General features: G+C 41.8%; 6 protein-coding genes across 6 annotated transcripts; 2 read left to right on the top strand and 4 right to left on the bottom strand.

The window, feature by feature from the left end:
• Nucleotides 1–1,331: 1,331 nt before the first annotated feature.
• On the top strand, nucleotides 1,332–4,015 carry LOC133926157 (protein TRIGALACTOSYLDIACYLGLYCEROL 5, chloroplastic-like). Its single transcript, XM_062371949.1, has 3 exons — nucleotides 1,332–1,645; nucleotides 3,175–3,349; nucleotides 3,558–4,015. The coding sequence occupies exons 1-3, from the start codon at nucleotides 1,513–1,515 to the stop codon at nucleotides 3,652–3,654; spliced, it is 405 nt and encodes a 134-aa protein (XP_062227933.1). The 5' UTR covers nucleotides 1,332–1,512; the 3' UTR covers nucleotides 3,655–4,015.
• Nucleotides 4,016–5,218: 1,203 nt separating this feature from the next.
• Nucleotides 5,219–10,500, bottom strand: LOC133926134 (KH domain-containing protein At1g09660/At1g09670-like). Its single transcript, XM_062371917.1, has 7 exons — nucleotides 9,885–10,500; nucleotides 9,239–9,324; nucleotides 7,809–7,954; nucleotides 7,206–7,322; nucleotides 6,998–7,114; nucleotides 5,916–6,059; nucleotides 5,219–5,814 (listed from the first exon to the last, which is right to left on the bottom strand). Exons 1-7 carry the CDS (start codon nucleotides 9,992–9,994, stop codon nucleotides 5,662–5,664), a joined length of 873 nt encoding a protein of 290 aa, XP_062227901.1. The 5' UTR covers nucleotides 9,995–10,500; the 3' UTR covers nucleotides 5,219–5,661.
• Nucleotides 10,501–30,017: 19,517 nt separating this feature from the next.
• On the bottom strand, nucleotides 30,018–35,649 carry LOC133890667 (MADS-box transcription factor 21-like). The gene is made up of 7 exons (XM_062331150.1): nucleotides 35,468–35,649; nucleotides 33,429–33,510; nucleotides 33,132–33,196; nucleotides 32,923–33,022; nucleotides 30,668–30,709; nucleotides 30,485–30,526; nucleotides 30,018–30,272 (listed from the first exon to the last, which is right to left on the bottom strand). The coding sequence occupies exons 1-7, from the start codon at nucleotides 35,647–35,649 to the stop codon at nucleotides 30,018–30,020; spliced, it is 768 nt and encodes a 255-aa protein (XP_062187134.1).
• Nucleotides 35,650–42,151: 6,502 nt separating this feature from the next.
• LOC133890658 (ethylene-responsive transcription factor ERF008-like) lies at nucleotides 42,152–43,337 on the top strand. Its single transcript, XM_062331137.1, has one exon. The coding sequence runs from the start codon at nucleotides 42,428–42,430 to the stop codon at nucleotides 42,992–42,994; it is 567 nt and encodes a 188-aa protein (XP_062187121.1). The 5' UTR covers nucleotides 42,152–42,427; the 3' UTR covers nucleotides 42,995–43,337.
• A 1,607-nt stretch (nucleotides 43,338–44,944) lies between these two features.
• LOC133926125 (uncharacterized) lies at nucleotides 44,945–48,026 on the bottom strand. Its single transcript, XM_062371905.1, has 3 exons — nucleotides 47,712–48,026; nucleotides 46,746–46,894; nucleotides 44,945–45,817 (listed from the first exon to the last, which is right to left on the bottom strand). Exons 1-3 carry the CDS (start codon nucleotides 47,935–47,937, stop codon nucleotides 45,140–45,142), a joined length of 1,053 nt encoding a protein of 350 aa, XP_062227889.1. The 5' UTR covers nucleotides 47,938–48,026; the 3' UTR covers nucleotides 44,945–45,139.
• Nucleotides 48,027–52,709: 4,683 nt separating this feature from the next.
• Nucleotides 52,710–56,256, bottom strand: LOC133886009 (abhydrolase domain-containing protein C22H12.03). Its single transcript, XM_062325737.1, is given in 12 exon segments — nucleotides 52,710–52,796; nucleotides 52,964–53,135; nucleotides 53,228–53,344; nucleotides 53,444–53,511; nucleotides 53,627–53,728; nucleotides 53,837–53,889; nucleotides 54,006–54,059; nucleotides 55,178–55,280; nucleotides 55,370–55,413; nucleotides 55,581–55,671; nucleotides 56,087–56,113; nucleotides 56,194–56,256. Coding segments are annotated over 12 exon segments (981 nt in total).
• Between the last annotated feature and the right edge of the window lie 4,692 nt (nucleotides 56,257–60,948).

The raw sequence follows: 60,948 nt of genomic DNA, 5'->3' as shown, positions 1-60,948 counted from the left end.
TTGACAACAGTATATCTTAGGAGCACCTCACTCAATGTTAGCACCTTGTTTTGATCACCAAATCGGAGGAACGCATACAATGACTGAACGAAATCGGAGGAACGCATACAATGACTGAACGGAATCGATAACCATTTTAAGATTGTCCCACCATGTTAAGCTGGATAGGCAACTATATGCATATCTCCCAATATCACATTGTGTTCGAAGAAGAAAACTCAATGGTTAACCTACTAATAATTATGTTCATGCATGTTAAATTGATAAACATGTGTTGTCATGTTACTAGTCATGCATACATATCTCAAGAAACAATTAACTTGAACGAATATTAACAATATTTGCCAGTACAAGGTAACTGACGCAATAGGATCGATAACCGAGCGAATCAACCACTACATCGTCCTAATCGACCACACAATGAACTGCCGTCCTACTAATAACGATGACCGAACTTACATGAAAAATCGCTAGTAAATAGTCGATTAACTTGAATGAATATTAACAACATTCGTTAGTACAAGGTAACCGACTTAATAGAGTCGATAACCCAGCGAATCAACCACTAAATTTTCCTAATCGACCACACAACGAACTGCCACCCTACTAATAATGATTACCGAACATATTACATGAAAAATCGCTAGTAAATGGTCGATAACCGAGCAAATTAAGCACTGCATCGTCAGAATCGACCGCACAAGTAACTATCGCCTACCTCGTCACGATTACCAATCGAATAACACGAGAAATCGTAAAGAAAAACACGGTTACCGAACAGGATTTGTCGATAATCGCTTTGCGTCAGGTAGTCCGCGTTGCTCTTCGAAGTCCGACGGTAACCACTGCGATGCGGTCGGTTACCGATCCTATTCACTCGAGAATCGCAGCTCGGTCGCCGGATTTCCGCCGAAGTGCCGCGGATTTAGCCAGTCGGGCAACGTTGCTTCGCTTTTGGCTGTGGAGAGGAGCGTGGGGAAAGTTCTCTGTGTACAGAGCCGACTAGAATGCAGAGCAACCTTATCCCTTCCGACTATGCCAAAACGAGCTGATTTTACTGTACATTCAGCCCATTTCAGCCTTTTTAAACTTTTCAACCCTATTAACCGATCATCATACTTTGATCATCTATTTGGTGATGCAAGCGACATGTTTTCTTAAAAATTCTTTGCACAAATACTCTTAGAATTACCTCTAATTTTTTATGAAATTATTTTATAATTTTTTTCAAAATTAATTTAATTTTTTTAATTCAAATCCAATTACCGGTCGTATTACAAACGAGCCGGACCAGAGAGTTGGTTACCGCGCATTTCGACGGTAACCGACGCATTTTTCAACCCTGCTTCTCGTCTCGTCTCGTCTTCCTCCGGTGGCCGTGACGCGCTTGCTGGGTGGGAGTCTGGAACGGTCCAGAGCTTATCGTCCTCTTCCTTTTGATTGAAGGGTGGGGGCGCTGCGCAGGGCGCGCGCACGGAGCGAGCGAGCGTGCGAAGCGGCGGGCGACGAGAGATGCCGGGTGGCAGGAGGAGAGGCCCGCTGTGGCGCCTCCCAGCAGCGAGGTCGGGTGCGCTCGGCAAGCTGGGCCCCGCCTTCGGCATCGGCGCCGGGTGCGGCGTGGGCGTGGGCGTGGGGCTCATCGGTGGTACGTGCCATCTGTACCCGTGAAATCCTCCCAGCTACCCCACGTTTCTCTCTCCGCGTCCTCCCTGTGTCGCCATAAACCGCGTTCGCGATTTGCGAAGCACCGTACGAGGCCGGCGACTTGGAGTGCTCCACTGCTGCCTCTCGAGGATTTTAACGGCCAAGTTAGGCATGCTTATCTTGCGCGGATTCGTTGCTCACTCGAGAATATGCAGCGTGTTATCCATTAGGGTTTCAGTCGCTGGCATTTGGAATTTTGGTGATATCAGTCTGTACCCCGTGCCACTGGTGGTTGTGGAATGGGGATTCGGGACTCGGAAGCTCGTTCGTCAGGATGAGGCTAGCAAATTTAAACAATTGGAGATCGATTTTTGCGCATATACTCACATTTCCTGTACCGAATTGTAAGTGAGATTGGAAGGTTCATGTATGAATGTTTAGGCCTGTTTGAAATGTAGGCATCTCATAGCAAGTAGTTTTGGAGATTGCAAGTGGATACTTTACTGTGAAATTACCGTTTTCCTAGATGAGTCATAGCCTCATAGGAGATTAGGGTTGCAAGAGGGTCGACCCTCTACCCTCTCCAGTTAGCTACAAATGCACTAAAAACTCACTTTCTTGTACATTTTGTGGATTCCTTATACAAACAGATGAACTAAAGAGTGTCAAAGGCTACCCTAAGGTTTACCTATTTGCACCCCTAATGGTTCATGACAAGTTTGGACCGGGCTCGGAGATAAGTACATTGCCCTGCTTAAACTGCAGGGCAATCATCCAACATGTAACAGTATATTTACTGATAGTCTGACACAGAATGGTATGTCCTAGAAAAGAGATCCTCCTACAAAAAGGCATTATAGACTTGATGTGTCATTATGATGCTTAAATAGGATTCCACAGTATGCACATGAATCTTGGCATAATTGTTCGCTAAGAGCCTACGAAATAATCCGAGCTGAGATTTCTAGTAAAATATTTCTCAACGTGGCATCTCAGAGCCCACTCGAAAAAAGAGATAGCATGTCATATAACACTGCGACATCTGAAACTAAAACCACTGCTGCTAATCCGGATTGCCTCCTGTAAGTAAAGTAGTTTCGGTCTTTTATATTTAATGGCAAGATTTCTTAAGTTAGTAGACAGAAAAAAGCAGCTATTGAGATATTGATTGAGGCCCTTTGTGCTAATATTGCTTTTATATTTGCATGGACTGAGATATAAGTTCTATGCATCCTGAGCTGTAGTAGTTCTTTCCCAAACAAAAAGGGAACTCTGAAAGTCTTATTCTGTTTGCCTGCTCTGAACTGTGCCTCATTTGGATTAATTTATAAAGGTTAGTTGTAACAAAGTACGTGCATGATGCGAGTTTCCTTCAGAGTTTACCCTTCAGACAGAATAGATACCATTGCCAAGAACAAATTGTGTAGGCTGTGGTTCCGAACGCCAGAAAATATCTTCATTCGAATGCTCTGACTGCTGACATCATTCATTCTCCATTTCTCGCTTTCTTACTTTTACATGTCTGAGCAGCTGCAGGAACTGGAGCTGGATTCCCTGGTTTACAGTTGGGATTTGGAGCTGGTGCTGGATGCGGAATAGGAATAGGTTTTGGTTACGGTTTTGGAAAAGGAATTGCATATGATGAAAAAGGGAGATATTCAAATATCAGGAGATCATTTCGGAACTCCAGAATCCTTCCTGCCGAGTAAGAAATCAATCTGCTTCATACTACTGCAAGATGAATTCATTTGTTTTGATATGCTTAGTTGTCATTCAATTTGGTGAATTCGTAGAAGACTTATCTACTGCGAATGCGTTAGGTTGTGCTTGGTGTATTCTTACTACACCTGCACTCCAATTTATGAACAAACGTTATATCCTATTTTATCAAGATTCTGTCCAATGTTTTGCAGTGAAGAGTTTGATATCCTTTTTGACGAGTTGATGGAGAGCACCAGGAAGCTGATCAAAGCAACATCAAAGGAGATCGACAAGTGGAGGCGGATGTAGAGCAAACAGCATAGGAACTGCATATATTCAGAACCAGAAGGTCTCAGAGGCACTGCACGTGCCTATGTGGAACTGAATGCTGAATTGCTGTTACAGCGAATATTTTCGGAGATTCATGAGGTATGCTACCCGACCGATACTCTGGCCTGTTGGTGCTCAAAAAGGATTAACTGTTCAGCCATGTGCTGGGATGCGACACCATGTGATTACGAGACGCCGTCTGGAATTGAAATATAACGCACGACGTCGCCGTCGATACTCTGTGCTCTTCTGGAGAGTGCTGTATTTCATATTGAAATATCTCTCAGAACGTTGCGTCGAATCTTGCGTATTTAATCATGAGCCCATATGTTGACTGAAACTACTCGTTTGCATCTTGTCAATTCAAGCATGCTGTTTTTTTTTAGTAAGCTTGCTGCCTTGCTGAAGCCCTGATTTCCCGGCATCATTGTTCAACACGATCGCGTTCCGACGTCAGGTGAAAACGTGATTGCTGTTGATGTTTTGATCGATGTCTTCTACTCCGTGGGAGAAGCTGCAATTGAATAGTGTTACGTGTCCAATTCAACTTGTCAAACAAGATGACGGGGAAATCTCCTTCCATGCTTCTCGAGGATATAGGCTAATTGGCCAGTTATCCTTGGAGTCATAGTCCAATTGGTCAGGCATCAGATTTACCTACGAGGATTGTCCATTTGTTCCCTGCTGCTTAAGGCTATGTTTGTTTTTTGTTTTTGTTTCTGCTTCTTCTGTTGTATAAGTCAGAAGCTAAAACAAACAGGTTTTGAAAAAGTGAATTTTAGAGAAGTCAGATAAGAAAATGAGCTAAAGCTGAAAAACCCGATAAGAGACGTTTTTTTTGGAAGTTATATGCTGAGAAGTAAAAAATTTATTATAGAAGCTAATAATTTATTTTTAAAAACAGTTTTTTAAGATAAACTAAAAACATAACTTCTTAAAAAAACTAAAAGCAAAAAGTCAAACAAACAAACCTAAATATTATACTAAATTCTCCATAAATCTCACAAGGCGTGTCATTTCAATATCAGGCCAATCAAAATCACAAGAGTATTCCACGCGAGTTGGATTAATTGGACCAATGGAGCAGGTCTGCACACAGAGCACAACAAAATCGACAATGCTTTCGCTTAGAAAAGAGACGAAACGTTGCAGAATGGTATCATTCATGGGACCACAGGAAAAAAGGTGGCAGGGCAAGTAATCCAGCAAAAGATCCATGACGTTTTATGCGCAGCTGCCCTGGCAAAGACGTGAAAAATGCCGTGCAAATGATTTGAGACCTTTCTACTACTGCAGTGGCCTTTCATGCCAGATCGGCTCTGCGCCCCGCTTGCATCCCTGGCCTGCCGGGTGCCGGCTCTTTAATGGCCTGCACATCAGGCCTTGGCCACAAGCTGCCCAAGGAACATGGAAACAAAAGCATGCAGCCAAGCCATTGAGCTCTCCATCATTCGGCACATAAAACATGGACACTGCCCAAAGAGAGAATTTACCCAGATTTCAGGCAGATGAATCATCAAGAGACAAGACAGAGACCTGTACATATGAATGCAAATAATCATTGAGGTTGTCTCAACTATAGCTGTCTGGTCGTCCTGTACTAGCACCACACAAAAGCATCAGCACTTGACATATTACAACTACTCCAGGTACACCAACAAAACCTTATTATTGTCCGGAATAATGAATCCCAGCTTCTAGAGTGGCCAACCGGCCTTGTTAACTTACCCAAACCAATAATGTTAATACTTCGCAAATCAGATGCACAAAGAATAAATAATAATAGAGTCAAACAACAAGCCCACAGAGACCATTCGTCTAAGGACATATCAAGTGTCGATAAAGCGCGCAGATCATGACAGGCATAGGCCAGCACTGATGATCCCAGCATATGCATCACCAATCATCTCCAGCAGTACAACAGCTTGTAATTGAGCGTTAAAGCATAATTGATTTTGGAGAATGAAGCTTTCAGAACTGGGAGGATTACCGCCCTGTTTTCGCACGCTTCATCCCGGTTGAGTTAAAAGGGGACACGCTAGGGCTGAGGAGAGGGCTTGGGCTTTCCTCTCTCAGTGTACCGTTTAGAATTGCCAGTTCTCTCAGCTGTTGCTTCTTGTAGTAGTCCATGGACTCGTCCTGACAACAGCTCCAGTTAGCAAGACTGATGATGCCATATTAACAGTACATATCAAAACTACTGTCAGATAATGGCAGCAAACAGGAACGAAGGTACATACAATTGGTTTCAGAAGATCATCTAGGATGGAAACAGCTTGATTTAGGCGGGAGTCAATAATATCTGCTGGAAACTCTGCTTCCACAAGCACATGCAGTGGTTCATTGAGGTGTTCATATCCAGGTTTCTCCCTCAGCTTGTCTTCCTATGTAATCATATTTTTCAGGATACTTGCATCAGCAGAGGGTGACACAAAATAAAAGTATTAAAAAGAAATAGACCCAACAACTACTTAAGATCTCGGACTTGATACAAGAAAACAAAACCGAGCAAAGAATTAGATGTAATGAGAAAGTGATGATTTCAATATCTTACTATCTTAGCCGCTTCAGAGAAATAAAAGAGACTAGTCCAAGGGATGTATTGAGCTTGAAGCTCATTACTGCAACTATGCATTTCTGACGTAAAGTATAATCAAATGCAGGAAGAAAGTGAAAAAAAGTGAAGCTAGTGCTCATGGAGTAAAGCAACAAATACATCTAAACTATAACAACATTTCTACTCCGCTTAATCACTGAATTAAACCGAACTGTTCGATAATAGTGTACTGCGTCCCACTGAACCATAAGCATTAAGCCATTAGTAGAACCTAAACTAACAACTGGAAACAAAACCCAGCAAACATCACCGACAAATTTTAAATGATGATAAACTGAAATTGCATCCTTACCGAGCCCTAGATTGCAGCTCATGATACTAGAATAACTTAAGCAGTTGATAACAAAAATGAAGCGGACTATTTTAATCTTAACTAGCATTTTCCACAATTCTTGCAGTGCCACTATTGTAGTATGGAGAACCACAGTATAGGCTTTATCTAATGCAACTGATTGAAATTAACTGAGTAATAGTTGCATATCAGTAAGGGCCAGCCACGAGTTTGTGCATTCATGATATCAGCTGTCATATTTTTGTTAATATAATTATGTGCAGATATACTCTAATTTCTCAAAATTTCACATAACTAGTATGGAGCAGCACGTGGTATATTCTAAAATTGCAAACAATTCTAACTTCTAAACAACAAATATTACTAAAATAGGGAAACATAAAAGGAATAAGTTGCAATGGGCATTTAGTTACCTTAACAGAATCTTTCACAGAACCACGTCCCCTAATATAAACTCTACATTGGGTTGAAGCTTCAACTCTTTTCAGGGAGTTACCACGCGGCCCCAACAAACGACCAACAAAGTTGAACTAATAACAACCAAAGAGTAAATCATTCAGGATATGGCACGACACCTTGAAGAAAGGTAAAAGGAAAAGCATTAAAGAAAGCCACCCATACATTAGGATACTTGTCCACAGGAATATCTAGCCTCACAACTTTCTTGACAACAGGAGTGCCAGTGAGCGCGGGAGCACCATTCCAACCCATTGATGATGCTTGTAGAACCCCCATATGCTGAGAGAATAGAACATTTGCCCATAAATATGATTAAGAGAAGTTGACGGTGTAAGCAAGGAAGAAGGAATATACAGAATTTGGGTCCCTGATAAAAACATTTCATGCAATGGCTACTCTTCGTGAACAACATGGATACAGATAAATAATAAAAGAAATTTTCGCAATTGTCAGGAATGTTCAATTTTCCATGCTCTCCTGAACATGAAATATTTAATTTTTTGCCACTCTACCGGAGTTGTAATTCCTCACTGAGGATGACAAATGGGCCCCCTTGAGTCTATGACAGTGGGCCAGGTGGCAAATTTGCCACTCTACCGGATGGTAGAGTGGTAAAAAATCAAATGCCCCGCTCAATATATGAAATATCCATAATCCATATACATTTCTTTTTATCTACTACGACATATATGCTATTTAAATCAGATGACCACACAATCATGTAAAACCAAAAAAATAATTAACGATTGCCTGAATATGCACTACCTCTGTTTGCATCCCTGACCAGCCCTCCAGATCCATTGGCTGACCATTCACTGGGTGGCCAGGTAACCTTAATGGGCTACCATGCTCGATTCTCTCAGGATCAACAAAATTATGGTTATGTGCCATAGAAGATGCGCGCAAAATCTCTGCATTAAACAAAGCATGATCACGATTAGACAATGATGTGTATTAATTGGAGTGTTATGAGAATCTCCCTGATATACATTAGCTAGTGGAGGTCATTGTCACCCAGCCAACCAGGGTTCGATTCTCACCTTCTATATATAAATGCTAGGGTGGACGTCTCTCTCCCTAGTCAAGTTTTTAATTGGAGTGTTATAGCACAATAATGACAGTAATACTTTGTGTGCCAATCTAAATTGGGGCAAAGGCAATCTATGCGAGATTTCCAAATTTGTCCAATGCCCTGAACTATTGGACCAAGGGATAGTAAACACTCCACATAGCTATAAATAAGCATAAGCTGCAAATGAAAAGTCTTAATAAATAGAACTTTATGGTTGGCATAAACAGCATTAATTCTAGAGTATGTAGTCAACCACGTGCACAAAAGTTACTCCCTCCGGTCACAAATACTTACGTTTTGAACAAGATCCGATCAAACTTTTTCAAACTTTGACTACCATTAACTTTTAAAATACTTGGTTTGGAAACATGAAAATCATATGTGTAGATTTGGCTCGAAAAATACTTTCCCAACTCATAAATTTATTAGATTTTATAAATATATTATAGTAGAAAATAGTGGTCAAAAGTAAACATTGGACACCGTGCTGTGTCCAAAACGTCAAGTATTTTTTACCGAAGGGAGTATTGTTTAGGGCCAAGAATTGAATAGATTATTACCTTGCCTAGAACCATAAAGTAATAGACAATAGGATATTGGGACATACAAGAAATGAATTAACGATAGTATCTAGTCACAAAAATCCTCTAGTTAACTCTTCTGATCGACTAAGGGTATGAACAATGCTAGATGCTTATAGCTAGGTGTTTAAAGAAAGAGAGTGTTAAGCACCTACATAAAAATTGTAATTTTCAATGCAAACAAAGACTACAGGTGCTTAAACATAGTTAACTATCTTGTTAGTACTAATATAAGCAGCGGTGCTTCAGTAAGCACCTTGCTCTCCATCTAAGCACATGTGCCAGTGCAGTTGAGAAAAAAAAAACCCAGTTTTTTCTATAAGCACCCCTTTGTAACAACTATAAAGATTGTACATCCCAAAAGAAAAAGAAAAAGATGTAGCAGAGGCAATCATCAATACTTCACAGCAGTAAAAACTAACAGTCCATGATAGCAATCGGTGATAGTGAATGTTGTGTCATCAACAACAGTAACAGTACAATTGGTAACAGATACATAAACAATCGATACTACAGTAACGTTTGAGAGCAAAGGAAACAACCTTGGTTCAAGAGCCTGGTACAGAATGGAAGAACTTGCACGAATGGGGCTAATTTCTGCCTCTCGGCAAGCAACTCAGCCAGATATCTGCCAAACAAACATCATGATTAGTCCCACAGTGACTACTCTTGAATTTATCATTCACATGATAAATTAAAACAATATAAAACCTAGAAGCACAATTTGAAGCATCTAAAATAACTACAAGACGACAGAACAAAATGTAAAAGAAAGATTTTTAATGAGATTTATACAGCAAGATCCATCGAATTAAAATTTACATGCTACTATCGCCAAATGAGCGATTTATTACACAAAAAATTACACCAATCAGCAGCCAGTCAAACATATAGCGCCTATTTATCTTAATAGCCATCATCAGCAAACAGCTGTTGCAACTCTATCAGCAAGCGATCACCAAAATTCCTATTGTCCTCCAGCACAACCGGCAGCATTGACCAATGCCAAACATCACATCCGGAAGTTTAGAATTAAGCCGAAATCTCCACCGGCGGCATAAAATCTCGTACTCCTCAGAAAGATTTCGAAAAGGCAGGATCAAATACCTAAGCAAAACTTACAAAAAAAAAAAGGGGGAAACAGTCGCCGAAAAAAAATTAGAACAAGATGACTAAGCAGCTACGCACCTCTCTCTTTCAGAAGCAGAATACCTCATGGAATTGAGGGGGTGGGGAGAAGAATGGACAGGAGATGGTGAGTACTGCAAGAGGGACGGTGGTGGGATCCTCTCATCCATGGAGTCCGAACAGCAAAGACAACTCAAGGCTTCTTACAAGATTGCAAGATTGGGGGAAAATACAAGAAACTCGAGAACCCTAAAATTCAAGACCTAAGAAATCAAGAAAACCAAGAACAGCAACTACTTGGCAAACTTCGGTGCAGAGGCCTATCGTGAAGCCCGGGAAATCTAAAAGAGAAGAGAGTTCACAAAGAACCAAGAGAAGAGATATATAAGAGATAGATGGGATTCTAAATCACAAAAGAGGAAGGTAATTGTTGGGCAATCAATGATCAGAGCCCAGGCTGTGCACGGGTTGGCAGCAGCTCTAGTTGGTGTTGGTTCTTGCTCTCGTTCCTTTCTCCTCTCCACAGCACACCCACAGCGAGAGAGAAGGGGTGGGTGGGAGAAGAGAGGAGAGTGAGGAAGAGACAAACCAAAGGAGAGCTTTGGATTCTCTCCCCATCCATATGTCGCAGAAATCCAGATGATTGAGGTCTCTCTCTGCTTCTGGAGTTTCTTCTGTAATTTTCCTCCTTTCCAGTATTATTACGTTTATTTTGTATTCTTGAGGGTTCTTTTACTCGTTCCGCTACGTGCACCCATATCAGGTTTTCAACAACACTGTGATCAAAGATAATCAGGGGACGTGACTATCAAAGATAATCTATGTTTAAAATTTTGACTAATGGATTTGACAATAATTATACTGTTTATAATGAATGTGTAAAGGTGTTAATTACGGAATTTATTTGCTTGCATTTCTATTACAATGTTTTTTCTACATAGTAATATCATTTATAATAATTATCGGCTACGTACATATTTAGATGGAGAGGCTGTGATATCTTTTACTCAATTATCTAAAAAGAAGTGATACCACTGGACATACTTTACAATGCGTGAATAATAGTGATGTTAATATATCACCTTTCCAACAAACATATTGTGTGCTCAATAATTTCTTTTCCTAAATCTGATTTTAACTCTTTTGATGCTAACAATATAGTGTATATATTAAAAAAAAAACAGACACAAGACGACTAAAATTTTTGTAAGTATTAGTTGACGTTGTTACTTACATCGTGTCGCCTGTCGAGGTCAAGGTTGGGGGAGGCCAAGGAGGCGGCAATGAGGGTAATGTGATGGTGGCGTCCAAATAGGAGGCGGCGAATTAAGATGGTGTATCCAGCGTTAAGTGCTGGGAGACGAGCAGCACCACAAAGAGGAGACGATGTTGTTGTAGAAGAACTGAGAAAGAACCTAAAAGACATCCAATTGCTCGCTTTTTTCAACTGAAATGTTTTGAGATTGCAGACAATTGAAAAGGAGTTTCTACCAAATGTTAATGGACTATAGCAATTGTATTCACAGACCAAAATTCTCTTTTTACTTAACCAACATCATACTACCCATTAACACAACGCATAATAAAACATGTTGGGGTCTTTGCAGGTGCACCCCTAGCCACACCATAGTAAAAAAAAAATTAAAAAAATTTGTGTGATCAGTTAACGGAATCTTGGTGGCCGTTTCGGGCGCTGGCGTTGACTAGCTATCTCCACAGCACAACTCCGCTGCCTCTCCGAGCGCAGGTTAACTACCTCGCCATCGAGCATGCATAGCTGTGCGACATTGTAGGAGCTGATTTTGGCAGCGTTTCAATAATTGGAACACTCTCTCTACCTTATTTTTAGCCTTGTGCAGCCGCCGCTTCCTCCTTTATATTATGTTTTCTTTTGCTGCCAAAGTTTGTAATCTACTATTCTGATCAGAAGTTGGTAAGGTCATCATTTGGCTCAAAAAAAGAAGACGACGAAACCGAGTCCATGTACACGAACACACTGGAGACAATCAGCCAGTGCAGTGCCTGCATTTGTATATTCGCACACACTCGCATCATGTTAGGGAAGCGGCCACAAAGAAACATGAGTTCCAGTTGGGCACCGGCCTGGAGAAGAACTCATTTTCATTGAACAGCTAGCTATGGGTTTGCATGGATCATGACTAATCATGGCTATAGAGCTAGCTATTAGCTTGATTATTACACACGGTAATACTTACTAGCTCCGTTCTAAATTATTTGGCCTTTTAGCCTTTTGCATATGCATTGAAGAAAGCCATCATATGCTCGTCCTCCATGCTCATTAAGCTTGTTTGTCTCCCCAACTACCTACTGTGACTAATGAATAATAGAGTAAGTGTTGAAAAATGCGGTAAACACTAAATGAGGTAGAAGTTTATAGCTATGTCTCTTCTTAGATCTTATAAAGACAAGTAAAAAATAACACTTTTCAACTCTAAAAAGATAAATAAAAATAACGGAGTTAGTATATATTAAGATAATTAAGCATAGCTCAAGTTCATCTATGTAAATCACAACAAATGTGATTTAGTGAAGATATATATATTAAGCTTCGTTGAATGATGGGGCGTGCACTACCATAGAAAGGGTTATCTGTATCTCCTCTTCACTATCGGTTCAAAAATAACCGACAGTGATAGCATATCACTGTCAGTTTGTAAGTTTCAGTCGCACATAAAAAGTTGAGCTAGCAAGAACCGGTAGTAATAGTGATTAACTTTGCCAGTTAGTAAAAGAAACGGCAGTGATACATCATTGTCGGTTTGTATTACTAACTGGTAGTGATATTCAAATTATCACTGCCAGTTATTTTTAAACTACCAGTAATGATATATCATTGCCGATTCATATTACTAACGGTAGTGATATTAGCTTATCAAAAGATATGCAAATAATAACCGATAATGATAATGACTATCACTGCTGGTTGGGTTTACGAAGCAACAGTGATCCTCAAAGTTCATACAAACCCCATTGACATAATAACGGGAAGTGGGAGAAGAGGGATTACCCACTCGCCTATATTTATCTATCCTTACGTGCGCGACTTTAAATATGAGCGATCCTCACTCACTCTTTCATTTTGCTCTCACTCACTCTCTCTTGCGCGATCTTGCTCTCGCCCACCACCGGCCACCTCCACCACCACCTCCACCGTCTGCTCCGAGGATGCCTCCTACACCTGCATCCTTGTTCGGGGAGGAGGAGGCCCTGCCAAACGAGGCGTCGCCCACCTCGTCTAATTCCGGTATTTTGCCGCCGGGACCCCTCTTGGCGGACGACGAGGTATGGGACAAATTCGTCGATGAGCCGCTGAGGGCCAAGAAGGCCCGGAAGAGCTTGTCGGAGGAGGACGAGGACACCTACGACAAGAACGACGATGGCGGCAATGAGAACGATGAGAACGATGATGGCGGCTATGAGGACGACAACAATGACGATGATGAGGCCGCAGACTACTAGTTAGCTAGGTAGGTTAGACGCGCGTGTTAGGGTTTTGCTCTATCATCTGCATGATATCATCTTTTGATGTAATTAGTATAAATAATATTAATATAATCATAATATCCTTTAAATTATTGCATGAATGTTTATTTTTTATCCTAAATTGAGTATCGCTACAGGTTTATAGATAGAACTGATAGTGATAACTATATAAATCAACCGGAATGAGATCAAGAACCGACAATGATATATTCTATCACAACTAGTTCGTGTTACGAATCGACGTTGATATGTACATCACTGTTGGTTCATAGAATCGGTAGTGATAATTATAGATTATCATCGTCGGTTAAAAAATTGGTAGTGATGTCAATTTTAAACCACATTGATGACCTTTAATGTAGTAATGGTGAGTGCTAATACCAGAACTAGAAAAGATAACTAATGATTTCTAATTTGTATTATCTTAGAAATTGTGAGGAACCGTCCAAATAATATTCTAATTAATCACCAGGAGGATCATTATTCATAATCACAACCTCGATGATTAACCAAAATATCATCCCGGTAGTCCCGGCACGTGTTTTGTGCCCAAGATCGGAACACATGCCTTTCCAACATGTACATCACAACAAAGCTTAAGAAAGAGCGAGTAATTAACATTATATTACAAGTTCTTAAGCATGCAATAAGTTATCATAATTTACAGCAAAAGAGAATTAGGAGGAGACTAAAATCTGCTCAACTCCTAACCAGCAAAAGAACTAAGCAGCGGAAGACTAAAAGCTATACAACAAAAGGATATGGAGCCACATGCCCTTAGGCTCCATACCCGAACACCGAGTTCGGAGTAGAATGTGCTACTCCTGCCCGCCACCCTGATCGGCAGGCACAAAGTAGCCAAACACCGCCTCTTCCTCAACAGCAGCACCTGAAACGCAGGCATGAGTACGAAGGGTACTCGCAAGACTTAAACCATATAGAGCACATAAACATAGCTCGACTCCAAGGATTATGCATTGAGCCATTAGCAAGGATAAAGCCATATGGTTATGTTAAACATTAGCGGTAAGCAATCTAAACATCTATGTGTGAGCAACTAACTTAACCAACAACATGATTCTACCCTACATATACCAACTGAACATAAAGGTAACTGTAACCAACATAAACATAAAACTAGAACCAACATGAGTATATATGTAACCAAGAACCAACTCGCCCATCTCCCACATAACCAACCACAACCACAATCGAAACTCTACGACCGGGTGCAAATGAAACAATAGCATGCTCATGACCGAGAGCGCGGCAGTTCGAACTGTTTATACACCCTGCAGGGGGATACTCCTGGACCCACACGACTCGGGGACCATACGGCTTGTGCCACCCGCTAAAGTGCACACAAGGGGGTACCCGTGTCAACCTTTCCCAACCAGCCCCAACCGTGTGGGGCATGCATCGCTCGGCGCGGCGATACTAGAACTACTCCCGGAGCAAACTAGTACCGCTTACAAGCCCGCCCGCTCACACCGTCGATGTCCACGCCCACAAAGCCACAGCTGCGAAGGTATTCGGCTCGCCTTACCATTAGATCGGCATGTGGTGAGTAAGGTAAGTGCTAAAGCCAACTACCCCGACGATCGGCCTTAAACGATGCAAGCGGTCTACGGTGTCCGGTCTTCCTCTACCGGCCTACCCAGGGGAACTCCACATCCGGGCAGGACAAAACACCATCCTAGCACCGCCCACATCTCGTCTCATACTCACCACTCATACAACCATCACCAACCAATCTCCAACATTGTGATCATAACAACAGTAAATAATGCCTATGCTCGCGAACGATGAAACCATTCACCGCTCGACTTCTACCGAAAGACCTATGCATTGCTAAGCATTTCGATTAATTTGTAATCTAGACAACAACATATTCAAGGCAACAAGGGTATGGATAAACAACATATCAAGGTAGAGGATATGCAATTCAACATAGGATCTAACCATTTATACCCGACAATAACTCACTAAACATGCAAACATACACAAGCATAATTTATCAATTTTAGACTTCATTCAATTCGATTAAATGGGTGCAATATGCAAACATAATAGGTTGCTTGCCTTGATGCACTGGTTCACAAAGGTGCGGCGCCTCGGGATCGACCTCGGTCTCCGGGATCGATGGATCAGCGCGTTCTAAGAAACATAACGCGTGCAATGATAAGCATAAATGAAATGCAACAATCTAAGCCACAAGGTGCAAATGATGAAATATCATGAAAATGTACTTTAAAATGTAGGAAAATATTTTTCCTAACTAGAACAAGTCATAAGAAGACTAGCAAAATTGGTTTCATCCATTTTGGATCTGTAAAGAATTAATGGTGAATTAATGAAGCTTAAGCCTAATTAATTAGCCTCAAAATTTTAATTCGATATTAAATTGCTGGGGATATTTTTAATAGATAGAGTAGTTTATTATGAAACCAACAAAATTGGTTTCATGATTTTTGGAGTTCGTATGAATTAATTATGAATTTTACAAGTTTCAGCAGAGACTGATGAACAGTGCACCCGGATACTCCGGTGAAGGCCGGATACTCCGGGGTACCGGAGACTCCGGGAGACTCTCCGGCAGCACCCTCTCTGTTATTTTCGGCTGGAGCTCACCGGAGACTCCGGGGAAGGCCGGATACTCCGGGGAAGCTCCAGAACTGGGCTGTTTTGAGGGGAAAAATGCCCGGAACGAATTGCAATCTTCTCCAAACCAAAAGGGAACATGTTTGAGCTAGTTCAAGGGTTCTAGAACTCATTTAACAACTTAGAAACTCCATTCCTAACTCAAATTCATCCAATTCCTCAATTTAGGGTTAAACTCACAAAAACTCATGAATTTCACTCTTTTGCAAAATCGACCAATCGAATCACGAATTCCTGCTATGGGGAGCCTAAGAGACTTACCCACAACACTTGTGAAGGTTAGTGGCCGCCGGGTGATGAAGAAAACGGTGGGAAATCGAAGAATTCCGGCGTTCTTCACTTTTCAACCCTATCACCAAAAGACATCCAAATCGGCTCAAATCCTTCGGGAATGAGCAAACAAATTGGAGGAATGGAATGCTTGTGAGCTTGTGATCGCAATGGTACCACATGCATACCTTGATTCGGCTCCTAGAGCACGGATTTGAGGGAGAAAGGGAGAGGGGCTTGAGAGAGTGAGAGAGGGAGGTGGCTCCCTTGCTTGCACGGGAGAGGCACGGGAGTGAGGTGGGGCTGCTGTGGAGTTGGCAGCCGAGTGAGGGAGAGAGAGTGAGGTGTGGGGCCGGCCAGCTGGTGGGTCCCACATGGTAAGGAAAGAGTCCGCTTTGACTGCGAAATTCATTCTTTTCGCTCCCGAATTCGATTCTCTCATCCGATTGACAAGAAACGAATTGCGCTAGAGTTATAAAACAAAATTACACAAAATTAAACATAATGCTTAAGAAGCATAATTATGCTTAATTATGTGATTATGGAATTTGGGACGTGACAAACCTCCCCCCCTTAAAAGGAATCTCGCCCCGAGATTCGGTACGAGTCGGGGAAGAGCACGATGAGTCTAGGAACCACGCTGTGAGAGATAGGATCCAATGAACATTTCCATTTAACACGGTGATGAACACATACATGCGAAATGTTCCAACTGTGCAAAATTTACAACGACTTTTCCAAGCCTGCAAAGAGCTCGGGATACTCGGAGCGGATCTTATCCTCACGCTCCCAAGTTGCCTCGTCTTCCGAGTGGTTGCTCCATTGGACTTTGATGAATTTGATGGAACTTCGCCGTGTCTGGCGTTCGGCTTCGTCCAAGATACGGAGTGGCCGCTCACAATATGTCAAGTCCGGTTGCAACTCTTGGGGTGCAACATCGACAACTTCCGTTGGGACTCGGAGACATTTCTTCAATTGTGACACATGGAACACATTGTGCACGGCGGAGAGAGACGGAGGTAAGTCCAGTTGATATGCCACCTCTCCACGACGAGCAACAATCTGGAATGGTCCCACGTATCGAGGCGCTAACTTGCCTCGAACTTGGAATCGGCGAACACCCTTGAGCGGTGAAACCTTGAGGTATACATAATCTCCAATTGCGAACTCGAGGTCTCGGCGACGACGATCCGCATAGCTCTTTTGCCGGGATTGAGCCGTGAGAAGACTCTTGCGGATATTTAGAACATGATCTTCCGCCTCCTTGACCAAATCCGGACCTAGATAAGCACGTTCGCCGGATTCGGACCAATTTAGCGGCGTTCGACATCTCCGGCCATAAAGAGCCTCAAACGGCGCCATCTCAATACTAGCTTGGAAGCTGTTATTGTAGGAGAATTCTGCGAATGGCAGGCATATGTCCCACTTCTTCCCATAAGTGAGAACACACGCTCGGAGCATGTCTTCTAGAATTTGGTTCACCCTCTCGGTTTGACCGTCTGTCTGAGGATGATATGCCGTGCTGTGAAAAAGCTCGGTTTCCATAGCCTCTTGGAAGCTCCTCCAGAAATGAGAAGTGAATTGCGTGCCTCGATCGGAGACAATCTTCTTCGGAATACCATGAAGGCAAACTATCCTGGTGAGGTACAACTCCGCATATTGCTTGGCCGAAAATGTGGTCTTGACGGGCAAGAAATGAGCGGACTTCGTAAATCGGTCCACAATCACCCATATAGAGTCGTACCCATTCGAGGTCTTCGGCAAGCCGGTAATGAAATCCATTCCAATTTCCTCCCACTTCCAGGAAGGAATGGGCAAAGGCTGAAGTGTACCGGCTGGCCTGAGATGCTCGGCCTTCACTCTTCGGCAGACATCACACTCAGCTACATATCGAGCGATCTCTCGCTTCATGCGAGTCCACCAAAATCTCGGCTTGAGGTCTTGATACATTTTTGTGCTTCCCGGATGAATAGAGAGCAATGAATCATGAGCCTCATCAAGAATCTTCTTTCTCAAAGCCTCAACCTTCGGAACCACGAGACGGTTCCCAAACCATAGAATGCCCTGCTCATCTCCAGAAAAGCATAAGGCTTGACCGATCTTCATCTTCTCTCGGATTCGAGCCATGCCTTTGTCATCCTTCTGAGCTGCCTTGATCTCATCCAGAAGAGTGGATTTGATCTCCAGGTTGGCAATGAATCCATCCGTGACCATCTCGAGCCCAAGCCGTCGGAACTCATCACAAAGTGTGGAATTTCCGGGCTCGACCCTAAGACAATGGCAATGAGCTTTCCGGCTCAAGGCATCGGCGACCACATTCGCCTTGCCGGGGTGATAATGAACTTCCAGCTCGTAGTCCTTAATCAGCTCGAGCCATCTTCGCTGCCTCATATTCAAATCTGCTTGAGTGAAGATGTACTTCAAACTCTTGTGATCCGTATAGATACGGCACAAGTTTCCCAACAAGTAATGACGCCAAATCTTCAGAGCGTGCACGACAGCAGCAAGCTCTAAGTCATGTGTCGGATAATTCTCCTCGTGGCGCTTCAACTGTCGTGAGGCATAAGCGACAACCCTACCTTCTTGCATAAGGACACATCCGAGGCCCATGCGAGAAGCATCGCAATAAACATCGAAACTCTTGCTCATATCGGGCTGAGCGAGAACTGGAGCGGTCGTGAGCAACTTCTTCAAAGTCTGAAAGGCGGACTCACACTCACTTGACCACTCGAACTGGTTGCCCTGCTTCAACAACTCAGTCATTGGCTTGGCAATCTTGGAGAAGTTCTCGATGAACCGGCGGTAATAGCCCGCAAGTCCGAGAAAACTCCGGATGTCAGTGACATTCTTGGGCTGCACCCAATTGAGCACATCCTGCACCTTGCTCGGGTCGACTGCAACACCGTTTTCTGATAGAACATGACCCAGAAAAGCTACCTTCCTAAGCCAGAACTCACATTTGCTGAACTTGGCATAAAGTTGATGATCTCTGAGTCGGCCAAGGACAATACGGAGGTGCTCAACATGTTCTGCATCAGTCTTAGAGTATATAAGAATGTCGTCGATGAAAACCACGACAAACTTATCCAATTCCTCCATGAACACCGTGTTCATCAAGTACATGAAAAATGCCGGTGCATTCGTCAATCCGAAGGACATGACGGTGAATTCATATAAGCCATAGCGAGTCGAGAAAGCCGTCTTCGGAATATCCTCCGGTCGGACTTTGATTTGATGATAGCCCAGTCTTAAGTCAATCTTTGAGAAAACCCGGGCTCCAGTCAATTGATCAAACAGAATATCAATCCTAGGGAGAGGATATTTGTTCTTGATAGTGACCTCATTCAACGGACGGTAATCAACACACATCCGTAGGGTACCATCCTTCTTCTTCACAAAGAGTGCCGAGCATCCCCAAGGCGAGGAGCTCGGACGAATGAACCCCTTCTCCAGCAACTCCTTCAATTGTTTCTTCAGTTCCACTAATTCATTAGGTGGCATCCGATACGACCTCTTTGAGATTGGAGCTGCACCGGGCACGAGATCAATAGAAAACTCGACTGCTCGGTCGGGCGGCATTCCTGGCAACTCATCCGGAAAGACATCCGGGAATTCCCATACCACAGGAATACTCATCATGTCTACGGTGGGGATAGCCTTCAAGGCAAAAAGACAAGATTTGTCACCCTCAAGCTTCAATTGAATACGAGTGTTGGACGGACCATTTAGAGTAACTGTCCGCTGAGCACAACCTAAGACTGCCTCATTCTTGGTGAGCCAGTTCATCCCCAATATAATATCTATTCCCTTCGAGTTCATCACTAGCAAATTTGCCCCAAAAGATATCTCATTGATGATTATCGAGGCGTTGGACACGCATTGCTTAATAAGGACCTTGGCTCCAGGTGCATCTATAAGATAGGGCGTAGGGGTGGTGCTGACTGTCAACCCATGACGCTGAGTATAACTTGCCGCTATGAAGCAGTGAGAAGCTCCAGAATCGAAAAGAACAACTGCTGGAGCTATGACAGAATGTGAATGCACAATCAACGTACCCATCAGGACGGTGTCACTCTCGTGAACGTCTTCAGCGGTGGTGTGGCGTGCTCGGCCACGCTTGGGGACGTGGGTCGCCTGAGAGGACTGTGGTCCAGATTGAGCCGGTGGTGGCCTTGGAGCGGTCACCACGGCTCCCGACCTCGGGTAGGGGCAATCCCGCGCGTAGTGGCCGACACGGCCGCAGTTGTAGCATGGGCCGCCAGGGCCACCAGTCACGCTCACTTGCGAAGCGGTCGGTCGTGGAGGCTGTCCCTGTGGAGCTGAGAACGACGGGCGTTGCACGAGCCACATCGGACGAGGAGCACTTGATGCCGGCACGCGAGATGGTGGAGGTAGACTCTCCGTGCGGGCGCGCTGCAAGCTCCCGCCCACAGAAGGCGAGGGACCCCTCTTGCGCTTCTTCTCCTCCTGGTGGTTCTTGAGCTTGAACTCCACCGTGAGCGAGGTGCTCACAAGTTTGTTGAAATCGACGAACTCGTGCGCCGACAACCGGTCTTGCATCTTTGAATTGAGACCGTTAATGAAGCGGTATTGTTTCCGCTCGTCAGTGCTCACTTCATCTTGAGCATATTGTGCAAGGTGGTTGAACACCTGCACATATTCCATCACCGATCGGCCTCCCTGCTTGAGGTCCATGAATTCCCGTCGCTTGATCTCCATAAGACCCTTGGGAATGTGGAAATCCCGGAATGCCTGGCGGAACTCCGCCCAAGACACCTGGTGGTTGGCAGGGTGCATGGCCAAGTAGTTGGACCACCATGCGCCCGCCGGGCCCTGAAGTTGGTGGGCGGCGAAGAGCGTCTTCTCGTGATCCTCGCATCTGAGGAGAGCAAGTTTCTGCTCGATAGTCCGGAGCCAGTGGTCGGCATCCAGAGGATCCTCAACCCGCGAGAAAACCGGCGGCTGAGTCCTCAGGAAATCCGAGAAATCATCTCGGTGCCCGGCTCCACCCCCTCCATGAGGAGTCGTGTTGCGCACGAGAGCCTCCAGAAGCGCCTGATTAGTCTGGCGGTTCTGCTCAATCTGCATGAGCACTTCCGCCATTGTTGGCGGCGGGGGAGGGTTATTCTCATTCGAGCCCTCGGGATCATCCGACTCACGACGAGTTCTCACCATACTGTACCGACAAAACAAAAAAGGGAAACGTCAAATTCCAACATAACCTAAAAGCATTCGCCGGATATCATTTACTAGCCCCCCCATAATACATGTATATAGATCATGCATGCATGAATGCAGTATGAGAATGACGCTATGCTCGATCCTAGATACCGTTTCTTTCCCGTGCACTTCTCTCCACAACAAACATCGAAACTCACAAGCAGTTATACTTAGGGGCATAATATAGCAGATTCATACATATTGACAGGAAAATGTATAAGTAAACTTTAGTTGGTTGCTTAGTGGGTTTGACACACTTACTAAACAACGTTCTAATTGTGTTTAGGCTACTTAATTAAACCAAGCTCTGATACCACGCTGTGAGGAACCGTCCAAATAATATTCTAATTAATCACCAGGAGGATCATTATTCATAATCACAACCTCGATGATTAACCAAAATATCATCCCGGTAGTCCCGGCACGTGTTTTGTGCCCAAGATCGGAACACATGCCTTTCCAACATGTACATCACAACAAAGCTTAAGAAAGAGCGAGTAATTAACATTATATTACAAGTTCTTAAGCATGCAATAAGTTATCATAATTTACAGCAAAAGAGAATTAGGAGGAGACTAAAATCTGCTCAACTCCTAACCAGCAAAAGAACTAAGCAGCGGAAGACTAAAAGCTATACAACAAAAGGATATGGAGCCACATGCCCTTAGGCTCCATACCCGAACACCGAGTTCGGAGTAGAATGTGCTACTCCTGCCCGCCACCCTGATCGGCAGGCACAAAGTAGCCAAACACCGCCTCTTCCTCAACAGCAGCACCTGAAACGCAGGCATGAGTACGAAGGGTACTCGCAAGACTTAAACCATATAGAGCACATAAACATAGCTCGACTCCAAGGATTATGCATTGAGCCATTAGCAAGGATAAAGCCATATGGTTATGTTAAACATTAGCGGTAAGCAATCTAAACATCTATGTGTGAGCAACTAACTTAACCAACAACATGATTCTACCCTACATATACCAACTGAACATAAAGGTAACTGTAACCAACATAAACATAAAACTAGAACCAACATGAGTATATATGTAACCAAGAACCAACTCGCCCATCTCCCACATAACCAACCACAACCACAATCGAAACTCTACGACCGGGTGCAAATGAAACAATAGCATGCTCATGACCGAGAGCGCGGCAGTTCGAACTGTTTATACACCCTGCAGGGGGATACTCCTGGACCCACACGACTCGGGGACCATACGGCTTGTGCCACCCGCTAAAGTGCACACAAGGGGGTACCCGTGTCAACCTTTCCCAACCAGCCCCAACCGTGTGGGGCATGCATCGCTCGGCGCGGCGATACTAGAACTACTCCCGGAGCAAACTAGTACCGCTTACAAGCCCGCCCGCTCACACCGTCGATGTCCACGCCCACAAAGCCACAGCTGCGAAGGTATTCGGCTCGCCTTACCATTAGATCGGCATGTGGTGAGTAAGGTAAGTGCTAAAGCCAACTACCCCGACGATCGGCCTTAAACGATGCAAGCGGTCTACGGTGTCCGGTCTTCCTCTACCGGCCTACCCAGGGGAACTCCACATCCGGGCAGGACAAAACACCATCCTAGCACCGCCCACATCTCGTCTCATACTCACCACTCATACAACCATCACCAACCAATCTCCAACATTGTGATCATAACAACAGTAAATAATGCCTATGCTCGCGAACGATGAAACCATTCACCGCTCGACTTCTACCGAAAGACCTATGCATTGCTAAGCATTTCGATTAATTTGTAATCTAGACAACAACATATTCAAGGCAACAAGGGTATGGATAAACAACATATCAAGGTAGAGGATATGCAATTCAACATAGGATCTAACCATTTATACCCGACAATAACTCACTAAACATGCAAACATACACAAGCATAATTTATCAATTTTAGACTTCATTCAATTCGATTAAATGGGTGCAATATGCAAACATAATAGGTTGCTTGCCTTGATGCACTGGTTCACAAAGGTGCGGCGCCTCGGGATCGACCTCGGTCTCCGGGATCGATGGATCAGCGCGTTCTAAGAAACATAACGCGTGCAATGATAAGCATAAATGAAATGCAACAATCTAAGCCACAAGGTGCAAATGATGAAATATCATGAAAATGTACTTTAAAATGTAGGAAAATATTTTTCCTAACTAGAACAAGTCATAAGAAGACTAGCAAAATTGGTTTCATCCATTTTGGATCTGTAAAGAATTAATGGTGAATTAATGAAGCTTAAGCCTAATTAATTAGCCTCAAAATTTTAATTCGATATTAAATTGCTGGGGATATTTTTAATAGATAGAGTAGTTTATTATGAAACCAACAAAATTGGTTTCATGATTTTTGGAGTTCGTATGAATTAATTATGAATTTTACAAGTTTCAGCAGAGACTGATGAACAGTGCACCCGGATACTCCGGTGAAGGCCGGATACTCCGGGGTACCGGAGACTCCGGGAGACTCTCCGGCAGCACCCTCTCTGTTATTTTCGGCTGGAGCTCACCGGAGACTCCGGGGAAGGCCGGATACTCCGGGGAAGCTCCAGAACTGGGCTGTTTTGAGGGGAAAAATGCCCGGAACGAATTGCAATCTTCTCCAAACCAAAAGGGAACATGTTTGAGCTAGTTCAAGGGTTCTAGAACTCATTTAACAACTTAGAAACTCCATTCCTAACTCAAATTCATCCAATTCCTCAATTTAGGGTTAAACTCACAAAAACTCATGAATTTCACTCTTTTGCAAAATCGACCAATCGAATCACGAATTCCTGCTATGGGGAGCCTAAGAGACTTACCCACAACACTTGTGAAGGTTAGTGGCCGCCGGGTGATGAAGAAAACGGTGGGAAATCGAAGAATTCCGGCGTTCTTCACTTTTCAACCCTATCACCAAAAGACATCCAAATCGGCTCAAATCCTTCGGGAATGAGCAAACAAATTGGAGGAATGGAATGCTTGTGAGCTTGTGATCGCAATGGTACCACATGCATACCTTGATTCGGCTCCTAGAGCACGGATTTGAGGGAGAAAGGGAGAGGGGCTTGAGAGAGTGAGAGAGGGAGGTGGCTCCCTTGCTTGCACGGGAGAGGCACGGGAGTGAGGTGGGGCTGCTGTGGAGTTGGCAGCCGAGTGAGGGAGAGAGAGTGAGGTGTGGGGCCGGCCAGCTGGTGGGTCCCACATGGTAAGGAAAGAGTCCGCTTTGACTGCGAAATTCATTCTTTTCGCTCCCGAATTCGATTCTCTCATCCGATTGACAAGAAACGAATTGCGCTAGAGTTATAAAACAAAATTACACAAAATTAAACATAATGCTTAAGAAGCATAATTATGCTTAATTATGTGATTATGGAATTTGGGACGTGACAGAAATTCCTTGGACTTTTCCAAAAAAAATGACCAGATACCAATATATAATGCATTAAAGCATTTTTTTTTCAACTTGACGATTGCAAAGATGCCAGATTGATGGAATGACCTGTACATTTACAATAATTTTCCTGCTACATCCGTTGCTTTCTTAGTTGTTTGTCCAGCTGTGTACCATGAACAAAGCAGGAATTCAATCACTTTATTTTGGGTTTACCTTTTACAAAGTTAAAACGTCGCCATTAGCTAGTAATTTCAGCGTGAAGCCGGTTTATTCTTACCTATAATTTATCATGGACGTCTACTATATTGTTAGGACCTAACCTTGGATTTATCTGTGTCTCCTGTATCAATTTCTGAATTAAATAATTAATACACATAGAATTCTTCAGAATAATATTAAATACATATTTTGAATAAATAATTACCTAAAAAGGGTAGAACATGCTCTTATGGATAAGGATCCATAGCATACCAGTTAGGCAGAAGAGCCTACATTGGAGTGGAGCGAAACAATCAGAACAATCCAATGCTACAGACAACTCGGGTGCTGACATAACCTTAAACCTTTTCTCTTTGACTTCAACTGGGTTGAGGTTGATCTCCATCTCAACAATCTGAAACTGACAAGACTGAATACAAAAGGTACTCAATAAGTCATATAACACTTCAAGAAGGTTGATAGATGCATAAAGAATAATGCAAGGATATGACTTTACGGTTTAGTTTTAAGAGTAAAACAATTTTACGTAGATATTAAGTATATAGTATCTACTAATAGTTTTTTAGAACAATTTAAAGCAAGTAACTAGGTAGCAAAGTTTTTGAAATAGTTTTAAACAAGTTAACATGATAACAAAGTTTTTGAAACAGTTTTAAATAAGGTATTCTGATAACAAAGCTTTTTAACAGTTTAAAACAAGGTAACGTGGTATATCTAGAGGTTTTAGTGTCTTAGGAGGAGCTACACCATACTCCGCAGTTCATATCTTCACATCTGATATACCTCCAGTACCACACAGCTCCTGACGGAATGAACTAATAACCTCATCACACGAATATTTAGTCCACACACTCACTCATCAAGACGCACGCACCTAGAATCTAATCAAGCGTGACCATACCTTCGCATATCCATGATCATAAATATAGCTATTCGAATAAGTTTACACTCTACAGAGGTGTACACTGTACCCACGCGATATGCTCAGCCTCCAACCGTTGCAAGCGGAGGAGGGAATCATACCGAGATACTTCAATCATCTTTTCTATCGGGCTTTTCTACGAGATTTACCCCCAAGTACTAAAAGTCTTGTACTAAATGCTAGGTTCTATTTTTAAGCACTTACCGGTCTCTACACATTTAAACTGAGGGCCAGATAGTCATTTGACTGCTCGTGACTCTCAACCTCCTAATATGATGCCTAACCCAGTCTAGTGAAAGAAAAATCAAGTTCTGCTCATACATAATGCATGGTTGCATGGGGGTGGCTAAGCATGATAGCGCAAGATTCGGTGCTTAAACAGCCAGGATAGGTATCTTCTGGCAATGAATACCACAAAGGTAACTCAAGCCCCCAAGAGCATCTTCGACCGAAGGACTACTCTATCTGCCCCTGCCAAAAAGTTTTCACCTATTTTTACACATCACCCTCCATATTCCACATGACATCAAGGATTTCATAACCATCACGGAATTCAAAACTATCAAGGATGCATAGTATATGAGTTAATTTGATAAATAATAAAGTAATATCTCCGAAGAGATGCATTTTAAGGCGACGTCTCCAAGGAGACGTATTCAATCATAAGCATGCTAGATATCAAGATGTCATTCAGCGTTAATATAGATAACAACAGGTAATTTCTAGGGTTACCTCATGAACAGGGAGGTGGCCGGAGGGGTGGCTAGCTCGTCGGTAGGATTTCCAGAGCGAGCTGCCGGTGAAGAGGGTCTCACCAGCGGCACGTGAGGGCGGGGAAAGGAGGACGCAGACCAAGCAGAGAGTTCGGCAGTGGCGGGCTCGGCCGAGTGCGGCGATTGTGCGCGCTCGTGACAACGAGTGAAGGGTCAGTGCGCAACGAATAGTGGCAAGGGGACAACGACGTGAGACGGCGGTGCACGGGGGCGGCTTGACGTGTGTGAGGCGTGGGCTGGCACGGTGTGCAGGCAAGCGGTGACGTGCGTGAGACGGCGCACGTCGGTGGCTCTCGGGATAGCATGCGCAAGCGACGCGGCGTGCGTGGGTGCACGCACAACGCAGGTGTGCACAATGCCTATAGGGTGCGGCGCGACTGGGTGCGGTCTCAACCGGGCGGCGCTAGGGCGATCGGCATGGAAGGAGGAGCAAAGGGAGACGAGCTCACCGGGGTGGACGATGCACAGATGGAGAAGCGACAGTGACTCCGTGGTGAGATGACGCGGCTCAGCGTGGAGGAAGATGGAGGCACGGCAGTGCAGTGACGTCTATGCGTTGGCGAGCAACGACGTGCATGGGTTGGCGTGGCACGCGAGAGATGGCATGGCTGCTACTGACATCCTGGCACCGTGGCTAAGCTAGAGGACAGGAGCCGGTGGCGCAACACGACGGTTGTGCAGGCCAGCGAAGGTCGAGATGGCGCGCTTGAGCAAGCTGCTTGCAGGGGCTCAAAGAGGAGGAGAGGGCGGTGTGGCTATGCTGCTGTGTTTGTGATGTTCGTGTGTGTATGCTTGTGCTTGGTGGTGTGTATGTGTCGGATGCCTTGCTCAACGTGGAGGTGGGAGTCTTGCAGGTGAAGGAAAGGGAGGAGAAAGGAAAATAGCTTTTGCCATCCCGTGAAAGATCAAAGGAGAAGGAGAAATTTCTTTGTGCTGCTCCGTGAGAAAGATTAGAGGGAGAGGGAGACATAGAGTGATGGGTTGGTGGCTGTGTGAAAGTGAGAGAGAATTTGAATGACAATTTCAATTGATTGAATTTGAATTTGTAAAGTAGATGTATAAAGATTCAATGTGAATGAATTGTGTTTGAACTGATTTTGAAATAGTACAAATTTAGTGATTTGAATTGGATCGGATTTGGATGATTCAAAATAAAAGTATCCAAATTTGAAAAGAGGTGTATGTTGATTCAATTGAAAGTATTCAAATTGAAACTGGGATTCAAATCGAATACTCAAGTTGGAATTGATTTTGGAACGAGGATTCAAAATACGAGATTCAAACTTAGAACTCGATTCGAATTGATTTGAAATGAATTGTATTGAAATGAATTTGCGGAAAGATCAAAACTAGAAGGTATTTGAATATAACTTGAATGATTCAAATACGAAATCGACGGTGATTTGAATGAGTCTGGATTGGATGTATTTGGGATTAAATTCAAATAGGACTATTTGATATTAAATCTAAATTTGGATTTTGCATTAATCCAAATAAGAGTATTTGAATTTAGGATTTGAAAATTGAATTGAGTTTGGCATTAGTTCAAAGGATGGTATTTGAATTATGAGTTGGATTTGAAGCTCTGACTTTGGGATAGGAGTTAGATTCAAAAGAATTGAATTTGATTGTATTTCAGATGAAAAGAATCTAAGAAATAGATTTGAATTTTAGAGAGGTTCAATTTCAAATCTCCACTCAAAGAACCATAAAAGCCATTAAACTAAAATACATATGATTCAATTACTGCAACGATTAATTTAGAAATTAATTTGGTGCTCTCTGAAATACTTAGCCAAAATAGTATATTTGAATATATACATACGAGTATATATACATCAAATATATATTTTCTTGATTTTATATTGATTTAAATAATTAGAACAAATTTAAACAGAATTATTTTAACTATTTTCTAAATACTAAAACACAGGATGTTACATATATCATGCATGCAGGTGCACATAGTCCTTTTCAATGCATTAACCTTGCTTCCTTTAGTGACAGCTATGGATACAGATACGGCGGCTCCAATTTTGTTCTGGATCGTTTACCATGCATGCAGTATACGTGGCTGCATATTTTTGAAGATAAACACATCAATTTGGTGCACTTAACCCAATTAATTCCATGAATGACAACTATTAGTGTCGCATAGGGCTCCCAATCTGTTCCTACATGTACTCCTAATTGGCTAATTATAAGATTAGCACAGCTATTGCTGTGAGTTAAAGATGTTGGGTAAATCATACTCCATGAATGAGTACATTTTTTCAATGCATTAATTTGCCAATGTTCAAAGAAAGAAAAACCCTCTTATTTTAATTTCTGAAAATATGTCGTGGTAATTCATTTAAGGAGAGTGTTGTTGTGTCCTGGATTGATCTATGCTTATGCTTGTTTGATCGTGAGAGAGTGGTCTAACTGGCAACTTAGTTTTACCACACAGACTACCAATCTCTCTGGTATATCTATGTCTTGATTCTTGCGGTTTAGTTGAGAGTTTGGCCGTGACTTGACAAATCTGGCTTTTAAAAAGGGTCTGCATGTATATACTGATCTCTCGATCAGAGCCGGCTCATCTGATAAGTAGGAATTGTTTACGATTCACGATCATTGTCTTTGTCCTGATCCCATGTATTATTGTCGATGCATAAACGAAGAAAAAACAGGGAGGGAAATTAAACAAATATTGCCCTCTATGCTGAATTGGCGATCAGGGCCCGGATCACAAACCCAACAGATTATCTAGATGGGCCACAAGCCCAGAAGGCCATGCCACAGGGCTGGATCGAGATACCTGTAGAGCTACTCTCCAATCGACGAGAGGACTTACAGAAAGGAATATATATACACACGTATGTATGTATGTATGTATGTATGTATTGCAGACTTGCAGCTGACCAATGTTGCATTTATGCAAATATATATAAGCAGATGGAGATCGATCGTCTAGCTAGGCACACATGACCTGTATATATATTAGTATTCATCACACCACAAGAGTCAAATTGCATAGATACGTATACTCAAAACAATATTCTTCAAACCACACAAAGCACATATGTAGTCGTAGTTAATTCTGGTAGCTAGTTCTAGCACACACAGCTAGTGTAGGTGTACTTGAGATCGACGACATATTATATAGCAGATAGAACACGTAGTCAAGATGGGACGTTCCTAACGCAAGATCACTGTCAGATACTGAGATGCATGCGACGAAGCAGCATATTCATGCGCCTAGAGAAGGCCTTTGCCGGCGGCGGAGTCGACCTTGATGTGGTACCCAAGGTGGAGAGCAGTCTGGTGGTGCTCCTGGGAATGCTCCGTGTATTGCGACGACGAGGCAGCGAGCATGCTCACCTGCACCTGCTGGTAGTAGCCCCGTGGGTCGAAGGACGCCGGCAGCGCCTCCAGCTCTGTCGTCCCGCCGGCCGCCGCCGGCGCCATCTGGTCTTCCGCCGCCTGCTGCTGAGCGCGATCAGTCTCCGCAATCTGTTGCAAATTACATTATTAATCAACACCAATCCAATTCGATCAAGAGAATATTACTAGCAAGCAAACATTGAGTAATTAAATCAAGTGTTGATGAAAGTATAGTAGTGAATAGCTGTGTGTATCAATATATCGCTGCAGGTTCATTCTGAATGTAGCAGTACGCGTTCTCGAAAAATACTCTGAATGTAGCAGTGATCACTGATCAGTACCTTGGCTCTCAGGAACGTGTTTTCATTCTGCAGATCTGCTTCCTGTAAGTATCGATAAAATAAGAGCAATTTAAAGAGGAGTGCTGTCAACCAAAATGCACGTGGAATTTCCACGTTCATGTTTCATAGGATAATTAATAGCGACAATAGATCTGACAGCACCGAATGTCCGAATGAGCTTACCCTTTTCTGCACATACTCGATCTCCGCGAGCAGAAGCTCATGCTGGGAAAAACACAGAGGGGAAAAAGTAACGGGGAAGTACTGTTAATTACGAGGTGGCCTTTGTAATGTCAAATTCACGTGTAGTTAATTAAAAAAGTTACTTTTGCCAATGCTAGGTTGAAATTAACGGTCGATCTTTTTGCTATCCAACACCTACTATCGACATATAAATGAATTTTTACTAGCTATTGCTTTTGATATAGATATCTATAGTTTTATTGAGAAACTAAGTTGAAATATATCTTGATTTGTATATTTCTGATATGATAACGTTGAATTTAAAATGATTTTGGTTGGCATGAGCTTATTTGTGTGTGATATAGTTTATGGCTAACTAAAGTTTAAATTGAAGTAAATTGTTTCAGAGTCCAGAAAATTATGTCTCAATAGAGCATTCGGTGTGTAGGTTTTTGACCACACCGGATAGTCCGGTGTTACGGTGAAGTGAGCACCGGAGCATTTTCAGTGCTGAAGCAGAAATAGAAGCAAACATCGGATGATCCGGCGATGGACTTAGAGAGTGCTGGAGTATTTTCTGTAGAGAGGAGATTTTTTACGCCAAGTTTGAATATGTAAGTCGGATGGTCCAGTGCTGAGTTTGTGAACACTGGAGAATGCATGTTGCAAAGAGGTTGCAGAAGGGTGGTTTGGTGGATTAATACACGTCGGATTATCCGATGATGGACATGAGATCACCGGAAGCTTTCACTGGATCTTTTCTTGCAGAGAGCAAAATTTTTCTGGAACAGATAGTGCTACACTCACCGGATGGTCCGGTTTTTAGGAGTGGAACACACCGGAATATCCAGTGTTCACGTTCTCTACAAAATATGCTCTGAGTTGAAGTTTTTAATTTTGTGCTAACCTGGAGATGTTTTGAAGTGTGGTGAAATATATTTGTTTGTTTTACGGTGTGCAGGTAACGGATGCAACTTAGCAATCAACGACGGGTAATCGGGGCTAAGAAGGTGCTTGATGTTGGACGATTAAGAAAGGTTAGGCGGAGTCAAGGATAATTCTAGTTGTACACATGAAGGTCAAGCAAAATATAAAAAGAAGGATAAAGACGGCATGTTGATAAAGCCAAGCAAGGGGGATGCCGGTGCAAGTGACAATGCGGCCCAAGGGATCGGGAGCGAGAGAGACTTAACGACGGTCAAGTTCGCAAGACGTCATCATCAGAGCATTTGCTTCAAGTGGAAGCAAGTGGCGGCTAGTCACGCTTTGAGAAGCATACTAGGGTTTCATGGTTTAGTCTTAAAATCGTGGGAGGACTATAGGAGTATGTGACATCATCATAAATTTTGTATCGAGGCAAAGCCAAGTCGTGAAGGCGCCGAGGTCGTCCGATGAATGGAAAAGAAAATAGATCAAAATACCTTCGGTAGTAGGTAGGAGTGTATTACAAGAGAGGGGTATTTTAGAAAAAAGTTAGAAAACTTGTGGGTCAAGTTTTTTAGACTTATAAATAAAAGGGTACGGCTATGAGAGGGGTTGTGCTAACTATTTGAGAGCATAGAGTTAGATTTTGGAGAAGAGGAGAGGGAATGCTTAGTCTTTGTAATAGGCTAGAGTTTTTATTAGAGAAAACTTCTATAATCTGCCGAAAAGAGGGTTGTCCTCTTGAAAATAAGTGATCTTGTTCATCTCCTTCTAGTCTCCTGCTTTTAGTTCCCTTGCCTTCGTGCAAGTTTTTCTAGTTTTCTGTTGGTTTTTGTTTTCCCTTTGCAGCTGCATTTTTACCTCTTTTGCAAAGTTACCTTTCTAGTTGCTAGACATATAAACACTTACATACTCATGTACATGAGTAGGTTTTGAGTCCCCTTACATCTATATAGTCTACTTAGAGAGTGTCGTTGCATGGTATCATCTTGTTGGATCTTTGAATTTTTTTTTCAATTTTCAAACTTTATGAGGGTGATGAGTCATGTATTGGGTCACTATGTAACCTAGTGTTTAATTCAATCATAAGAATCACTTATTGATCGCTGTTATGCTGAAATTCCGGACTCTCCGAATTTTCTAGGTTGATTTAGAGTTTTCGCCGCTTGTTTGTTTTGCTCTTTGTTACCATTTTCTTGTAGAGATGTGTTGGGTGATTGAATAAGAGAAGACTATCAATTTCGCAAAAAAATTGTTAAAGCGTCTATTCACTTGCTTTAGTTATCACTCTCAATCCTGCACTTATCTACTTCCTTGTTATCCATGTTTACCTTCTTGGACCGAATTCGGCTAATGCCTCTTTCAAGCCTGCTTTCAAGGTTCTTGAGCTCCTTCGCAGACATATTGCCAGTTGAGTCACCCATCAGATGCCTGACAGGTAGCATTTACAAAAGCAACGATCACGTCTACTTTTAGTATCATTATTGGACACAAATAAAAGTGAGAACAGCCAATAGGAACTAGTAATTAGGTGGCTTACCTGTTTGAATTCTGCAAGGTTTGTATCTGCTGGCGCAGTTTTTCTGCTTCTTGCTGAAAGTATTGCTGTGAAAATTCCAGTGCATGCGTGGAAGTTAAGAGGAGGTAATCACAATTTACCAATATAAATGGTGTGAATCTTATAGCTAGTTAAAAGTAAGGTTTATGTATCAAGGCTACATCTCGTTAAGGTTGTGTTGATGTTGATGCAAAAGTTTAAGCCGATTGATAAGGCCGGTGTGCGATCATAAATAGTGTTTTCAAATAAAACCGAGAAAATCATTGAAATAATGCTTACATGAGAATTGACATCTATCACTGGAGCTGATCCCGAAGTGCTGGCAGAGGCTTTCTTGTACCTCTCAATTGTCGATCTTACGCTGTCCAAATGTTGTGAAATCAAAGCTGTCAGCTTCATCAAGCTTTTGCTCAAAAAAAAAAAAAAAATCCCAGTTTCATGTTTCCACACGTATTTCGCAATATTATGGACTGGTTAGCATAGTAAGATTATTTCATAGGAAATAAAGCTCAGTAGTCCAAAAAAATCTTAAAAATAAATTACATTCCTAAATAGATTTTGTGTATACCAGAATAAAAAATCAAATTGTGTGTATATCAGATATCTTCTAGCTAGTTTCATGTACCAGTTCTTTTTTATTTGATGTGTTAGACTTGTGTGTATATTTATTAACAAAAAAACTAGATAATTGTATTCCCATGCTTAATTTTTGCTTCTCCTCACTAATTTTATTTTATTTTTAATTAAACTAATATGTTTTAGTCTAATTGACCAATGAAGACAAATATTTGTCTCTGAAACGAAGCATAATTAAACTTAGTCAGGGCCGGGTACCTACATTAGAATATAAAATATCTATGTCTCTGGTTGAAATCCTGTAATATTCAAACCTAAGAGAAACAGAATTTGTTCCACCCAAACACATCAAGCGTGAAAGAACCCAAATACATCAAGCGTAAAACAACGCAGGGACGACAAATTAATATGTGTAGATATCTTTCCCACCTGGGGACAAAACATTCACTCCAGGTCCAGGCTAAGTACGTACTAGGACGTGTGTATATGTTCTCTTACTATAAGTTACGCGAAAAGATGCAAAGAGCATATATACTTCTTAGAGAATGCACATCATTTGAATGGTCGAGTCCAGAGAAGTTCCCGGTGCAAAAACACAAGCAATCAAAGGCGTTCTTTAACGCCTCCTTTGCACCACCAAGGGAGGGGATTAGGGAGAACCTACAGTCTCCATATCCATGCAATATATAGGGGTGTGTGTGTGTGTGTGTGTGTGTGTGTGTGTGAGAGAGAGAGAGAGAGAGAGAGAGAGAGAGAGAGAGAGAGAGAGAGAGAGAGAGAGAGAGAGAGAGAGAGAGAGAGAGAGAGAGAGAGAGAGAGAGCATGTCAGTGCACATGAAATGAAAAACCTTTTCAGGGAAGGGGCATGCATGTGATGATGCATGACACAGCAGGAAGCTCTCCCAAGGACTAGAACTTGCAACTGTGGGGAGCTCCGTTATGATGTCGCTTGTTTCATCCATGAATGAAAAAGAGATCGACCAGAGAGTCCCAAACTATTAGACAAGTAGTATGCTTCTTTAATATCCATTGCAAAAACGCAGCAAGCTACCAAATGCGAGTATATATATCACCACACACGGATGAATTAATGCATGGAACATATCTATGGGCAGGAACTTCGGAACGATCATCAGTCACAAGACAGACTAGTCATTATGCTTATCATGAGGAGCAAAAAGATGGGAAGGGCCAGAGTAAAACTTTAACAACTTTGTTTTGCGTTTTGCCTAAAAACAACTTTGTTTTGTGCTCACTGCCATCGCGTATGTGCTAAATAGTCATAGTAATTAACCAGAGATGGAGAATTTATCATGTAGCTAGTTTATTAACCAATACTCATCAGATCGTCACTAATATATATAAAGTGATTACTCAAAAAATTAACATAGGATTTTCATGATCCCAAATTCCATTATTGGAAAAACTGACCTACTAATTAGTGGAGTTAATGAAAATTAATATCGTTTTGAGTTTAAATTAAATAATAAATGCCACGGCATAATGCTCATCGAGAACTGACTCGATCCCATGTTCAAGTTGATGCCAATCCACGCAAATGTGGTACCAAAGCATGATTTGCATCGATCTTGTATTGGAAAACTAGAAGCAAACGCACCAAAAGGCGACCTAGCTAAAAAAAAAGAAGACTTAATGTTCGTTTGATTTAAGAAGAAAATATAGCATGAAATGAAAATTAGCCAGTCCGGCTCATAACATCCACATAGATGTGTAGTATGTACCTGTTATTGGAATACTCGTAGAGGCGGCCTCGGCCGGAAAAGACGATCAAAGCGATCTCAGCATCGCAGAGGATGGAGAGCTCGTACGCCTTCTTCAGCAGCCCGTTCCTACGCTTGCAGAAGGTTACTTGGCGGCTCGTCGTGTTCTCGATTCTCTTGATCTCAATCTTTCCCCTCCCCATCCTCAGTCACAGTTCCCTGTTAAGTATATAGTTAAAGAGCAATTGGTAGATAGCTAGATCAGCAGTATATGAAAAATGTGCAAGAGAATTTAATCGAATTATCGTATAATCGGTCAGTTCATGCGACCCTGTCAACTCTAGCTAATTGGTGGAGTGTGATAGTAGCTATAGCTACAAGGAATATATATATATCCTCATCTTTCGTTGTGATGCTTCAATCAGAGCCAAACTTCCACCAGCATAATTGATGGGATTAAAGAAAACAACGAGACAAGCAGTTCGTTTTTTCGAGGTATTTAGAGATATCTATGTTTAACTTGACTGCTTTTTAGATGTAGGTACAAACAGCACAATACGGCAGCACTAATAAGCAAGCAGTCCCCGGCCGGCACACGCATGCCAATACCTCACTTTTTGTTTTTACTTAAAAGGGAAATTAATCTTGGTGGGGCAAAAAAAACACAAAAAGTTCACTAATTCATACGGCTCGAGGTTCACTGCTGCTTCAACTTCAAATCAAAGGGATTTTGAAACATATTTCCAAGAGAGAGAAAATCCAGTAATAAAGTCGGCATAGATCTGGAAGGATCTAGCTAACAGATGGAACTTAGTTATCTCAAGAACGGTACATGTAAGATCCAGCAAAAGATGGACTCATGGTCTCATGGACAAGACACAAGCACGATCGAGCACGCAATTCGAAGAAAGCAAGAAAGTGTTGGAGCAAAGCCTTTGAACAAACCATGCATATCACTTCAAGAAATAATAGATTAAAGAAGCACATGTTGCAAAAAGCATTAGCTAGCTGAAGGGCAACGAGATCTGCATATATATGGAGAGGAGAAAATAGCAAGCCAAATCGAACAAGTTTACACGCGAAAGATCTTGCAAGCTAGGTAGGCAGCTGCTGTTGCAGTTCGTTTCCCCTTGCAACTCGTCACAAACTCGCAGTTCTTTACAGCTCCCATTTGCGGCGACTGAAACTACCCTCAAGAGATAGCAGAAAAAGAAATGGAAAATGGCCAAGAAAAGAAAGGGCAGATCTATCGATTGCACAGAACTAAGAACATCTCTACTGCATCTTCTTACCGATCGGTGAAGAGTTCGGGGTTGGAGATCGAGATGGGAGATCAGGGCTTGTTGCGAGACGATGGGACGTTGTGAGGGAAAGATAGGGCAACTGCATGGACAAGTCTCGGGCACAGCGTGGTTTCCTTTTAAAGAAGGGGAGTAGTTGTGTGGTACTCATGGCGTGCGTACATATGCGTTTGGCCCCTTCAAATTTTTTTTCTTTTCAAGACACTAGCATTACCACTTACCATGGCAAAAGTTGCCAAGCTACAACTTTATTTTATTTCTTTCTCGTTGAGAGCAAATTTCTTGCCGCACTAACCATAAACTTTAGCTAAGCATTGGGTTTGGGTTTAGGGCACATATGCTGTAGGGTTAAAAAGTCGTGGGGGGCACAGTGTAGTCACGAACCAAGCACTAACTAAAAAGGTTTAAACTTGAGAGAGTAATGTTTTTTTAACTGTGGCAAATCAATTTAGAAATCTGATTATAGTTTTCATGATACTTCCACTCCACATTTGTTTTAGTGATGTAAAAAGGGTGTGATTGGGCCCAGATGGGCCAAAGCGGGGAGCAAGCTGGGCTATGTGGGCTGTAGTTAAGCGGGCTCAGCAGGCCGGCCCAACGAATTGGGCTAGCCACACCAGGGAATTTTTTTGTTTATATATGTTTTTTCTTTAATATTTGAAAGAATACACGTCCGTTTGAAAAAATCACAGAAGTAGGCTATCATCTCCCGTTCATCGGGTGAGAAATTGATCTCACTCAATAAACGGGCGACACTTTGCGGGCCTTACCTGTCAGGTAATAAAAAATCGGTGGACATATGGGGCCCATAAAGTCTCACCCGTTTAATAGGCGAGACTTTGATCTCACCTGCTGAATGGACAAGATCTTACGCTAGTAGGCTCACCAAAATATATCGCTCACTAATCTAGTGAGTAATTTTTGTGTGCACTATTCACCCAGCCATATCTGGCGTGTGTATGTTTGTGTGTTTTTATATTTTTCATTTAAATACTGATTTTATCTGGGAGTATATGAGTGGTCTAAATTTTTTAAATATTTTTATAAACAAACTAGGGCTCACTAGCAACTCATTTTATTTGGTTTGATCCAAAAAGTCTAAGCCAATATTTAATTAAAATTCTCCAAATCAGCTTACTTTTATGACTTCATAGAAATTTTTAATACCTTGAATAAATTCCCAAAAATCTGGAAAAATTCAATAATATTCTTATCATATGATGTACTAATTTATAAAAATGTTTCCAACTCTAGGTTATTTAATGAAAAAGTGAGTTACTTTGTAATCCTTCATTTATTTGCATTTTTGTCATTTCAAATGATATTCTCTTTTTAATTTAATTTCATAATGCCGTAGGATTGTGGACCAGACGGAACCGGATCGCCGTTGGCTTCAGTTCTGCCTTCCATTCAGACGGTTCAGGACACCTCAACATGCACACCATGACTCCACCTCCTGACAGTTGCATTGCACTCAACATCCTTTAGCTAGGAGATGTACCACATGCATGTATGTAATGGAGGTCAATTGCATCCACCCAGCCTTGCCTGTTTCTTGCACAAGGTTCCTCTGCAAGCTCAGGAAAGAGTCCATTGCCAGGAATGGGTGCTTGATGTGTGAAGGAATGGACCTTTGTACTTGGAGATGGAGGATCCTTCCACCTTTAGAAAATGCAACTACGTATGCACTTGCGCATATACGGTCTATCTCGGTTGTCTACTTTTTTTTCACCGGGTATTTATTCATTCACTGATTCTCTCACCTAACTTAGAATTTTTTTCACCTACTTCTCTAGCATAGATCTCAACATAAATAAACGGTCCTGATAAATCATATATCCACGTACCATAATGGAATTTTTGTCCCTCCACCTCCCTGTGAACTACCCAATTTATAGGAGCATGCGGACCATCTGATGCAATACACTCTATCCCAATCAACAATTCCATCAGACAAGTTAGGTTCAGAAGTTACATTTGACCAACTCTGTATTAGATTGCGTTGAAAATGTCAAGTATATATGTGCAACGCTCCAGGTTCACATGTCCTTTCATCAGGAAACTTGGTACAAGGCAGGTAAAAACAAGTCAAAATTTGTTTCCAGCGACTAAACAAGAACGGTAGAAAATGCAACATGGAAGCAGGGTTTGAAAATTCGTCTGTTACTGGTTGATAACCGAGATTACCAAGCTTACCGGTCCGCACCGATTTCATAATGCAACTAGTTTTTGAATTTGAATTTAAAAAATAAAAAAAATCCTAAAACAATCTAAAGATAATTCTAAGACCTTATGTGATTTTTTTTCAAAAATATATCGTTTGCATCATATTCTATAGGGGAAGTTTGAAAAAAAAAGAAAAAAGTTAAAGCGTGCAGCTCATTTATTAACTTATAAGTATTAAGGAAAAGCTTACCATGCCAACACATATTTTTGTGTGTGTTTAGGATATATCTTAACAGGATCTTTAAAATTGGTTTCACTTCATTTAGAGTTTTGTTAATTTCTTCAAGATTTTTACAAAGTTCACAAGTAGAAAGTGAACATATTAATAAATAGCACTGTAATTAACTTTTTGATGTCTAACATTATTTTCCTACATAAAGCATAGTATAAGTAAACTAATAAAAATGGTTTCACTAATTTTGGAGGTGTGATGAGTTAGTTATGAATTAATATAGTCACAACACATTTACACAATCCTGCATATTACAATAACTATTTCATGAGTTCATGTATTTTTTTAAAGACATAGGATCATGTAAAGAGACTAAAAAAATTGGTTTCATGATTTTTGGATTATCAAAGAGTTAACTATGCATTTAACTAAGTTTAGCAAATACATTTTCTCACAGAAAATATTTAACTTTTTTATGAGTATAAATATTTGTATCATGTATATTATGCTACAAGGAAACCAACAAAAAAATTTCTCTTGATTTGAAGCTCAGATGAATTAGTTATTGATTTTACAAGATTGAGCCAAATTTTTGGTTTTTTGTTAAACTTCACCGGTTACCGAGACATGCACTCGGTAAATTGGGAAATCCGACCGGTTACCGGTGAATGTGGTCAATGCAGGAAATACGAAAAAACCGATCGACAAATCAGTCAATTTGGTCGATTACCGTTCGATCGATTCGGTCTGAATTTACCCTAAATTGCAAATTTGACCGAATAAATTTGTCTAAATTCTCGCCAAATTTTAATCGGTTTTCACGGTAACTGTGTATTTCTGGTTACCGCCTGGGACCGGTTTTCGAGGTCCAAACAAATTTGTGATCCTGGGATGAAAATGCAAGGCCTGAGAATACTAAGCAAGAAAAGAAATTGGTGACATAGAGTCTATTTGGATGGAGATTTTACTTTCAGGTTATCATTGTCAAGGGATCCATGAACGCTTCCTTTTCAACAAGTGAATGAATGTATGAACTTGCAGATTTGCTGCTCAAATGAATGGCACACTGGAATACCATAATCATAGGAGTCAGAGCTTAGCTAGCTAATCCTGTGAAAAAACTTCTAAAATCACAGAGGCATGAAGACAACGAAGAACACTCTTTATGAATAGTACTCTCTTGCAGACATGCAGATGCACGATAAAAGAATCAAATATCCGTTGGTACAACAAAAAATGCACATAGAGAAAAAAAAAAACTGTATATGAAGATCACTGCAAGTCTTTTTTTTTCCAAAGAGAGAACTTTGTAGTGGCTTATCTCAAAACGAGGAACTTTTTCTGGTTGATCTAAAAAAAGTGCACTTCTGGAGTGGAGAGTACACGCTTAATTTCCAAATGATATTGTCATGAGCTGTTGGGTCAAGGACTACATGCGCGAGAGGATCCCACGGTTCTACAGAGGTCTTAGAAATTTGTCACGTGGCTGTCGTCTATCTCATCCGAGAATTTTTGCCATGGAGCCGTCTCGAATTCTGATGCTTGGCATGCCCTCCCACGCCAACGGTGAGGGATAATTGTTCAGTTACTGTTCTAACGAAATGTAAATTATTGCTGAAGATGATATACAAACTATTCTGAATCTATACATACGGGACATAGTGATAAATAAGCAATTATCATTTACTTAGAGTAGAAAAAAGAGAATGCCCCGAGATAGAGGGTTAGCTCTCTCAAACTTTCCAAGATGTAAAACATCTAGTACTTCACTCGACACCTTTCGGGGACACGCCCTTTCCCAATTGAATTTGTAATATCGTTCCGAAACTGCTTCCTTTCTTTTCTTTGTTGTTTACAGAGTAATCAAGGGATTAGAGATTAATTAGAGCATTGATTCATTGCATTGTAACATGTACATTATGTACTTGCTCAACGGGTGCCGTTGGGAAGATATCCCTCCCAACGGACACGTGAACCAGCAACTACTACAGGCAGTTGTAGAAACTGATCACATCGCAACATTCTTGACCATACAGGAAATGAATCAGCTTTTTTTTTTTTTTAAAAGGCACAATGTGGCCGATTATGTTAGAACGGAGAGCAAGGCACCACGAGAGGTGCCAAAGAATAAAATGAATCAGCTTTCAACTTAAAATCAATGTAAAGCTTTCGAATTTGGAAGTGCAGCTTTCGACTAGTTGTTTGGACTTCCGCCTGTAAAAGTCCCCTAAAACTTTCAACCCAATTTAGAACTGAAGTATTCCAAAATCTACTATCTACTATTTATCTACTACTACTAGATTGGTTTAAAAGTTTTAGAGGACTTTTACTCGCGTAGTTGCCGCTCGACTTGGGCACTACGCGAGGAGCCTGATCGATCGATCGATCGATTTATTCCTAAACCATATCGTTCAGAAGTTGAACTAGTAGTGCCCAAGTCTGAATTCTGCCGCGGCCGGCGGTTGTAAATCCGAAGTGTCAGATTTCTGGGGAACGCGTTCACGTGTCCTGTAATGGTGAGTGTAAGACCCTGCTTGGCAAAGTTAGATACCAGTTTCACGAAGGATTTGTAGTTCGCAGGTTACAATGAAGTAGATTAAGCATATTTTTAGTTTAAAATGTAAATAAAATAACTTATCTAAACATTTTTATTGTACCTATAAACTCAGTTTCATCATTTTTTTAAACTAGAGATGCATACCTCTGAAAATTATTATTATAGCTAGAACTTTTGCAAACAAACTCTAACACTCATCAGCCAACCGAAACAGAAAAAGTTCTTAAAGAAAAGGAAACCAACGTGCATATATATCCAATCCAACTGCGAACTGCCGACCAGAGGCCGATTCTAGACGTTGTTGACTGTCAAAGTACTCGAAAAGGAAAGTCAGTACGAAAGTTTCTTCAAAGACGTGTGGTCAGCTGGACACGTCACAGCTAAGTTTGATTCCTTCTTCTCTTCTAGTATCTCTCGTCTGGGCCGGAGAGACAAGACAACGACGTCAATATCCTCACCGGCCTGCCTGCCGGAACCGTTCACCACCACGCCGCCCTCACAGTACACATCTACTCGATGCGGCTTCATTTTTCTCAAGGTCAAAACCGAAACCATGTCGGCGCGCTTGTCAACTCATCACTCCAGGGTCAGCTTCAGGGAGTACCTATATATGTACGTACGTGCAATTCGAAGGTCAGCTTGTGCCACAGCAAGCTTGCAAGTCAAGAGAGCCAAGAGAGGTCGATCTTTTCAGAGCTCGCTCAGGAGGCTCGGCAGAGCGCGCAATGATGCGCGGGCCGGGAGTTGGCCAGGCAGGGGAGCGGCGCGGGTACAAGGGCGTGCGGCGCCGGCGGTGGGGGAAGTGGGTGTCGGAGATCCGGGTGCGCGGCACGCGGGAGCGGCTGTGGCTCGGCTCCTACGCCACGCCCGAGGCGGCCGCCGTCGCGTACGACACGGCCGTCTACTTCCTCCGCGGCGGAGGTGGCGACGTCGCGGCGCTCAACTTTCCCGAGCGCGCGGCAGCCGCGTACGGTGGCGGCGCCGGGGCGGGCCGGCTGTCGCCGCGGTCCGTGCAGCGCGTTGCGTCCGATGCCGGCATGGCCGCTGACGCGCAGGCGCAGCTCGTGGCGGCGTGGGACAGCGCGCCCGCGCCCGTGGCGAGGCACGCGGATCGCACTGGCAGTGGCAGCGCGCGAGGTGGAAGCACGCGGCCGCACGGGGATACCGACGCGTATGCACGTATGGGCCATGCGAATACTAGTAGAAACAGTGCAAGTGCTAGTAGGGAGCATCTCGTTTCTGGGGAGATTAGCGTGGATGACGTAGAGATCCATTTTGATGTAACTAATTAAAAGATACTCCTACTTCAGTGCTGATGTTTTTTAAAAAAAGTAAGGAGCGTCTTATTCCGACATCTTAATGATCTAAATCCTCTTATTTTACTAGGATGAATTCAAAGGTGAATAGTAAATCGTGAGAAGATGAACAACAGTAGGATGACAAACAGTACAACGGAGATACTGCAGCATCAAATACTGTAGCGACATTACTGTTTATATATCACTGTAGCATAAAAGCCTAACTGTTCACCCATGATCCTATGCTCGTGGTGGACACTCCACGACGAAGTCAGGTGATCCGTTTCCATCTATATAAGGTATAGACTTAACTATTCATTATTAAAAGATTTAGCCATTGAGATGTGTATTTTTTTCTAAGCATGGAGCTGTGGATGTGCCCATCCATTTATGCTCCTAGAAGCGCACTTGTGTACCACTATTCAACTGAAATGTCTCAATGTTCAAGAACTGATCTTTGACTTTCATAAGGCGGGGTTATAAATGAGAGTCTCTCGTTTTTCATTGTACTTCATCAATTGTCTTATTTGTTACATATTTCTTTTGAAACCATCGTTGTCACATCCCATTCTTACTTATAAACTTAAAAAGTCATTTGCTAAGTAGACATTTGTTTAACACCAAGATCTTAATACCTAATATATCTTGATCTTTAGGTCTACATAAGATCTCCATTTAATCTATCTATCCTTTTTCTTATGTTCATCACTCTATCTAAAGAACCTAGAGTCCTAGACCTATACTAGTCTAATTTCTTATGAATTCTCTATAGACTAAAAAAGGATATCATGTACTTGCCTAAACTACTTAGTAAAGAGCTGATTAGAATTAATCACTCACCAACAGATAGATGTTTACCTTTCCAGCTACTTATTTCAAGTGTTCCTTAGCCTCACTCCAATCTTTGATAGTGAGAGAACCTAAATTAAGTGTTCCTCAGCCTCCCTCTAATCTTTATTATTTATCTTCGATGATGTATAAGAATTCTGAGATATTTAAAGGGTAACTTCCATCTTGGAGTCAGATATTTGTTTCTTCTCAAAGTTTTTCACCTCTCCGTAACAAAATAACTCATTTTTATGAAAATTGATCTAGACCAAACAATTGCTCAAATGTACAAAGTATGCTTGCCCAAACTTCCATCTATAGAGATGAAGAAAAAAGCATGCAGACATAGATGAAACCATGGACGCGATTATTGGCACGCACGAAACAAAAAGGTATCCGTGAGCGCAGCACGAGCTGTGCTCCCTTCTGAATTCCTGCCAATATTGCAACCTTCCCAACTTTGGAGAGCTCGCGGACAGTCAGGTCATCTTGTACGGCTGTGTTTCGGAGTTCGATCAATTGGCCGCATGCCACTAATCTGGACCAGGGCAATTTTCTTCAGTTAGATGCAGGCTAGTGATTAGAGCTCAAGTCTCATCAGATGCAATAGGCACAACAGAGATAAAGGGTATGTTTAGTTTACTTCTAAGTTTACCAGTCTAAGGTTAGTCATACTATAAATTATGTGAGAAACTTGATTGGCTATCACAACTGGGACAAGTCACACTTTATTAACTCATTTACTCACATCCTACATTAATTTTGAAACTAACTTTATCATACTTAGACTACCTCCAACGGATTCCCTTCACGGTCAGATTCCCGTCGTGAAGGGATTCCCGTTCCCTTCAGTGCTCCCAACGGTTTCCCTTCACGACGGGATTCCCAGGGTCATTCCCTTCAGGACGGGATTATCTCTTCTTTCCCTTTACGATTCCCTTCGAAAGTAAACTGTTGGAGATGAGAGGAAATAAAGAGAATGAGAACAAGAAAGGGAATCGGAAAGAGAACGAAATGAAGATAATATGGTTAGAGATAGTCTTATAACACAAACTTAGAGCGAACCAAACAGGCCCAAAGTTGCAACTTTGGGCATGGCAGGTAGGAGCCGTTGGATAACAAACTACACATGCTCATGTGCCACATCGTTCTCTCACTATCAAATGAAAGAAAGTAAAGCAGTCCCCAGACGCAACTACTTAGACCAGAGTGATTACACTGGCTACAAGCCAGGTCAACTTGTCAATTATGTACAAAATGACCACATCAACAGTGGCAAACTAACTATGCTGAAAAGCAAATAGGCCATGTTTACAGGCCATCCTGTTTTGGCTTTTGGCTCAGCTCTGAGTATTGGCCTCCCATCAGCTGCAATATCTCAGTCCACAGGCAAGAAGGATCTGTTGTCAGCGCGTCGGTTATCAGGCCTGAGCTACAGGAAGTCACAGCCCAGTATCCCGCATCAATCTCGCTCAACAACTGATCATGATCCCAGGCTGAGTACCCCACATAGAACTTCAGGTCTTCAGGCTTAACTGCACCATTCTTCAGGAATATGCTAGCCTTCTCCAGGTGAGTCCAGAAACCGAAGCTGACACCTGGTACCACCTCTTCAAACCCCTTGATGGGTCTGGCATCATTAGTTCTCATCAAGAATATGCTCATATCGACAGGGCCTCCAAACAAGAGGGAGCAATCACCAAACGGAGTTGCCTGCTCGGCGAAGGATGGGTTCACATGTTTCATCTTCGTGTACAGTGGACGGTTCAGGATGATACCAAACGGGCCATCATAGGCATCTCTTGAACCTAGTCTTAAGAGAAGGATGACCGTTCTCTCAAAGGTACTGTTACCATCAAGCTCTTCTGTGGCAACCAACACGCACCCAGACTCTGGCATTGGAATAGAATGAGCCCACTTCCGGGGAAGACAGTATGCTAGTCCATCCTTAGCTGTCTGCCGTGGATCATTTGCGTCTACTGTTTGCTCCTGGTTTCAATGCATGACAAAACATAGATTAGGAAAAGGATTTAAGGCCAACTCAATAACAGATTTCTTAACCAAAACACCAATTGGCTTCAGGTAGAGACAGGCTATTGCATTGCTAAAGGAGAAAAAGATGAATCTTACCTCTACATCAGTCATTGAGTGTATAGACAAGACAAAGTGGAAATTTTTTGGGACAACAAAAAAGGAAAATAAGACACTGTGATGTATTAGCAGTGGAGCACCGAAAATCTTGTTACACTACATAACGGAAACGATCTAGCAGTATGGTATTGTTTAAGGTGAAGAAATTCACCTTTAGCTACCCTATTACATTGGCGGGAAGCTTAACAGGAAATGGATGAAGAAGACTCGCATGTGATAACCATACAAAATTCCTATGTCAAAAGCAGAGTATGTGCAAATAGGCGATGATGAGAAAAAGCTTCAGTCAATTCAGGATAATCTCAAGTCTCAACTTTCTCTGCAAGCGAAGAAGTAAGAGAACTTGTAATCAAATTGACTATAGAATAACTAAAACAGGATTCGTGCCATGGACGATCGAATATCTAGTTTTCGTTGTCAGATGGCAATTTCAGCAGTTGTGACGGTAGGTACAACGTTGGGTGAACATACAGGACAACTGAATTTACAGAGATTGCTATTGCTTTCTTTCCCACATGATGCTAACAAATCAGTGTAAGTGAAGCAAAATAGTCGTTCCACCTAGTATAAAATTCCGCACGATGTATATGCCTAGCAACTTATGTAAAGAGCTACATTATGGTGCATGCCAAAATCTCTTGGTGCACTATCTAGCAAGAATGAAATTATAAAGATCAAATCACCTCAAGTTACTTATTTGGGCAACATCTGTAAGATAATGAAGAGCCACAGCTGGAACAAATTAGATCAAAAAGATCAGTCTTACCAACTTTGGAATCACAAAGCTTGCTCTCACATCTCGCCAATATGATAAGTTGCTAGGTATATACATCGCGCCATTTGATTTTTGTTCACCATGATTTTGGCTCGTTCGGTTGGAAGCATCTTCACTGGGAGCAGATGCATCACCTTTCCCTGCATGCAGAAATCATCAGTTCAACACAGCCTAAAGATAGTTCATCAACCGCAGTTCATTCCTTTCTACTAAAGGTTTCAAAATAATCATAGAAAGAGAATATTACAATATTATAATAATGCAGTTATTTTGAGGAAAATGTTACGATAATGTGTTTATCTGATGTAGATTGCAAGAAAGATGAAAACTGCCAAGTGCAAACACTGCATAACCCAAAATTTCCCCAGTTTGCCTTCAATAAAACTAGATGATGTACACTCAACTGAAATGTTGTATGTACCTAAATAAAATGAGATCAAACTTACCTTAATATTCTAATTCAGCAATGCGTGCGTAAACTAAGCTGTGCGGTTGGACAAATCAAATGCAACAACCAGAACTCCAAACAATTTCTAGTCACAAAACATTTGTTTAATCACAAACTGTCGCAAAAGTATACCAATCTTCACATAGACCCGAAAACCCCCATTCTTCTAGCTGATTAAATACACAAATTCACCCTGTACCTCACCAACCATTACAAATAGAAATTCACAGAGACAGGTACACCTTTCGATCACAAATTGTACTATAATTATCACTAACCGCGATGCAAAGATCGAGTATTTCTACCTACCATTTTATTACCCAATGGAAGCAATCTCCTAAAGATGACAACAAAATCGCACAATCCCAGAGCCTATCACTTCAATCCGAACCCGATCTACAAGGATTTGACCATTTTCCACATCCAAATCGTCGCCGAGATCCCACTGTTCCCACTCCGATAGTAGCAAGCCACACCGAAAGCATCAAAACTTGGTCAAGAAGACCTACCGGAAGTGAAGGCCTTGTTCTTGATCTCCTCGTCGCCGTCCTCCCTGTTGTTCTTGCTCTTCCTTCCCGATGCGCTCACCGCCAACCTCGGCCACCGTGCCGGCTGCCCCACAGCCAGCGAGCCGATCTCACCGGCGGCGGCAAAGGGGGACGACGACGCCGGCAGGGGGTGCCTCCGCGTGAGGCAGGGCCCACCTGCCTTCAGCTTGAGGGCCCACATGTCCATTGCTGTGAAGGGGCGGGTGAGTCGGCCTTCGGGTCGGGATGGAAATCACCGGAAGCAGAGAGCAAGGCAGCTGGGCCCTGGTTCCCTCCGTAATTGAGTCGTTAGCTTATACGCCGTTTTTTCCCCCCCTTTTTTTAGGGGAATACGGCTTGTTTGGTGAAATAAATCAATTGGCTCCGATCATAAATACGCGTCGTTTAAATAAGACGTGGTCTCCAACATATAGATTTGATTAAAAAAATTAATTAGAATATATTTATAAAATCCATTGAATTTGTGATATTATGAAAGCATTTTTCGAAACAAATGTTCACATATGCTAACGATGTTAACAATCAGTCGAGTACGATCTTACTGAGCCAGCTCCGGCTCAAGGTGCAGCATCCCTTAACAAAATTACAGAGACATCCTCCCCCTCGATGATTTTTTTCACATATGATATTAGGATTTCTAAACTAAATATTAAATTATTATTAGTCAAATTTTAAAAGTTTGGCTAGATTTTTTTAATACATACATATTTATGATTGAAATAGAGTAATTTGATTTAAGCACATGTTAACTGGTATGTATATGCTCCGGAAAAGAAAACATGGCATGTATGTATTTGTCACACTGTGACGCCTTAGAGGGACTGCAATATGCTAGAACCTATATTTCCGATTGGTCTTGTGGACTCATTAATGAACATAATTATTATTTGAGGACACATAAAAAGATAAATTAATATTTGGGCTTCTGTATGGCTGTGCTCCCTCGCTTGTGCAAAGTTTCTCTTTCCCTTGCCTGCGCAAAGTTCTTTCCCTCGTCTGTGCAAAGTTTTTTCCCTTGCTTGCACAAAGTTCGCTCCCTTTAATCTGCCATGCTTACTCTAACCTCCAAAATTGCATGGCAAGCATGCGCGTGCCACACAAAGTTCATCCTGAGGCTGCGATGAAGCTTAGGAGGCAAAACGAAAATTAGAGCCAAGATTTGAAGCTCAATTTCACTCCATCCCTTAGTCTTCTTCTTGGTATAAATACCCAAAGTCATAGCTAGCAAAGTTCATCATGAGATTCCTCTTCCTTCTCTCTTCTCTTTCATCCTCCATTAGCAGTATGCTCTGGAAGAAATGGCCGAGATAATCCATGGGCTTGAGCTTGATCTAAACCACCCGATCCCTGGTTTTCAACTAGACCTCAACCAATCGATTCATGAGTTTGATCTCAATGAACCGGTCCAGCCGAAAGAAGGTGTTGTGCAAATTGATTTGAACCATCTAGTCAATTGGGAGGAGATTGATGGAGTTTCGGTCTTAATGACCCACTCTTTAGGGAAGATATTGAAGAAGGTTAGGTTGATTCGTTTATGTTTTTCCAGTCTGGTCTATTTAGTTTGCTTCTTGTTCATAATTTGTGGCTTGATCAGACAATCATGTATCTGATGAGGATGAAACTGAAGTGCTCATTGAAGATGTGGAAACAAACGTAAGTGGAGATGTTAACCTAGACTTGCCAACTGATGATGATGATGGTGACAGCCATGCTGATCATACAAATGGTGAGTCAGATAACCATGCATGCTGAGCATATAGATTTTGATTGATTACATATACCGATTTTGATCGATTTTCTTTATGGTATATATGTGGATGACAATGGTCGTACAAGAAGGAATTTTCTAACTGATGACAAACGTAGAGCCATTTGGGCTATGCTTTTGGAGAGGACTACTCCTGGCATGTTGAATCATGGAGTGACAAAATCCGTAGCCCTTGATACCAGTGTGCCTCTTAGGGTTGTGCAGCGTATATGGCGTACTGGTAAGCTTGGCGGGGGTGTGCACAATGTTAGCAATAAGAGGGCCAAGAATTGTGGATGTAAACGAGTAAACGCTGATCCTGAAAGCGCATCTAGACCCTTTATGTGGGTTTTGATGATTGATGACAAACGATTAACAGACTAATATGTTATATGAGTATTTGAATAGTTAAAAGTCCCAATGATGAAAACTAAAAGACGTTGGTGATCCCTAAAAATGAAGGAAGAAGACGATGCTTGGTTACTCCTATGGTTATAACATTTTATTTTGATTTGAGTATAGGAATGTTATATTATTAAGAGGGATGTAACGTTGAAGGCTTTGTTATGATCTTAGTGCTCAAAGTTTATCCTTAGAATGAGAGACAAATTTTATAATATGAACACTTGGGTTGAAAAAGTATCTGAGTGATTGGAAGTTCCGATCTGGGTATCGGAAGTTCTGATGTTGATCGGAATGTCCAGGGTGTTAAAATTTTCAAGCACTCGGGGAGTTCTCGTTAGAATTGGAAGTTATGATATTTTGGTTAGAAGTTTCGATGTTGATCGGAATGTCCGGGGTGTTAAATTTTTAAGCGCTTGAGAAGTTTTTGTTTAAATCAGAATTTCCGATGTGTATGGTCAGAAGTTTCGATGTGTGTATTTCTCCAGTTTTAGTTTGAATCGAGCAAGTCAATGTTGTTACTTTGCGCTAATCGAAAGTTCCATCTGAATATCGGAAGTTCCAATATAGGTTGGAAAAGTGCGTAACGGCTAGTTTTTTAGCATACCCTATAAATACTCCCTAAAGCGGAGAGGGCACGTCGCGCTAAAGCGGTGGGTCCGATGCCCTGCGAAAGAGCAAATATCTTAGGTGTACTCGATAGAGAGCATATAATATAACTTGATCTATTTTCATTCTCTAACGCATGTTTGGTTTAGCAGTGGCACGCTATTAAGTTAGTCTTTAGGTATAGCGTGCATACCAATATTTGTTATCGTCATCTATTTATGGTTAGGTTTATTCGTGCAGTGATGAAAAACCTCATATCGCATATAATATTTATCAGTGTATGTAACGTCTATACTGGGTTATATGATAATCATACTTTACAATTATTATTGTTCAACAAATTAGATTATGTATCCTTTCGACGTTACTTTCTTAAAAAGTTACCTACACAAATACATTAAATGAATAATAAAATATCGATAAAATTACGTTGAAACAAATTTACACACACTCACTCATCTAGTTCATTTCTTTATTTATTCGCACGTGTCCTGATAAAACTATATTATGCTACAAAACCAGCCTTTTCCTTTCTTTATTTTATAGTGAAGCACGACACCACGTGAGTTGAAAAAAGCGAAAAAAGTGAAACAACGCGACCGTCGCACCGAAAGCACCGACCCGACGCGGTGTGAGCAGGGCTGACCTATTCGGCACCTGAGGAATACAGAAATTTTTGGTACCTCAGGTATCTAAATCGATTTTTCGGTGTTTGAGGTGCCGAATATATGTACTAGATTTGTAAATACGCCGATATGTTATCTATTTTAGCAAATATGGTTACGTCTGTTGGCTATTTTTAGAATTTTGCCCTTAGTAACCACGCAGCAGCAGTACACAGCTTCGATGTAGCAGAAGGCGTCCACAATCATAGTCACCTTCCGTTTGGATAGACTTTTTTTTAGCTTTTTTCTGAAAAAAGACAGAAGCTATCCAAACAGCTAACTTCTGGTCCTGATTTCTGGTGGGTTTTGGCTAGATGAGGAAGTGACTGTGGCTGAAATACACTAAAAGCTGATAAACAAGTTCTGACTGTTTTTCTTCTTCTGATTTTTGATGTGCTGAGAAACTAAAATTTTATTATAAAAATCAACAACCAAAATTTAACTAGGTCTGCGTAGTTTGAGAGCAACAAAAACCCTAGTTATGCGCCAAACCTCATAGACCCTGCATGCTGCAGTTTTCTGTAAAAGCATGTATAATAGGATGCTTAGAGGAGATGTTTATAGAGAAAAAATCGGTTTTTTTAACTGCGTAGCACAAGTGCTCAGGCAAAATGTAAGGTGTTTACTTAAGCATCGATATTTATATTAGTGTTAACAAGATAGTTAATTATATTTAAGTATATAGTTTTAATTTGCAACGTAAATTACAACTTTTAAGTATATATAGTCTTTATTTACATTAAAAATTACATTTTTTATATAAATGTTTAAGACTCCTTTTTTAAAACACCTAACTATAAGCATCTAGCATTATTCGTACTCTGATAAGCTCAAGCGGCAGTGATATGCGATAACTGCAAGTTCGTTCGCGAGCTATGGTCATCAGCTTTGCACCCCACAAATATGAAAAGTAGGTGAACACGTGAAGCGTTTTGCCTAGTTATCAACCGTGTGCAACGATAAAGACATAAATCCTCTGCAGTAAACTACATATCTCAACGGAGAGTTTAGACCCTTTTCTACTCTCTATAATGAGTTTGGTCAAAATAACATCCTCGATGAGTTTCGACAAAATGCCACTTTTATTATTCTCATTGATAATTTGACATTTAGTCCTATTCCTTTTCATTTTATTTTTCGCTCTCCAGACCATAGGAAATGACCGAAAAATCCTATGTTTTAGATTGACCATACTTCCTATATTTTCCATACCTAGCGTAGAAATCCTAGATCAGTGACTGCCACGAGCTCAAACACGGCAGCAACATATGGCAGCGTGCTTGACCCTCAAGCTCCAACTCAAGTGCCACGGTTGCCTCCGACCTACTAAAGCCACCCTGATGGTATCGCATCGCTCGCAACGATCGGCTCGAACTTGTCCTTCAGGGCAAGCGGCAGCAGTCCTGCTCTGTCCTAGGCTCACCTCTCCCTCCTTCCCAACTGTCCTCTCAAATACAAATTTCGTGACACCATTCACGCGTCTTTCTATTCATGCCATTGCCTCCGCATATATAGTGTCATCTAGGGTTTGGTACCTCAGTCTTGCATCCCTCTTACAGTAGTCTCGATCCGAAAGGTTGATGAGAGAATCCTAAAGAGACCATTTGGGTTGTCTGCATGAACCTGAAAGGAAACGTGGGGAAAAAATTAATCTTTTGGGCAGTGCATACGTCTGTCAATCTGTGTGTAAACAGCACCATAAGTCCTAACGAGCACAAAAAGGTTTTTCCAGCGGTGGTAAAAAGTAAATGCCAATGTATCTAAGCTACAAGGAGGTATTGCATGGATACCCAGTGTCCAGCATCTTCAAGCACATGCATTTCAACTCCTCCGCCCTCATCTGCAGTCAAGTCCTCTGCAGTATGAATTCTTTGGAGGTCTTCAAGAGCCCATCTATGCAAACTTCGCTCAGCTTTTAGGAAATTAAAATGAACTCCCCTCGGTACATTTTCTACAATCTTCCTGAATGGAATAACCAAAGATTTACCATAATCTAAGTTAGTATCTAACATACTTTATTTAGATGATCTCAACTGGAATAAACAAAGATTTACCATAAGTTAGCATCTTCATAGGACTTGTACATCTCAGAGATGCCCTTTAAGTCAAAAGTCCATGAGAAGCTCGAAGATGATTGTGGTCCTAATGGACTGCTTCGTCGGAGATTTGTGGTCAATCAACAGATAATTGAAATGCCTTCAATTCATTGAAGAGTGTGAAATAGAGTAACTAGAAAGGGCATCTTAATAAAAAGGTTAGTATTCAAGAATACCCGTGCAACATCCACAGAAAATTGTCCTTAGACAAGAGCATCCACAACCTCCTGCTTTGAAGAAACCTGGACTTCAACAACAGAATGTAAATGATGAATTGTAAAGCACCCACTGAGCAATTAAATGTATTAGACTATATGCAGTAATGCAAGTTCTCTAAGATAATTTGGAAAGGCCTACCTGCATGGGCATTCTTCTGAGGAACTCAATAAGTTCAGCAGGATGATCTTCGCCATCTCCCCCAGCATGAACTGTGCCAGGAGTAGCATCAAGAACCCATACCTTTTAAGGAACAGAATATGAAGAAAGTTAGCACAAAAGAGAAGAAATAATAACAGCCTGGCCATTTTCACTACAGTGACAACATTCAGAGCAGGAAGCCGAGCTCACCGTAACAGGACGAGCAAGCGGTTTTGCAGCTTGTTCTACCATACTCAAAGCCACTGCAAAACACATTCATGAGTACTGGGAGTCTGGGACACTTTTTGCTTACAAAAGAAAGCCATTTCTAAGAGGTAAACACATATAAAATATGGAAAACAGAAGCAAAAAGAAAAACCTTTTCCACCGAAGCTGTGACCAACCAACACCCGAGGGTTTAGCCTGAGCTGCACTATATGTTGGATTTAGTGTCGGTGCATAGAATAAGGGGTCCCTTGCTAAGAAGAGTCCGCACAAGGGAGTGTTAGCTAGAGGTAGATATTTTTTCAAAGATCGTGACCTTATCGTGAGACCAGGCAAGTCTCTCGCGACCAGCCTCTGGTCGCGGAGGTAAAGCCCTACAATCAGCCTCACTGGTTACAGGATAGATATTTCATCTTAACCTATCAAGTCGCATTAAATACTATCTAATCAAGTGTTTTCCTTCCTCGGACACCCCCTCCAACAAACGAAGTCTTGGCCGACACAGATGGATAGTGTTTCGTCCCGTAGCATTAAATGCTATGGGATGGCATTACAGATAGGCGTAGCGCCGCACGACAGATGGGATGGCGTCGCAGGCGGGCATGCGGTGTGGGGCGAGACAGGGCAGATCGGTCAACCAGTGTAGGGTAGTTGGTTTCGTCAAGGCTAGACCAGTCACGTTGTTGGTACAGTTTGTTTGTATGTACACCACTCCTGCTATATAAATAGAGGAGAATTAGACTTGTAAAAAGGAAGGAACACATCTATAAACAGTTTCATACTATACATAAAAGAATACACAAGACGTATGATTGTTATTTCACGCGAGGTATGAACTTGAATAACCCTGGTGTTCTTAAGTTCATACACACGCACACTGAATACGTCGATCACGCACCTATCGTCCGGTATACTCCGAAAGTATTGTCAGGGATTAACTCTCGACAAACAGTTTGAAAGATTAAGAAATAACTAAATAAGAGACAGAAACAAATATAACATCGAAGATATAAAAACAGGTGCAGTGCCAGGTGACAGAGCACTTTGTAATTTACTTCATGGCAATCAACATTAAAATACCAGAACCTTACCATCTGCATTTTACTATATGATTCTGATGTGTAAACTACGATGTCAAGAGGTGGCCCAAGTTGCCAAACACTTGGAATGCTCCTGGTTTCTCAATGCATAAAGATTGATGTGGAATAAAAACATACTGAGGTATGTACAATATTTTTTCAGACAAGCTAACCATATCATACCGATATTCAGTATCACTAACTCATTTAACCAATCATATAGATATTAGCAGTGACAAGAAGCTACAAACCAGCTTTAGAACATCAAGAGCAGTTGAAGCAACAGAGTGTGGTCCCCGTTTCTTAATTGATGCTGAATCGCCATGGCAACGCAAATCAACCAAGAGGAACTGCAAGAAGAGAAGCCAGATATCAATCCTTTTTGCTTTTTTGCAATGTCAAACAATTCAGACCATCATCGGAATGATAGATTAATGACCTGCCACATTGGAAATTCCTGAGCCAACCTCTTCGCAAAAGACCCTTAAAAAAATGGTCAGTTAGTTTTACAATTTAATACCCCTCACAACCAAAATATAAAAATATCTCAAAATAGTTTGCTCAATTGCAGAATCGATAGAAAATGTGAGATGAACCAATACACGAGGAAAACAAATTACAGAAGTAGAAATAGTGCACTGCTCTTTTACCCCAGTTTTTCCTACTCCCAAGGATGCCATGCAGGAGAACAGCTGTCGGTGGATCAGGTATTGATTTGTCCATAAACGAATTCCGTTGCACCTAAAGTAAACTGTTGAATATGACTATCTTGATTGCAACTGAACATTTCAACATAGAGCTAGTTTCACAAATTATGACAAATCATTGTAGTATGTGCAATACTTAGGGCCCGTTTGGTAGAGTTCTTCCTGATTCAAATTCTCTACGAGGAATGATTCTCTGGAGAAAGTGATTTTGTAGTTGAAAGTGATTCTCTAGTGATTTTCTAAAATAAATTATATGGAGAAAGTGATTTTTGCGAGAAGTGAATCAGGGGAAACTGTTTTTTTTAGCTCCCTAACTTTTAGTTCATTTCAGATAATCACTCCCACGGATTTCATTCAGGAAGCTAAAAAATGAAAGCTACTGTTTGGCAGAGCTTCCCCTGATTCCAGCCGGGAAGCTGCTTTGAAAGCTCTGCCAAACAGACCCTTACAAGACTGTCTTGAACCAAGTCATAGGCCTACGGGAAATAAACAGAAAAGATTAGTAAGCACAAGGTGTAGGATGGATCCCATATAGATACTCTGAAAGCTTCCTTACCAGAACTCCAGTAGGCTTGTCAACATCCGGCTGGTAAGCAACTCTTGTGTCCGCCAAAGCCATCTGAGCACAATTGCATGGAGGGCATAGCAATGACCTTGAATTGAAATTAGTCGATATCAACCGGTGACAGCCACGAAGATTCTCCTAAAATCAAGAAGCAAATGTACAATCACAAAGAAAAGTTCAGAGTTGTGTTAGTGATACAAAATTGGATAATTTGGACAACAGGGTTAACAGATGCCACAAAGAATTTGCTCATGCAGGCAAGCCAATGCTCATGCATTCATCACGGCAAGCCAATGCTCATGCATTCATCATAACCGTGACGGGCAAGCCAGTTACTGCTGGAAAACTATGTAGCACTGGTAAAGTATAGGATTGCAGCATCTGTACTCTGCAGACTATAGCTATGGTCACATTACGAGATATTACTGTTCAGAACCACCACTTACGGCTACAATATACTACACTGATCACTACTGCAAATACTTCAAATTGCACAAAATTCTCATTAAAACGAGCCATCATAAGTTGAAATAATGACTGGTAAGTCCATTAGACCCTTTACCCTAATACTTTGTTCCTTCTAAAGGCTCCAAGCAATGGATTGGATTTCAGGACACTCATACGGCAACAGACTGAGACCAACAGAATCCACGCTATGAAATTAAACAGTCTATGCAGGACTATCAAAATGTAAGAAGTGTCTCAACACAATGGTATCTAAGCTTCAATAGCAATGAAGGTAAACTCTTATAGTTGCATCGTCTTGATGTAACAATGAGAGTATGAGCATATGATCTCGTCGCAGATTCCGAGATGAGCCGTACAAATTTGAATTGGATGCCAGTTCGTTCTTGCTTTATGACGGTGGATTGTTCGGACATAGTTCAGCGGTTTTAACCTAGTGCAAGAGGGCATTGATCCTGCCGAGTTGAGCTGCCATTCCTTGGTCGGAAGAGTTTGAACCCTCTGCGAAAATGCAAGGAAATAATCTAATGGAACCCGGGGACAAAAGTTCTCTGTCTATTTCTCGTCCTTCATTTGCACATGAATGCCAATACGGCATTTCTCTGTTCTCGGTCTAGTGGGTACGATCAGTCTGTGGTATTGGTAGCTCGTATGTCACATTCAGCTCTTTCTTCATACTAACAGATGCACCTAGAAATAATGCACAATTGCACCAACGTACTAATAAGATGGAGCATAACCACACAAGCTTTTCATGCAATCATAAACAGTTGGAGAACATCTTAATCAGCGCTGGTCTTCAGACTTGAATGTTCACCTGACGCGGATGATACGGTTCAGACTGGACTGCTTGAGATCGGGCTCCATATGAACCTGGTAAGACGTCAGGTTAACAAAGTGACCAATAGTCAGAGACCAGTTCATAACCCCAGCCCCAGGGAGGAAACTTAAAACTCAAAGGGAGCAGACGTTGTATCGAGTGATGCAGGTTCTAGTAACGCCTGCAGGCTAGGGAAAATAACTGACACTAAAAAACTTAGTTCTGAGAGAACTGCGTGCATCTGCAGTCTCATTCTATGGCGCCGTCAGGTTTCCTTATCGAATTGTGCTTCAACCCAATAGTAAAACAACAAAAAAAAAGATTTTTTTTTTACTTTCTTAATTACAAGCACTTGAAACTAAAAATAACAAGGAGAAAGTTGACATAAACATGAAGTACAAGTAGCTTCTTTTTTTTTTCATGCTGGACCGCTGCCTTCTTGAATTTATTCTCATCGGTCCAGGTTCAGCTATGATGGCTTCTGCGGTACGCGTTTCAGAGGGTCCTGATCGATCTCCATGTCTGCATTTTTCTCCCTTTTTCTGTTGCGGATATTCATTGGATAAGGAATGGACACCTGAACTATCAGACTGCATGAATGCTGCACGAACAAAGAGAATCCCAGGAAGCAACATTATCATCATTTCAACTTGTCTACCTGATATCACACGACTCATATGTTGATTTTGCATTACTGTTGGGAGTGTACCATGCGTTGCTGGTCATTATCTGCATATCTCCCGTGATATTTGGCATCATGTCAACAGTGTTACTGATTACAGATACTGCTGGTATTCGCAATCACACTGTAAACCTAAGATAATGGAGCTGCCCATTTATGACAGTGTGAAATGGAGAGAGGATGTATAAAGATTACTGCTGTTCTATCTTTCTCAAAATTATCCGTACATCGGACACTAACACTGTACTTGTTCCAATTTTCTTTCCTTCTCAAGTACCACTATTTTTTTAATCGAACTGGTAGAAGAGTTGTCTATTGTATTAATGAGAAAAAAAAAGCTCTACAGGTTAAGTTGCTCCCTTAATTAAGGAGAAATCGAGTAAAAACCACGAACACAACGTATAAACAAACTAGTTAAACTAGATCTAGAGCACTGTAAAGAACGATTCTAACACTTGATCAACTACCAAGCTAAACTAAGTTAAAGATGATAAAAAAATCCACAAACCTAAGAAAGTCAGACCGGATCATCAGTCCTATAAAACATGGAGAAGTTAACTCCCAAGTGACACTCAAGGAGGATACAAGGCCAAAGACACCATCATCATCTATTCCAAAAAACAATTATGTTTCCACTAGAGAAACCTCCAGAGTAGACGGGGACAGCCATGGAACCTCGACTCAAATGAGCTTTGATTTCACCCACATGAATTTTAGCATCGCAAAAAAAAAAACAAAAAAAACAGCGAGTAACTTGAATTCAGGTACATGGCTGACTTTTACCTGAGTTGCAATAGACAACTTCACAGTTTGACCTAGCAAGAATGGACGACGAATCTAGTGAAGTTCAGTGAGCCTAGCCAATAGATTAGATCCCCACGCATGGAGGGTACCTTGGCCCTGTCATGCATCATGATGCAGTTGGCCTGCTCTAGATAGACCAACCGATTGAAAAGATGGGAGAAAAGATCCGGGGAGAGAAAGGTGGCATGCATTGATGTTTTGGAGCCCTCAATGATGAGGCACTCGTGCAAAGGTAGACATGGCAAAGCGCTCTCACGCCCATCCGTTTGCATTGTTCGCTTACTCAGGGGCTGGGTTTGTTGGCAGCTGGGACATATCTTATAGCATCAGCAATTCAGCATGCATGGCTTGGTTGATTGGCACCTGTATCTAGAACTAGCAGCTGGGCAGCAGTGCCCTTGAATGATTGAAGCCATGAAACCTTGCTGGTTGATTAGTAGTTAGTTAAACACAGTACTTTCCTAGAAAAGAATACAGTAGCAGTACTATCTGTCTTCTGTCAGAAGACTAATTTAGTAAATGGATCACTGAATTCTGATGAGATGACTGACTAATGTTGCTCTGATTCTGTTGACCTTAATTTACCGGTCATGCATGGTGAGTGCAGAATTGGTTGACGAAGGGCAAAATACCTGAAAGATCGACCTGGGTTTGTTTGTTCTCATCCTTGTTATTCCTGGAGATCGATCAGCTACTGGGACATGCCTAGAATTATGAGCAGGGCGGACGCTTCCACAGGGAAGATTCTTGCAAGCGCATCTCACCAGATGCGTGCGAGTGTTTCTGACAAACCAAGAGAATACGTGATGATTGATATTTGTGATAAATCATTAATAATGTTTGAGTTGAGTTGAATTTGATTAGTATATGTTTATTAATGCTGGTTCTTATTCATAATTAATTTGAGTTGAAAGAAAATAGAATTGGAACGATTTTATCTGAATCCAAGTAATTTGTTCTCACCGATTATCTGGTGCTAGAAAACTTGTTTCGCCGGATGATCCGATGTGGTGTTGATACTGATGTTGATGCCAGATGTTTTCAGTTTGGCGGCAAATTTTGAAATAGACACCAGATGGTCCGGTATTAGCTACTTATGTGCACCGGACTATTTCCAGTAGAGAAGGATGCAAACTGGACTCCGGTGAGTGGTACTCACTAGACAATCTGGTGATGAGCTATACAAGCACTGGAGAGTAGACCGGAACTTTTCTTACAGATAGAAATTGTGAAGTCTAGTATAGTGGTACTTAACGGAAGGTTCGGTGTGTGCAGGTTTGAACACCAGACTAATCACTGGATCATTTATTGCAGAGGGATTGAAACAGTGTGTTCTGGTATAGATGAAGGCACCAGATGTTCTGGTGACTAGATAGTGAACACCGGAGCAATGCATCGGATCTTTTCTTGCAGAGGCGAGATTCTTTAGTGCATAAAGGAGTTGGACTCACCAAATGGTCCAGTATTCAGAGGCAAAACACACTAGAATATCTGTTGTTCAAGATTTCTACATGATATGCTTTTAATTTAGGATTTTTTTTTATTTTGAGCTAACCTTAAGATGGTTTGGAATAGAAGAAGCAGTTTGCTTGTTTTATAGTGTGCAAGTAATAGATGCGACTTAGCGGTCGACGGCGAGATGATCCGGACCAAGCGGGAGGCTTGGTGCCAAACGATCAAGAGGTCGGATAGAGTCAAAGGTGATCCTAGTGGTACAAGCGGAGGTCAAGCAAAGCATGGATGGAGAAGGATGAAGACAACGTGTTGACAAAGTTAAGCAAAGGGGGTGCCGGTGCAAGTGACAAGGCAGCCCGGGGGATTGGGAGCGGGAGAGACTTGTCGACGATCAAGATCTCAAGATGGAATACACGTGTCGATATCGAAACACTTGCTTAAGGCAAAGCATATGGCGGCTAGTCATGCTTTGAGAAGCATGCTATGGTTTTGCGGTTTGGCCACAAACCATGGAAAGACT

Source organism: Phragmites australis, chromosome 1 (genome assembly GCF_958298935.1).
Source record: "Phragmites australis chromosome 1, lpPhrAust1.1, whole genome shotgun sequence".
NCBI lineage: Eukaryota > Viridiplantae > Streptophyta > Magnoliopsida > Poales > Poaceae > Phragmites > Phragmites australis.
Note: the sequence above shows the minus strand (reverse complement) of the source record. Positions and strands in the feature narration are given on the sequence as shown.

Bases quoted from the DNA above. Each gene is read 5' to 3' on its own strand.
- LOC133926125 (XM_062371905.1), bottom strand. From the start codon at position 47,937: ATGGACATGTGGGCCCTCAAGCTGAAGGCAGGTGGGCCCTGCCTCACG. The intron at 46,895-47,711 runs GTAGGTCTTCTT...TTCTGCATGCAG, and splicing joins GAACAAGGCCTTCACTTCCG to GGAAAGGTGATGCATCTGCT. The intron at 45,818-46,745 runs GTAAGACTGATC...CATTGAAACCAG, and splicing joins GCTTTGTGATTCCAAAGTTG to GAGCAAACAGTAGACGCAAA.
- LOC133926157 (XM_062371949.1), top strand. From the start codon at position 1,513: ATGCCGGGTGGCAGGAGGAGAGGCCCGCTGTGGCGCCTCCCAGCAGCG. The intron at 1,646-3,174 runs GTACGTGCCATC...ATGTCTGAGCAG, and splicing joins GGGCGTGGGGCTCATCGGTG to CTGCAGGAACTGGAGCTGGA. The intron at 3,350-3,557 runs GTAAGAAATCAA...AATGTTTTGCAG, and splicing joins TCCAGAATCCTTCCTGCCGA to TGAAGAGTTTGATATCCTTT.
- LOC133890667 (XM_062331150.1), bottom strand. From the start codon at position 35,649: ATGGGGAGGGGAAAGATTGAGATCAAGAGAATCGAGAACACGACGAGC. The intron at 33,023-33,131 runs GTAAGCCACCTA...GCTACCTGTCAG, and splicing joins ACCTTGCAGAATTCAAACAG to GCATCTGATGGGTGACTCAA. The intron at 30,527-30,667 runs GTAAGCTCATTC...CGATACTTACAG, and splicing joins TCGAGTATGTGCAGAAAAGG to GAAGCAGATCTGCAGAATGA.
- LOC133890658 (XM_062331137.1), top strand. From the start codon at position 42,428: ATGATGCGCGGGCCGGGAGTTGGCCAGGCAGGGGAGCGGCGCGGGTAC.
- LOC133926134 (XM_062371917.1), bottom strand. From the start codon at position 9,994: ATGGATGAGAGGATCCCACCACCGTCCCTCTTGCAGTACTCACCATCT. The intron at 9,325-9,884 runs GTGCGTAGCTGC...TTTGTTTGGCAG, and splicing joins TCTGCTTCTGAAAGAGAGAG to ATATCTGGCTGAGTTGCTTG. The intron at 6,060-6,997 runs GTAACTAAATGC...ATGATTACATAG, and splicing joins CTGTGAAAGATTCTGTTAAG to GAAGACAAGCTGAGGGAGAA.